This window comes from Mobula birostris, chromosome 6 (genome assembly GCF_030028105.1).
Source record: "Mobula birostris isolate sMobBir1 chromosome 6, sMobBir1.hap1, whole genome shotgun sequence".
In the NCBI taxonomy this organism is placed as follows: Eukaryota; Metazoa; Chordata; class Chondrichthyes; order Myliobatiformes; family Myliobatidae; genus Mobula; species Mobula birostris.
In genome coordinates, this window is record NC_092375.1 from 186028686 (window position 1) to 186100774 (window position 72089).

Here is a 72089-nt window from a genome sequence, read left to right on the forward strand (position 1 = left end):
TGTGATCTGCACCAGCTGCTCAAACGACCATCCACCACCTGCACCCACGGCTTCACTTGACCCTGATCAGGGAGGCTAAGCGGGTGCTACACCTTGCTCAAGGGTGATCTGCAGGCTCACAGAGGGAAGGAGTGCCTTAAACCTCCTTTGGTAGAGATGTATCTCCACCCCACCACCTCAGGGTTTAGTGTAAATGGGTAATGTTTGGTCAATGGAGACTCAGTGGGTCGAAGACCTTGTTTCCATGTTGTATCTCTCCATGACTATGACTGAAATTTCAGTAAGCAAATCCATTTAATTAAAGTTCAAAATATATCATTATCAAAGTATATACACCATATGTCACCAGATACAACCCTTATTGTCCTATGGGCATACTCAATAAATCTGTAGAATAATAACCATAATGGAATCAATGAAAGACTACTCAATTTGGGCATTCAACCAGAGTGCAGAAGACAACAAGTTGTGCAAATACAAAATGAAAGAAATAATAATAAAATATAAATAAGCAATAAATATAGAGAACATGAGATCAAGAATCCTTGAAAGTCAGTACATTGACTGTGGGAACATTTCAATGACAGGGCAAGTGAAGTTGTTTCAAGAGCCTCATAGTCGAGGGGTAATAGAACCTGAACCTTGTGTGAGTCCTGAGACTCCCGCACCACATTCCTAGTGGCAGTAGTGAGAACAGAGCATGGGCTGGGTGGTGGGGTCCCTGAGGCTGCAACAGTGCTCCATGTAGATATGCTCAATGGTGGGGAGGGATGGAGTGAGGAAATTAACAATCCTGCTGTGGTGTAACAGCAACGTTAGCCATCCTTTTCTCATTAGAGATGATAGACCTGCATATTATAAAGCACCTTCCATTATTGTATGAGATTTTAAACATATACCACCCAAATTAGTTTATTTGTGATTCATTAAAGTCTACCCCACTAACACTTTGCTTTGGATATTCACAGCGGTTGTCAGACGGGAGAAACTAGTGAAATTATTGTCGAGTACAGATCTTTCCCTGGTGGTGTGGTGTATGGAACATGCTCTATCAACCAAGTACCCAAGGACTCGGTACAGTGCCGGCATTGATGCAAAACTACTATGGATCCCCCTATCATATTTGCCAACATTTATTGCAGATTACCTGCTGACTACGGATACGATAATAAACCCAAGTTCTGTGTAAAGGATTCTCAGTCTATCTTCAGTGTGAACATTGTTTATTAGAAACATTGACACTGGAAGGCTCTGGACCAAATTGCAGACTATTTGTGACATATTTGTACATGGAGCTTAAAAAAATAGAGGGTTATGGGCAACCCTAGGTAATTTCTAAGGTAAGGACATGTTGGCACAGCTTTGTGGGCCGAAGGGCCTGTATTGTGCTGTAGGTTTTCTATGTTTCTATTTGTCCTGCTACAAGAATGCAAGTGTTTATATCGTCAATATTGTATAGTTAGATTTTGATCATGTGTGGATAAAGAATCTGTTTTTGAGAAATGTGAGCTGAATCAAGGATGGCTTACATTTGGGTAGTTAATGAAGAAAGGAATATCTACATTTATTCAGCATTTTTTTTATTTCACCCAGCAGGCAACGCTACTAATGGTACTTTGGTGCATACTATTGTACATTTTTATGCTTAAGCTGCTGGAGTAGGACTTGAACCTACAAACTTCAGACTTGAGGTGAGAGAGCTGGTCCACAGATCTAAAGTGGAAATTGCTGGAAAAGGCATGCAGCAGAAAATTTCAATCAGACAAAGAAATTTCCTAATTACCAAAGGCTGTTAAAATGAAATAGACAGAATAGCCCGAATTACTTCTTCCTTGTTGTTAAGATTTATTATTGTCTTTATATCAAAAACTGAATCAACATTTGAACTGATGTTGTTTATTCAACCATAAGACATAGGAGCAGAATTGGGCCATTCATCCCATTCAGTCTGCTCTGCTGTTCCATCATGGCTGTTTATTATCCCTCTCAACCCCATTCTCCTGCCTTCTCCCCATAAAGACTGATGTCCTTACAAATCAAGAACCGATCAACCTCTACTTTAAATATAGCTAATGATTAGCTTCCACAGCCATCTGTGGCAATGAATTCCACAGATTCACTGCCCTTGGCTAAAGAAATTTCTCCTCATCTCTGTTCAAAATGGACATGTTTCTATTCTGAGGCTGTGTCCTCTGGCCCCAGAACAATCCCCCCGCTCTTACAATAGGAAAGATCTTTTCCATGTCCACTCTCTCAATATTCACTAGAATCGATCAGAAACCCTCCTCATTCTTCTATACTGCAGTGAGTACAGGCCCAGACCTATCAAATGCTCTTCCTACATTAACCTTTTCATTGCCTGGATGACATTACTATGAGCCTCTTCTGGATCCTTTCCGAAGACAGCATATCCTTCCTTTGATAGGGGGCCCAAAGTACTCTCAATACCCCAAATGCAGTCTGAATAATAACCTCTAAAGCATCAACATTACAGTATTGCTTTTATATTCTAGTCTTCTTGAAATGGCTGCTAACATTGCATTTGCCTTCCATACCACCAACTCACCTACAAGTTAACCTTCAGGGAATCCTGCAAAGGATTCCCAATTCCCTTTCTAATTTTTGATTTTTCTTCTCATTTAGAAAATAGACTATACCTTTATTCCTTCTTGCAAAGTACAAAGCCATATACTTCTTGACACTGTATTCCATCTGACATTTCTTTGCCCATTCCGTTAATCTATTGAAGTCCTTCTGCAGATTCCCTGCTTCCTCAACACTACCTGCTCTTCCACCTGTTTTCATATCACCTGCAAACCCGGCCACAGTTCAATCAATTCCAATGTCCAAATCATTCACATATAACATGAAAAAAAGCAGTCCCAACACCAACCACTACGGAACACCACTAGTCACTGGCAGCCCCTTTATTCCCACTCTTCCCCTCCTGTAAGTCAGCCAATCTAATTATCCATGCTAGTATCTTTCCTGTAATACCACACATTCTTATTTTACTTCATGGACTTGTATGTGACATCCTGTCAAAGGCCTTCTGAAAATCAAGTAAACACCATCCACTGATTCTCCTTTGTCAGCACTGCATGTTATTTCCTCAAATTCAAACAGACCTGTCAGATAAATTTTCCCCTTAAGCAAGCCATGTTGACTTCAGCCTATTTTATCACGTACCCCAAATCCTCCGCAATCTCTTCCGCTACCTCTTTCAGAACCCTGGGATGTACCTTCAGGTCTTTCAGCTTCCCAAGCAACTTCCCCTTCGTAATAGCAACTACACTCACAATTGCCCTGTGACTTCCTTTAATTTCTGGCATACAGCTCTTGTCTTTCACAGTGAAGATTGAAGCAAAATACTTAGAGTCAATCAGCCAATTCTTTGTGCCCTATTACTACCTCTCTAGCATCATATTCCAGCGGTCTGATACCTCCTCGCGCCTCTCTTTTACTCTTTATATATCTGAAAAACCTTTTGGTATCCTCTTTAATATTATTTTCTAGCTTACCTTCATATTTCATCTTTTCTCTCCTTGTTGCTTTTTTAAGTTGCCTTCTGTTGCTTTTTAAAAGCTTCCCAAACCTCTAGCTTCTCAGTAGTTTTTGCCATATTTTATCCCCTCTCATGCTCAAATCTGATCTTTGACTTCCCTTGTCAGCCACAGTTGCCTTTTCCTCCCTTTAGCAGACTTTTTCACATTTGAGATGTATCTATCCTGCACTTCCAAACTGCCTCCAGCAACATCATCCATGCCATTCTGCTGTCATCCCTGCTAGTGTCCCTTCCAAGCAACTTTGGTTAGCTCATCTGTCATGCCTCCATATCTGACTTTACTGCACTGCCATACTGCCTTTGGTTTCTCTTTCTCAAACTGCAGGGTGAAGTGAATGCTATCATATTATGATCACTTCCTCCCAAGGGTTCCTTTACCTTAAGCTCCCTAATCAAATCTGGTTAATTACATAAATCCCAATCCTAAATTGCCTTTTTTCTGAGTGGGCTCAACCTCAAGCTGCTCTAAAAAGCAATATGATTGGCATTGACATTCTCTAAACGCCTTCTCCTGGATTCCAGCACCAAACTGATTCTCCAAATCTTCCTGCAAATTGAAATCACCCATGACTATCGTAACATGATAGGAATCCAATTTCTACTTATAGGGATACTCCTGACCTTTAATATGTATCCTCGTGTATTACTCTGTGTAAAGATATTTCTGTCATTGATAACGCAAACGCAAGATGCTGGGAATTCAAGTAACACACACAAAATGCTGGTGGAACTCAGGGAAGAAGTACAGTCGACATTTTGGGTCGAGACCCTTCGTCAGGACTAACGGAGAAAAGAGATAGTAAGAGATTTGAAAGTGGGAAGGGGAGAGGGAGACCTGAAATGATAGGAGAAGACAGGAGGGGGATGGATGAAGCGAAGAGCTGGGAAGTTGATTGGCAAAAGGGATACAAGGCTGGAGAAGGGGGAGTATCATAGGACGGAAGGCCTTGGAAGAAAGAAAGGGGGAGGGCAGTACCAGAGGAAGATGGAGAACAGGCAAAGAGTTATTGTGAGAGGAAAAGAGAAAAAAAATATTAAAAATTAAAAATTAGGGATGGGGTAAGAAGGGGAGGAGGGGCATTAAGGGAAGTTAGAGAAATCAAAGTTCATGCCATCAGGTTGGAGGCTACCCAGATGGAATATAAAGTGCTGTTCCTCCAACCTGAGTATGGCTTCATCTCGACAGTAGAGGAGGCCATGGACTAACATATCGAAATGGGAATGGGATGTGGAATTAAAATGTGCGGCCACTGGGAGATCCTGCTTCCTGTGGCGGACAGAGCGTAGGCGTTCAGCGAAGCGGTCTCCCAATCTGCGTCGGGTCTCACCAATATATAGAAGGCCGCATCGGGAGCACCGGACGCAGTATATCACCCCAGCCAACTTACAGGTGAAGTGTCGCCTCACCTGGAAGGACTGTTTGGGGCCCTGAATGGTGGTAAGGGAGGAAGTGTAAGGGCATGTGTAGCACTTGTTCCACTTGCAAGGATAAGTGCTGGGAGGAAGATCGGTGGGAAGGGATGGGGGGGATGAGTGGACGAGGGAGTCTTGTAGGGAGTGATCCCTGTGGAAAGCAGAAGGTGGGAGAGAGGGAAAGATGTGCTTAGTGGTGGGAAAATTCTCTTTTCCTGTTTTTATACAGTATCTCATCATCATTATGTGCAATATCATATGACGTGGCAATGATGGTCTTTGACCATGATTGTTCTTGATAATTTTGCTACAGAAGTGGTCTACCATTGCATTCCTCTGGACAGTGGCTTGACAAGATGGGAGACCTCAGCCATTATCAGTAGTCTTCAGAGGTTGTCTGCCTGGCATCAGCGGCTGCATAACCAGGACTTGTGATATGCACCAGCTGCTCAAGTGACCATCCACCACCTGCTCCCAAGGCTTCACATGACCCTGATCATGGTGCAGGGGTGGGGGGGGGGTGCTATAATCAGATGTTACACCTTGCCCAAGGATGACCTGTGATCTGCTGGCTAGCAACTTACACCTCCTTTGGTGGAGACGTATCTCCATCCTGTCACCCACACTTTATAGCTTACCTTGTTAAATAGTTTCTGAAGTGACATACGCAGGATGCACTGCTTTTCTTAAGACAGCTCATGATGTGCATATGATTAGAAAATGGACCATTCTACTCTAGATTCTAGATTATGGTCGTCTAGATTCCGATTCTGATCAGACTAACTTGATTATTGTGCTTGTAAGAAAACAGTGAAAATAGCAACTTTTTGGGATTCTTTTTAAGGTAGATTTAGCTTAGCAAATGTAACTATCAACAATTTGAAATTTTACTCTATTAAACTTAGCAATAAAATATTTTCTTGATTATTTAATGATATTTTGTCCTCTTTATTTTTTTTCCAGACAAATGCATGGATTTTTATTTTGTATAGAGTGATTCAGCACTTGCATTGCATGAGCCATGAAACTAAAAACTGAGTCATTACTGGCAAAGGCAAACATTGAAGGCAAATACTTAATACAAATGATTATGCTAGGTTGGACAATGTGATTTAATTTCTGGTCTTAAGCACTTAAAAGATATCTAGGGGATATTTTTGCCAGCAGCATCCGTATCCTGAAAAAGGAATGTAAACTGAGTGGCATGCTGACATCTAATTGAGTTGATTCTGTCTGCATTTTTAAGTTTAGGGTTTTACTTTGTTTTGTATGTTCCTGCGTGGAGTGACTCCTCTATCCACTGGACCAATTTCAGTGAAGAATCTCTAAATTTCCATTTAAAATCAAATCAGGTCATCAAGGGAATGGCGGCGTAAGGAAAAGGTCTCTCGACAAAAAAGGTAAACTGCCCCAAAATGGAAATTAGACAAATACTAAATATTGTATAACTATATTAATAAAAGGGGCAAGGATGATGTCTAAGAACGAGATTAAAAAGTCCGCTCAGAAGGCTGATAAACAGAAAGAGACGCAGCAAGGCGACGGGCCTAGCTCCCCCACGGCTAGCCAGGACAGAGATAATGAGGAGGAATCGGTGAATCTGTCTTTGGTTCTCAGAGAGATTCACGAGGTCCGCAAGATAACAGCAAACAGCTGGAAGATATTAAAGGAGAAATAGTAAAAACTAATTCGAGGATAGATGAAGCCGAAGCGAGGATTGTAGGAATTGAAGAGAAGCTACAAAACGCAGAGGAAGTGATAGCAGAAATGCTAAAGCTACAAGAGCAGCTCCAGTGGAAGCTAATGGACCAAGAAGGCCACTCAAGAAGGGAAAATGTGAGGATCTGTGGAGTTCCCGAAGGAACTGAAGGTAAACCCGGATTGATGATTCCCTTCGTGGAGAAGCTGCTTAGAAAGAACCTTGATATACCGGACGCAAAAGACCTACAGATAGAAAGGGCCCACCACACGTTGGCACCACAGCCTCCGGCAGGCGCCCAGCCCAGATCGATTCTAGTCAGATTTCTCAGTTACAGGACGAAGGAAGAGGTGCTTAAACGGTCATGGCAAAAGAAAGGTTTCATGTGGAGCAACTGTAAAATCAGATTAGACCACGATTACGCACCGGGGATCCTTGCCAGACGGAAGGAATATGCGGAAACACGGAGGGTCCTGAAGGAAAACAACATCAGGTTTCAGACCCTGTATCCAGCTCGTCTGAGAGTCTTTTACGACGAAGGGACAAAAACTTACGCTACGGCCGGGGAGGCAATGTCGGACCTGGCGGACCGGGGACTACCTACTAAAGTTATCACCCAACCGGAGTCGCTACTGGAGAGGATTCGGCAAAAGTCGTGGCAGCCAGTGTGGCGAGGACGCTCCGCACGAACCACAGTGTTAAACTACAAAGAAAAGCTACAAATATTCAGACGCGGATGTACAGAGAATACAGATTAATTAAGAGAAATGACTGAAAAGAGTAGATCGGACTTAAAGGTAAAATGAAAGCTGGTAACTGAAAATAAACTAGACGGAATTAAGGGAGCTAGGGCTTTACTCTTTGGAGAGAAGGAGGATGAGAGGAGACATGATAGAGGTGTACAAGATAATAAGAGGAATAGATAGAGTGGATAGCCAGCGCCTCTTCCCCAGGGCACCGCTGTTCAATACAAGAGGACATGGCTTTAAGGTAAGGGGTAGGAAGTTCAAGGGGGATATTAGAGGAAGGTTTCTTACTCAGAGAGTGGTTGGTGCGTGGAATGCACTGCCTGAGTCAGTGGTGGAGGCAGATACACTAGTGAAGTTTAAGAGACTACTGGACAGGTATATGGAGGAATTTAAGGTGGGGGCTTGTATGGGAGGCAGGGTTTGAGGGTGGGCACAATATTGTGGGCCGAAGGGCCTGTAATGTGCTGTACTATTCTATGTTCTATGAATAACTTGAATGATAGCAATATGGTCGAGACATAAATAGGAGAAAAATCTCTATGATTATTCAAACTGCAGAGGGCCCTCTAACACAGGGTGAAGATAGAGGTTATCCCTCTGAACTGAGGCGGGTCGGTGCTCAGGCCTCACTGTTGGAAGTCGGAAAAATTTTTCAAATGTTATACGTTCAAAAATGTCTAGGGTGTGGTTATATGTTTTGGTTTCCTGTTGAGAAGGGATTGCTTACTGTTTGGTTAGAAAAGGAGAGTTTTACTAGAGAAAAATGCAAATTGAATTGGTAAAAATAATTTCCTAAAATATTACTGGGGTTTTGAATCCAATTAAAAGAAATAAGATTATGTCTAAATTGAAAAAAGAGAGGGCACAAATAGCTTTCCTCCAGGAAACACATATGAGCCAATCTGAACATGGAAAATTAAAAAGAATGGGCTTTAAGCATGTATTTTATTCATCATATAAATTGAGCCACAAAAGAGGGGTAGCTACTTTAATATCAAGTACTCTTAATTATGAACATATTTCAGAGACTAAAGACAAAGATGGACGATTTGTAAAAATTATAGGAAGAATAGAAGGTACTGAAATAACATTGCTGAATGTTTATGCTCCACCAGGTTGTGAATGGTCATTCTATAGACACATTTTTGACCTAATGGTCAGTTCTCAAGGGGTAGTAATCTACGGAGGGGATTTTAATATTAGGTTAAATCCTGCATTAGATTCTTCAAGAATAGTTACTCAGAATAAACCTCTGACTCGGAAAATGAACTTATTGATGGAGGAGTTGGGAATTATAGATGTGTGGAGGGAATTACACCCCACTAGTAAAGATTATACACATTACTCTTTCCCTCATTCAGCCCATTCAAGGATAGACTATTTCTTTATCTTTAATACAGATAGACTCAGGATAAAAAACCGTAATATTGAAACAATTGATCTGTCGGATCATAGCCCAGTCTCTCTATCTCTAATCCTGGAAAGGAAAATGAGGAAAACACTATGGAGGTTAAACTCACATATACTCAATAACCTGAAAGTAATGGAGAGATTAAGGGGAGAAATCAAAGAATACCTAGACCTTAATGACACGGGAGAAACATCACCAGTGATCTTATGGGATACATTGAAAGCTGTACTGAGAGGAAAAATTATTTCCATTACCACTCACATGAAAAAAATCAATGCACAATAATTAGCAGACCTTCAAGGAAAATTAAAACAACTTCAAGTTGTAGATAGCAACAAAAGTAATTCTAATTTAAAACAGGAAATTAGGAAATTGCAAAGTGAAATTGATGATATTTATACATTGGAAACTCAAGGAAATTTTCTTTACCTGAGGCAAAGGAATTATGAAGTAGGAGGTAAATCTGCTAGATTATTAGCATATAAATTACGAAAACAACAAGCAGACAATACAATTCATAAAATGAAGAATTCAAAGACAAAGCTTGTGGAGAATACAAGAGAGAAAATTCAAGAGAGTTTTGAAACATTATCGAGAGCTGTACTCCCAACCCCAGGCCTCCAATGAGCCCTATATAGACACTTTATTGAATTCTTTAGATCTACCCAAGCTTACAGATTTACAAAATGAATGCCTATTAGAACCAGTAACTGTCAAAGAACTGAATGTGGCCATCTCTAGATTCAAGGCTGGAAAGTCTGCAGGTTCTGATGGGTTTACCTCAGAGTGGTACAAATCACTGAAGTCACAGTTAGCCCCATTACTACTTAACACCTTTAATTGGATCTTGCAGAGAGGAGAAACTCCACCTTCCTGGAGAGAAGCGATTATTTCAGTTATTCCTAAAGAGGGTAAAGATAAACTAGAATGTGATAATTATCGGCCAATTAGTGTTCTTAATTTAGATTACAAATTATTTACATCTATATTAGCGCGCAGATTGGAGAAGCTTTTACCTGGCCTAATCCATTTAGACCAGACTGGATTTATTCAACAAAGACAAACACAGGACAACATAAGGAGAACTCTACACATACTAGAACAGGTTATTAAGACCGAGACAGAGACAATGGTAGTGGGATTAGACACTGAGAAAGCTTTTGATTCAGTTAGTTGGGCATTCCTATACGGCTTTCAAGAAAAGTTTATTGAAGTAATCCAGACTCTATATGGCAGCCCTACAGCTCGAATTAAGATAAATGGGGACCTCTCTGACTCCTTTATTTTAGAGAGAGGCACCAGACAGGGATGCTCAATTTCTCCTCTCCTTTTTGCGCCATATATTGAACCGCTTGCCCAACTAATAAGACAGAGCAAAATCGTAAAAGGTATCAACGGGGCAGGGATTGAACAGAAAGTGGCGTTATTCACAGATGATGTTTTAGTCTATCTGAGTGAATGAGAAAAATCAATTATAGGATTGCTTGCACTGTTGGATGACTTTGGGAAAATATCAGGTTATAAAATAAATGTAAAAAAAACGCAGGTGATGTCTCTAAATTATACACCATCCAAAAAACTGCAGGATACATATGATCTTAAGTGGGAAGCTAAATCATTAAAATATTTAGGAACAACCCTGCCGAAGGATCTTTCAACGCTGTCACAGGTAAATTATGGGTCATTAATTTCAGAGATCAAAGCAGATATGCATAGATGGAATCTTATCCCCTTTTTAAGTTTAAATTCAAGGATAAATACCATAAAAATGAATATTCTCTCTCGGTTACTTTACCTTTTCCAGACTTTACCTGTGGAGGTGGATGATAATCAATTCAGGGAATGGGACAAATGGATTTCCCGCTTTATCTGGCAAAGAAAGAAATCTAGAATTCGATATAACACCTTACAGTTAGGGAAGGACGGAGAAGGTATGGTACTTCCTTGCTTGAGAAATTATTTTTATGCTTCACAGATAACCCCTCTGTTATATTGGTGTAATAGGAAATATAAGGCTAGGTGGAAGGAAATAGAATTTGGATTAGTTGACAGTTTTCCTCTACAGGCCTCAATAGCTGACAAAGGATTGATGACCCAATTGGAAAAGTTTAAAAACAGCTGCATAAATCTTACATTAAAAGTATGGCAGAAGGTGGTTAATTCATGTGGAATCAATAACATGTTAAAACTTTTCAGATGGTGTGCATATGATACCGAATTCCTCCCCAACAGAGGAGATAAAAGATTTGAACTATGGATAAAGAAAGGTCTTACAACCTACCTCTCATTTATACATAAAAGAGTATTACAAAGTTTCCAATTCCTGCAGGACAAACATAGCCTAGAACACAATGACTTTTTTAGGTACCTTCAAGTACAACACTATGTTAACCCCAGAGTTGTAGATATACAGACCTATCAACAGTAGAATTAGAATTTTTCAAGATTCTGAATTCGGCTTGCAGTTCAATACCAAGTAAATCAGTTTCTCGATTATGTAATGCACTCTCCCATGCTAAAAATGTAAACACATTGTATATTAAAGAGAAGTGGGAGAAAGAAGCGGGGTTGGTACTTTAAGAGGAGGCTTGGGGGAAAATATGCAGCTTTCAGTGGTCTTCGACTAATTCTTTGACTTGGAGAGAATATTGTTGGAAAAATGCTATAAGATACTTCAAGACCCCATATCAGTAAAAATATAAAGACACAAACGTGACGTGTTGGAGAAGGTGCAGCTCCAAGGAGGCAAATCATTTCCATATTCTCTGGGATTGCCCTAAATTAAGTTTATATTGGAAAGATATTCATAGAACATTAGTTAAGCTACTTAAGACCCAGATACCTCTGAACTTCGAGGTATCTCGAAGCTCTATTTGGGGCATGTATTGTTTCTCGAGCAGAAGAAAGATATAAAGTTGCTGCAGGCCCTTTTAGCGGCAAGTAAGAAATCAATCACTAGAAAGTGGCTAAATCCAATACCACCTACATTAGAAGATTGGCACGAAATTATCTTGGAAATATTTAAAATGGAAAAGATGACTTACTCCCTGCGAGTTCAAAAAGAAAAATTTTATCAAATTTGGAATAAATGGATTGAATATATAACCCCAAAGCCAGCAGACTTCAGATGACTCTCCTAATGATTTATACTGCTCTTCTCACCAACACAGTAATATTGCTAACGTAAGCACCCCTGGTCTAAATGTTTACTGTTATTGTTTTTTTTTGGAAAATAGAGAATTAACACAAGTAAAGGAAAAGATTTGGGAAAGGGATAAAAAATGATAAAATTAAGTAAATAAGTACATAGGGATTGGATAATTATGTTTGGGGGTAGGAGCAAACATGAACAAGTTAGGATATAAACACCTACAATGGTTGTTACATAGGCTTACATACAACATTTTGGACCGGAAAGAAATAGTCCAGAAGAGATATATGGAAATTATTATTAATCCACTATTATAACTATTTTTCTTAACAACTAATATCATTACTTAGCCTAATAGATTAGAATTTCAACTGTACATAATTATCTATTTAAGTGTCTAATTTCTTCTTGTATCAAATTCTCAATTGGATTGAGATCTGGACTCTGACTTGGCCACTCCAGGACATTAACTTTGTTGATTTTAAACCATTCCTGTTTAGCTTTGTTTTTAGCCTGGGGTGGTTGTCTTGCGGGAAAACAAATCTTCTCCCAAGTCGCAGTTCTCTTGCAGATTGCATCAGGTTTTCCTCCGGAATTTCCTTGTATTTTACTGTATTCATTTTACCTTTTACCTTCACAAGCCTTCCAGGGCGTGCTGCAATGAAGCATCCCCACAAAATGATGCATCCACCACCATGCTTCACGGGAGGGATGCTGTGTGTTTGAAGATGTGCTTATGCCAAGCACAGCACATGTGATGGCCCTAAGAGCTTGCTTTTGGTTTCATCAAATAATAGAACTTTCTTCCGGCAGACTTCAGTTGTTGTATGTGCAGCCTCTCCCGTCTCCGCCACTGAAGCTTGTAACTCCTCCAGAGTTGTCGCAGTCCACTTGGTGGCTCCTTCATGCTCAGTCACTCAGGTTTTGAGGATAGCCTCCAAAAGGTAGATTTACAGTTCTGCCATATTTTTTCCATTTCTTGTTGATTGGCATAACTGTATTCCAAGGGACATTCAATGACTTGGAAATTTTCTTGTTTCTATCTCCTGACTTGTACCTTTCAATAACAATTTTGCGGAGTTGCTTGGAGTGTTCTTTTGTCTTCATGGTGTCATTTTTGCCAGGATACTGACCCACCGGCAGTTGGACCCTCCAAAGATACAGGAGTATTTTTACTACAGTCAGTTGAAACACTTTGACTGTACATGAGTGATCTCCATTTAACTAATTACATGGTTTCTAAAATCAATTGGCTGCACCAGTGACGATTTGATGTGTCATATTTGAGGGGCTGAATACTTAAGCAATCTATTTTTTGTTTATATTTGTAATTAATTCAGATCACTTTGTAGAGATCTGTTTTCACTTTGACACAGAAGAGTCTTTTGCTGTGTCAAAAAAGCCAGATTAAATCCACTGTGATTCAATGTTGTAAATCAAGAAAACATGAAAACTTACAAGTGGGTGAATACTTTTTATAGAGACTGTATGTATTTCAATATTCATCTGCTGCAAAACAACATTTCATGAAATATGTGCGTGATGATTAACCCGATTCTGTTCTGGAGTCGATTGTTAATGACGTGGCTTTGGTCTACTTGGAGGCTCTTGTTAAGATAGGCCAAAGTCAGTTTTTCTCAAGGGAAAATCTTGCCTGATAAATCTGTTGAAATTCTTGGTAATCTGAGGAAATAAGCAGGATAGGGAAAGGAGAATCAGTGAATGTTGTGTACTTGAATTTTCACAAGACCTTTGACAAGATGCCACACTTGAGGCTGCTTAACAGGTTATGAGCCCATGGTATGACAGCAAAGATACTAGCACAGATAAAGTGGTGGCTGATTGATAGGAGGCAGGGAGTGGGAATAAAGAGAGCCTTTTCCGGTTGCCTGCCAGTGTTCCACAGGGGTTTGTATTAGGACTGCTTCTTTTTACGTTATATGTCAATGATTTGGATGACAGAATTGATGGCTTTGTTGCAAGGTTTGCAGATTGTGTTAAGACAGGTGGAGGAGCAAGGAGTTTTGAGGAAGGTGAGATGCTACAGAAGGACTTAAGACAGATTTGGGAAAATGGGGAAAGAAGTATCAGATGGAATACGGGGTCTGGAACAGTATGGTCATGCACTTTGGTAGAAGACTCTTTTCTAAATGGAGAGAAAGTACAAAAATCTGAGGCACAAAGGGTCTTGGGAGTCCTCGTGCAGGATTCCCTAGAGGTTAATTTGCAGGTTGAGTCTGTGGTGAGAAGGCAAATGTGAGGTTAGCATTCGTTTCAGGAGGATGAGAATATAAAGCCTCAGGAATGTAATGTTGAGGCTTTATAAAGCACTGGTGAGGCCTCACTTGGAGTGAGCAGTTTTAGGCCTCTTATTTAAGAAAGAATGTGCTGACAGTGGAGAATGTCAAAAGGGGGTTCACAAAAGTGATTCCAAGATTGAACAACTTTTCATATGAATTCACCGGAATTCAGAAGAATGAGGGCTGACCGAATTGAAGCCTATCAAATGTTGAAAGGCCTCGATAGAGTGGAAGTGGAGAGTATGATTCCTATGATGGGAGAGCCTAAGACCAGAAGACACTAGCCTCAGAATAATGAGCTGTCTTTTTAGCACTGAGATGAGGAGGAATTTCTTTAGCCAGAGAGTGGAGAATCTGTGGAATTCCTTGCCACAGGCAGCTTTGGAGATCAAGTCATTGGGTATATTTACGGCATATGTTGATAGTTTCTTGATTGGTCAGGGCAAGAAGGGATACGGCGAGAAGGCAGAAGACTGGGGTTGAGAGGGAAAATGGATCAGCCATGATGAAATGCTGGAGCAGACTCGGTTGGCCAAACGTGCCTAATTCCACTCCTATACCTTATCGTCTTCAGGTCCTATACGCCAGTGATATTAAATCTGATTCTGATTCTGAAATACAAAGTATAGTTTGAGCTCTTCCCTTGTTGGACTGTCTACATTCTGCTTCAAGAAATACTCCTGGATGCCTTTTATAAATTATATCTTATCCAAGCCTTTGGTATGAAGGAAGTACCAGTGAATATTGAAGAAATTGAAGTCTCCCAAACTTTAACAACAACAATGTTATTTTTGCATCTTTCTGCGGTCTGCCTACATATGGGTTCTGGTATCTCCTGCTGGTTATTGGGAGGCCTATGGTATAAGTGCATCATAGGACTGTACATTTCTTTTACCTGAGCTCTACCCATATCCGCTTCAGTGGATGTCCTGTCTAAGTAACTTCCACTTCCCTGTTATGCTAGAAACACAGAAGTCCTGGAATATTGAGCTGACAATGGGGAACGTCGACTCAGACCATGAGAGGCCTGCATCAGACATTTTCATGCCTCACAAGGCACAGATTGGAAGACCTGACAATCCTGCACTTCTTTCAACCAAATCTCTGCAATGGCCACTACTTCGATGCCCTAACCCAACTATAAGTTCAGCTAACCCCAGTTAGAATGTAGTTTGCTGACCACCAGGAAAGGAAAAGGGAGTAGGTGGACAGTGTGGGCTTCACGTCCATTTGGAGTGGGATATAGGTGCCGTTGGGATAGCAGAAGTGAGTTAGTTTGAGAAATATTTCACTGTTAGATGTTCCAAGCCGGGTAAGCAGGATCTCATGAGGACTGTCACATCGGAGCACCACAAGGTGTTGATTTGGAAGCAGACCCTTCCACCTCTAACTTTGCCTGAGCATGCCACAAGGTTCCTCCTATGAACTGAGAACCCCCTCAGGTTGTATGGCACAGTGATGTGAACTAGGTGTGAGCCAAGTTTCAGTGAGACATAGCACACAACAATCTCTCAGTTCACTTTGGTAGGTTAGTCTTACTTTACTGATCCCAAAGGAAATTACTGTGACACAGTAGCATTACAAGTGCACAGATAAATACATGTAACACCCTGGGAAAGGTTTCACTGCTTACGTAATAGTCTTTCTGTAGAAGCAGTGTTTGTGTTATGGTTAGAGATAATGGATGCTATGGAATTTGAGCTGGGTCCTTTGTTCCGTGGGAGATGAAGAAGGAAAACGCTGGAGAGAACCGGTCATAGGACTCGATGTGGTGGGGGATCATGATTCGATGGAGCAAGGTTCTGCAGTCAGAGTCTAGGACTGAGATGTCCCGGTTGTTATGGGCGGATGTGGCCATCCTATACGACAAAGCCAACAGGGAGTAGGACCCCTGAGGGGATGGACTAAGCAGTGGGCTGCTGGTGAATGGGGTCCTGCGAGAAGGGGAGCGACTGGTATAGTCTGTTATAACTCTGGTGAAGAGGAACACCTCAAGCGGGAGCGTGAAGGACGGGAAGACCCTCGGAGTGTGAGCCCCTGGGTACCTAAGCAAAGAGACCCAGTAGGGGAATGGCCTGGGGTCTCGGGGGAACAAGATCCCAGCAATATATCAAGGAACACACTAAAGCAAAAAACCCTCTTCCTGAACGCTTAGTGGGGCCAAGTTCCAGTGTATCGCTACGGATTGAGGGCACTTATGAAGGAACCATACTTGACACTGGCCCTCAGGTTACTCTGCAGTACCGTTCATTTTACAACCAGAATTTGACATATTTATCATTAACGCCACACAGTGCACGAGAGATCTGGGGTCTTAGTACAGGTGACTAGCTGTACAAAGGTTACTTGTCAGTGAAGCTGGAGTTTTCAGAGGCAGAATTAGGAGTAACTGAGATCCTTGATACATTAGTGTTGGTTTGTCTGGACCCAGTCGAGAACGATGAAGCTTCAACTCTTGTGGGGATGAATACTCGTATTGTGAGGAGGCTAGTGGGATCCTGCAAGGAGAAAGTTGGAGAGAACTTTGTGAAAACATTGTCCATTCACCCTGTGTTCCAGGCTGCATTTGAGGAAGTGCGTGACTGCAGTGGGCTGGATGATGAGCATAAACGAGGGACTGTGTGGTACACCCAGTCCAAATCGGTCTTGTTATGGCCTGGGGAAGTAGCTGGAGTGATGGGAATCTCCAATTTTCCCGGAACGCCTGATGCTGAGGCCCTCTTGGTGGATGCCCTGGAAGACCACGAACAGGAGTCGTGTGTACCTGCTGGGGTACTGGTGAGGCCCAAATTGCAGAAGTCCTTGGCTGGATGATGAGCATAAACGAGGGACTGTGTGGTTCATCCAGTCAAAATTGGCCATGTTACAGCCTAGGGAAGTCGCTAGTGTGAGGGAAAACCCCAAATTTCCTGCAATACTGGATGCCAAGGCCCCCTTGGTGGATGCTCCGGAAGACCATGAAGAGGAGTCATGCATACCTGCTGGGGTATTGGTGAGCACCTGCAAAGCTGAAGGAAACTGGGATCATCACCGAGTCCAGAAGTCCTTATGCACCTCCAATGGTGGTGGCCAGGAAGAAGAATGGGAAGGTATGGATGTGTGTGGACAATCGGACTCTGAACAGGCATACAGTCCGCAACCAGAATAATGTCCTAAGAATGGAGGACGTGCTGGCCTGCCTGAGTGGTGCGAAGTGGTTCAGTGTGCTGAACTTGTGGAGTGGATATTGCCAGATTCCCATGAGTGAGGCATTCATACGTCCAATAGGATTCAGTTCCAGGGCCGATCAGGAGCCCCGGTGGCTTTCCAGCATGTCATGGAGAAAACAGTGGGGGATATGAACTTGCATGAGGTGTTGGTGTACCTGGATGATCTCATAATGTTTGGGTCCACTTTGGAGGAACACAAAGTGAGGCTACTGAAGGTGCTGGGCTGCCTAAAATCTGAAGTGTTAAAACTTTCCCTGGACAAATGCCAGTTCTGCAAAATGTCTGTTGGGCACCTAGTCTCAGGAAATGGAGTAGCTACAAATCTGTCTAAGATAACCACATGGCTAAGGACCCCGACTATGAGCATCTTGTACTCATTACTTAGGTTCTGTGGGTACTATCGGAGGTTTGTGAAGGGCTACGTGAAAGTGAGTCATCCTTTAAATCAGCTTCTGTGCAGTTACCCTCCCTTGGGGAAGAAAGAGAGGAACAAAGGAGAGGATGGTAAAGATTACCTTAGCCCTTCGGAGCATTTTGGAGTGAGATGGGCTGCAAAATGTGAAGTTGCTGAAGGAGCTTCTGATGAAAACGGCTGTGCTGAATTTGCAGCCCCATGGTTGCCATATGTATTGCATACAGATGCCAGCAGAGAGGGCTTAGGCGGTGTTCTGAATCAGGATCGGGGACAGGATTGAGACCTGTCGCATTTGTCAGCCGGAGCCTGTCACCCTCTGAGAGAAACTATCCCATGCACAAATTGGAGTTCCTGGCATTGAAATGGGCTGTGGTGGATAAACTAAGTGACCACCTATATGGTGCCAAGTTCGAGGTGAGGACGGAGAACAACCCATTAACTTATATCCTGATGTTGACAAAATCAGTGGTTGACGGCATTGTCTACCTACGATTTCAGCCCGAAGTACTGGCCGGGGAGTGGGAACATTGATGCCAATGCTTTGTCCCGAGGTGCATGTGAAGAACTGGACAGGGACAAAGAGTTGGAGAGCCCCTGGAGTCAAAGCCACGTGCCAGTATCTTTGTTTTTTTTCCCTAGCTAACCCTTTAGTTAAGATTCATAAATATAATTCCTTTAATTGTATGCAATGTGCCGTCAGTTATTTCTTGGCACTGAATTCGTAACAGGGTAGCAATTTACATAGCAAGTAGGTTTTGGCGTGGGGGAGCCATCTCAATCTCACAGGTTTGGCGGGACCAGTTTGTATTCACCAGACTTACGCAGCCAAGGAGACCAGCGGGGTTTCATAAATATTGGAAGAGAAACATAGAAATATAGAAAATCTACAGCACAATACAAACCCTTCGGTTCACAATGCTGTGCAGAACATGTACTTACTTTAGAAATTGCCTAGGGTTAGCTATAGCCCTCTATATTTCTACGCTCCATGTACCTGTCCAGGAGTCTCTTAAAAGACCCTATCATATCTGCCTCCATCACCTTTGCTGGCAGCCCATTCCATGCACTCACCACTCTCTGCGTAAAAACTTACCCCTGACATCTCTGTACCTACTTCCAACCACCTTAAAACTGTGCCCTCAGTTGTTAGCCATTTCAGCCCTGGGAAAAAGCCTCTGACTACCCACATGATCAATGCCTCTCATCATCTTATACACCTTTATCAGGTCACCTCTCATCCTCTGCCGCTCCAAGGAGAAAAGGCTGAGTTCACTCAACCTATTCTCATAAGATGTGCTCCCTAATCCAGGCAACATCTTTGTAAATCTTCTCTGCACCCTTTCTATAGTTTCCACATCTTTCAGTAGTGAGGTTACCAGAGCTCAGCACAGTACTCCAAGTGTGGTCTGACCAGGATCCTATATACAGTTGAAGTCAGAAGTTTACATACACCTTAACCAAATACATTTAAACTCAGTTTTTCACGATTCATGACATTTAATCCTAGAAAACATTCCCTGTCCTAGGTCAGTTAGGATCACTATTTTAAGAATGTGAAATGTCAGAATAATAGTAGAGAGAATGATTTATTTCAGCTTTTATTTCTTTCATCACTTCCCCAGTGGGTCAGAAGTTTACATACACTTTGTTAGTATTTGGTAGCATTGCCTTTAAGTTGTTTAACTTGGGTCAAACGTCTTGGATAGCCTTCTACAAGCTTCTTATAGTATGTTGCTGAAATTTTGCTCCATTCCTCCAGACAGAAACTGGCGTAACTGAGAAAGGTTTGTAGGCCTCCTTGCTTGCACACGCTTTTTCAGTTCTGCCCATAAATTTTCTTTCGGATTGAGGTCAGAAAATTGATGTCAAGTCTGGTTCATCCTTGGGAGAAATTTCCAAACATCTGAAGGTACCATGTTCATCTGTACAATCAATAGTACGCAGGTATAAACACCACGCAACCATCATACCGTTCAGGAAGGAGACGCATTCTGTCTCCTAGAGGTGAATGTACTTTGGCACGAAAAGTGCAAATCAATCTCAGAACAACAGCAAAGGACCTTGTGAAGATGCTGGAGGAAACAGGTAGACAAGTATCTATATCCACAGTAGAACAAGTCCTATATCGACATAACCTGAAAGGCTGCTCAGCAAGGAAGAAGCCACTGCTCCAAAACCACCATAAAGAAGCCAGAGTACAGTTTGCAAGTGCACATGGGGACAAAGATCTTTCTTTTTAGAGAAATGTCCTCTGGTCTAATGAAACAGAAATTGAACTGTTTGGTCATAATGACCATCATTACGTTTGTAGGAAAAAGGGTGAGGCTTGCAAGCTGAAGAACATCATCCCAACCGTGAAGCATGGGGGTGGCAGCACCATGTTGTGGGGGTGCTTTGCTGCAGGAGGGACTGGTGCACTTCACAAAATAGATGGCATCATGAGGAAGGAAATTATGTGGATATATCGAAGCAACATCTCAAGACATCAGCCAGGAAGTTAAAGCTCGGTCATAAAATGGGTCTTCCAAATGGACAATGACCCCAAGCATACCTCCAAAGTTGTGGCAAAATTGCTTAAGGACAACAAAGTCAAGATATTGGAGTGGCAATCACAAAGCCCTGACCACAATCCGATAGAAAATTTGTGGGCAGAACTGAAAAAGTGTGTGTGAGCAAGGAGGCCTACAAACCTTACTCAGTTACACCAGTTCTGTCTGGAGGAATGGAACAAAATTCCAGCAACTTACTGTGAGAAGCTTGTGGAAGGGAATCCAAAACGTTTGACCCAAGTTAAACAATTTAAATGCAATGCTACCAAATACTAACAAAGTGTATGTAAACTTCTGACCCACTGGGGAAGTGATGAAAGAAATAAAAGCTGAAATAAATCATTCTCTCTACTATTATTCTGACATTTCACATTCTTAAAATAAAGTAGTGATCCTAACTGACCCAGGACAGGGAATGCTTTCTAGGATTAAATGTCATGAAATGTGTAAAAACCGGGTTTAAATGTATTTGGCTGAGGTGTATGTAAACCTCCGACTTCAACTGTAGCTGTAAACATTACTTCTCGGCTCTTAAGCTCAATCTCACAGTTGATGAAGGTCAATGCACCCTATGCTTTCTCGACCACACAGTCAACCTGCACAGCAGCTTTGAGTGTCCTATGGACTCAGACCCCAAGATCCCTCTGATCCTCCACATTGCCAAGAGTCTTAACATTAGTATTATATTCTGCCATCATATTTAACCTACCAAAATGAACCACACACTTATCTGGGTTGAACTCTATCTGCCACTTCTCAGCCCAGTTTTGCATCCTATCAATGTCCCGCTGTAACCTCTGATAGCCCTCCACACTATTCACAACACCCCTAACCTTAGTGTCATCAGCAAATTTACTAACCCATCCCTCCACTTCATCATCCAGGTCATTTATTAAAATCACAAATAGAAGGGGTCCCAGAACAGATCCCTGAGGCACACCCCTAGTCACCAACTCCATGCAGAATAGGACCTGTCTACAACCACTCTTTGCCTTCTGTGGGCAAGCCAATTCTGGATCCACAAAGCAGGGTCCCAGGATTGCTACCTGTGCCGCATGCTAGTGAGGTTAGACATAGGAAGATAATGCAGCAAAGGAGTTGGTGCAGGAGGGAGGGCTTCATGTTTCTGGACAATTGGGTCTTGTTCCAGGGAAGGTGGCACCTTTTCCGACGGGACGGGTTGCACCTGAACTGAAGGGGGACTAATATCCTTGCGGGAAGGTTTGCTAGTGCTGCTCCGGGGGGGAGGGAGGTTTAAGCTAAATTTGCAGGGCGGAGGGGAACCAGAGTGTTAGAGCAGATAGTGAGGTGGAGGAGGATATAGGTCGTGCGAGAACTGCAGGTACAGTTCATGGAGTAAAGCCAGATCTAACATATAAAGAGGCTTTGAGGAGAGAGAAACAGAATGAAGGGTGTAAAGGTAGTAAGGTAGAAGGGCTAAAATGTGTGTACTTCAATGCAAGAAGCATCAGGAACAAAGGTGATGAACTGACAGCTTGGATACATACATGGAATTATGATGCGGTGGCCATTACAGAGACTTGGCTGGCACCAGGGCAGGAATGGATTCTGAATATTCCTGGATTTCAGTGCTTTAAAAGGGATACAGAGGGGGGGAGAAAGGGGAGGAGGGGTGGCATTACTGGTCAGGGATACTATTACAGCTACAGAAAGGATGGGTAATGTAGCAGGATCCTCTTTTGAGTCAGTATGGGTGGAAGTCAGGAACAGGAAGGGAGCAGTTACTCTTTTGGGAGTATTCTATAGGCCCCCTGGTAGCAGCTGAGATACAGAGAAGCAGATTGAAATACTTGAAATACTTTATACTTTATTGTCACCAAACAATTGATACTAGAACGTACAATCATCACAGCGATATTTGACTCTGCGCTTCCTGCTCCCTGGATTACAAATATAAAATATTTAAATTATTAAAAATAATAATAATTAGTAAATATTAAACATTTAAATTATAAATCATAAATAGAAAATAGAAAAAGGGAAAGTAAGGTTGAGCAAAAAGTAATGAGAGGCAGGTACCAATATTTGGAGGGTACGGCCCAGATCCGGGTCAGGATCCGTTCAGCAGTCTTATCACAGTTGGAAAGAAGCTGTTCCCAAATTTGGCCGTATGAGTCTTCTCCCGGAGGGAAGAGGGATGAAAAGTGTGTTGGCTGGGTGGGTCGTGTCCTTGATTATCCTGGCAGCACTGCTCCGACAGCGTGCAGTGTAAAGTGAGTCCAAGGACGGAAGATTGGTTTGTGTGATGTGTTGCTCCGTGTTCACGATCTTCTGCAGCTTCTTTCGGTCTTGGCAGGACAAATTCCATACCAGGTTGTGATGCACCCTAGAAGAATGCTTTCTACGGTGCATCTATAAAAATTAGTGAGGGTTTTAGGGGACAGGCCAAATTTGTTTAGTTTTACACAGCCTTTGGGGCACTGGTGCTCAGAGTTATTGTAGAGGAGAGCTTGTCCCCTATTTTTACAGCCTGGGTCCTGTCTGTGAGGAAGTTGAAGATCCAGCTGCAGATCTGAGTGCTAAGGCCCAGGTTCCGGAGCTTAGGAATCAGTTTATTTGGAATGATGGTATTAAAGGCAGAGCTGTAGTCAATGAAAAGGAGCCTTACGTATACATCTTTATTCTCCAGGTGTTCTAAGGAGGAATGTAGGGCCAGAGAGATGGCATCTGCCGTTGACCTGTTGCTCCGGTAGGTGAATTGCAAAGCGTAAAGGTTGACCGGTAGGCTGTGGTTGATGTGTGCCATAACCAATCTCTCGAAGCACTTCATAGCAATTGATGTCAGAGCCACAGGTCGATAGTCATTCAAGCATGCCACATTGCTCTTCTTCGACACCAGGATTATTGTTGCTTATCTCTCTCTCACACTTTACACTGCTCTCTCTCACACTTTACACTGCTCTCTCACACACTTTACACTGCTCTCTCTCTCTCTCACACTTTACCCTGCTCTCTCACTCACACTTTACACTGCGCTCTCTCTCACACTTTACACTGCTCTCTCACTCACACTTTATACTGCGCTCTCTCTCACACTTTACACTGCTCTCTCTCTCACACTTTACCCTGCTCTCTCTCACACTTTACACTGCTCTCTCTCTCACACTTTACCCTGCTCTCTCTCACACTTTACACTGCTCTCTCTCTCACACTTTACCCTGCTCTCACTCACACTTTACACTGCGCTCTCTCTCACACTTTACACTGCTCTCTCTCTCACACTTTACACTGCTCTCTCTCACACTTTACACTGCTCTCTCTCTCACACTTTACACTGCTCTCTCTCACACTTTACACTGCTCTCTCTCTCACACTTTACCCTGCTCTCTCTCACACTTTACCCTGCTCTCTCTCACACTTTACACTGCTCTCTCTCACACACTTTACACTGCTCTCTCTCTCACACTTGACACTGCTCTCTCTCTCACACTTTACACTGCTCTCTCTGACACTTTACACTGCTCTCTCTCACACTTTACACTGCTCTCTCTCACACTTTACACTGCTCTCTCTCTCACACTTTACACTGCTCACTCTCTCTCACACTTTACACTGCTCTTTCTCTCACACTTTACCCTGCTCTCTCTCACACTTTACACTGCTCTCTCTCACACACTTTACACTGCTCTCTCTCACACTTCACACTGCTCTCTCTCACACACTTTACACTGCTCTCTCTCTCACACTTTACACTGCTCTCTCTCTCATACTTTACCCTGCTCTCTCTCACACTTTACACTGCTCTCTCTCTCACACACTTTACACTGCTCTCTCTCTCACACTTTACACTGCTCTCTCTCACACTTTACACTGCTCTCTCTCTCACACTTTACACTGCTCTCTCTCACACTTTACACTGCTCTCTCTCTCACACTTTACCCTGCTCTCTCTCACACTTTACCCTGCTCTCTCTCACACTTTACACTGCTCTCTCTCACACACTTTACACTGCTCTCTCTCTCACACTTGACACTGCTCTCTCTCTCACACTTTACACTGCTCTCTCTGACACTTTACACTGCTCTCTCTCACACTTTACACTGCTCTCTCTCACACTTTACACTGCTCTCTCTCTCACACTTTACACTGCTCACTCTCTCTCACACTTTACACTGCTCTTTCTCTCACACTTTACCCTGCTCTCTCTCACACTTTACACTGCTCTCTCTCACACACACTTTACACTGCTCTCTCTCACACTTCACACTGCTCTCTCTCACACACTTTACACTGCTCTCTCTCTCACACTTTACACTGCTCTCTCTCTCATACTTTACCCTGCTCTCTCTCACACTTTACACTGCTCTCTCTCTCACACACTTTACACTGCTCTCTCTCTCACACTTTACACTGCTCTCTCTCACACACTTCACACTGCTCTCTCTCACACACTTTACACTGCTCTCTCTCTCACACTTTACACTGCTCTCTCTCTCACACTTTACACTGCTCTCTCTCTCACACTTTACCCTGCTCTCTCTCACACTTTACACTGCTCTCTCTCTCACACTTTACACTGCTCTCTCTCTCACACTTTACACTGCTCTCTCTCTCACACACTTTACACTGCTCTCTCACACACTTTACACTGCTCTCTCTCACACCTTACACTGCTCTCTCTCACACTTTACACTGCTCTCTATCTCTCACTTTACACTGCTCTCTCTCTCACACTTTACACTGCTCTCTCTCTCACACTTTCACTCTTCAGTCTCATTCTCTCCTGCTATAAGCTGCACAGACTCTTAATCAACACACACAAAATGGTTGAAGAACTCAGCTGATCAGGCAGCATCTATGGAAATGAATAATCAGTTGACGTTTTGGGCTGGCACCCTTCTTCAGAACTGGAAAGGAAGAGGGAAGACGCTAGGATAAAAAAGGCAGAGAGAGGGGAAGGAGGATTGCTAGAAAATGATAGGTGAAGCTAGGTGAATGGAAAGGACTGGATAAGAAGAAATCTAACAGGAGCGAAGAGATGACTGTAGAAGGAAAGGAAGCGGGGGGGGGGTGGTCCGTGGGAAAGTGACAGGCCGAAGCAGTGAGGGGACGGGAAAATTTTTATTACTGGATATTTTTTACAGTCTTTTTATCTTTCCCTCTCATTAAACCATTTCTCCCTCCTCTCCACATCCAGCTATTTGAGTGCTAATGTTATCACTATCCACTCTCCGCATTGCGTTCTATCTCCTTACAACTTTTACCAATGTGTTTCTCTCCACACTGACTCTACCACTTTCTGCTTTTCCTGGTCAACATATCCCTGAATCCTTCAATATCTGTCAGATTTTTAAACATTTATTTTCACTTCAGCGTAACACTTTGTTCTCTAAAAGATGAGGTGGATAGTTTCTTCGAACTTTGGATTTGTTTCTGTTTTCACTGTGATTTTAAAGGCATCCGTTAGTCTTGCGAGACCATGGATCTGCGCCTGGAAAGTCTTCACTCTCCAGGGCACAGGCCTGGGCGAGGTTGAATGGAAGACCAGCAGTTGCCCATGCTGCAAGTCTCCCCTCTCCATGACACCAATGTTGTCCAAGGGAAGGGCATTAGGACCCATACAGCTTGGCACCGGTGTCGTCGCAGAGCAATGTGTGATTAAGTGCCTTGCTCACGGACACAACAGGTTCCCTCGGCTGGGGCTCGAACTCCTGACCTTCAGGTCACTAGTCCAATGCCTTAACCACTTGGCCACGTGCCCATCACTGTGATGTTATGCACAGAATCCTACTGGTCTTGTACTTATTAACAGTGGCATTATAATGATTTACTGGAGATGAACTACAAGCCATCAGTGGATGGGGGATCAATGTGATCTCTAGTGACATTGTTCTGACCAAATATTTTAATTTCTAACGTTTAATTTTGCACATTATTTTGAACTTTGAAAATGTTAAGATAATTGACCCTTCATTTCTTTTCCATGGATGCTGCCTGTCCTGCTGAGTTCCTCCAGCATTTTGTGTGTACTACTCTGGATATCCATCATCTGCAGAAACAATCACTTATCTTCAAAAATTGAATGGGCTGTTTTTTTTTGGCCACAGATTTCAAACACTTCCAGAGCCTACAAGCTTCCTTTCAGAGGGAACGGTCATCAGAGAATAATCACAAAGCATTATTATGGATTTGCTTCTGACTAGGTTTAACATTGAATTACAGATATATAAATAGTTATTTGTTCTGTCCTTTTTTACACCAAATATGGTCTATACTTTGGGTTCCTGTCAGAAAATGAAAAGAAGGAAATACATCACTCTTTAAAGAGAAAGATTGTGTGGGCATAGGTATACCGTGAGCATACAGTAATCTGCAAAGGTCATAAACAGTGCCCCCCTCCCCCCCGCACCGGGAGTTTTCATCTTTTATTGTTTTACAACATTGAATCAGTGGGTTTAATTTGGCTTTTTTTTGATATTCAGTGACTTGAAAATTTTATTGTATCCAACTCCTGACTTGTGCTTTTCAATAACCTTTTCACAGAGTTGTTTAGAGTGTTCTTTTGTCTTCATGGTGTAGTTTTTCCCCAGGATACTGACTCACCAGCAGTTGACCCTTCCAGAGACCGGTGTATTTTCACTACAGTCAATTGAAACACCTTGACTGCACACAGGCCTCCAAAAACAAATCTCCATTTAACCAGCTCTGTGACTTCCAAAACCAATTGACAGCACCAGTGATTACTTGGTGTCTCACATTAAGGGGGAGGGGTGAATACTTACACAATCAGTTATTTATGTTTTATATTTGTAATTAATTTAGATCACTTTGCAGCGATCTGTTTTCACTTTGCAATTAGCCTGCAGGCATTTCATCAGCAGTCGAGGTAACATTCTCAGTGCAGAGTTTTTGGTGTTTCTGTCTGGGACTGCTCACATTTAGGTAGGAGTCCATTGCTTGCCTCGGTCCTGATTGGCTACCCCTCCAGCTGAACTTGAATTACTGTCAGCATCCTGTAAACTTGAACCAGTCTGGCCATTCTCCTCCGACCTCGCTCATTACCAGGCATTTTCAGCCACAGAACTGCTGCTTACTGGATGTTTCTGGGAGCTTTCTTTACACAATTCTCTGTAAACTCTAAAAAGCCTTGAAAGGATTCATTCACTGCCTTCCAAAAATTCAACTGGGTGGCTGAGGAACATTTCTTAACATTTGTAAAATATATATTTATACAATACAACAAACTACAAAATCAAGAAAGACACATAAATCAATTCGTGACCTTTTATTTTTGACCAGAACATTGAAACTTCAGCAGTGATAAATGCCTTTTAATTGATAACACCTCAAAATCCACACCTCAAATTTACTCCAAATTTTGATTCTATTCTCCAAAATCTTTGATAGTTTTGAAAGTTAAGATACTGACTGACACCGGAGAAAGCAATAACATTGCCTGTTTTCTATGATACAGAAAGAAAGGGATCACATCATATTTTACATTAGTGTCACTAGTACTATTTCCTCTTCATCATACTCAATCCCAAAACAATGCTAAAAGAGAGCTTTTGCTGGCTTGATTTTACCTCTTCTGAGCAGAAAATCAGAGATAGCAGTTGGCATGTAGGAGAGAGGAATCCAAAAAATCTTTGCATCGATTCCAGCAGAGTACCGAGTACGAGGATGAAGAGAAATCAGAGCATGATTCAGGCACCACACCACTTTCATCAAATCTGGGTTGAGTTGCTTCTCCACTTTGGTTGTCAGGATTAAATAGACTGTAAAACAATATGAAAAGTACATTTAAAGAAAATTGTTTTTCAACTATGATATTGATAAGCACCATATATAACAGACGGCAGAGTATTAGAGATACATATTGTTTGCACAAAGGAAAGGTGAAGTGTTTTCAGATAGATTTTATTTTCCTAGGAGTCTGCTAATTTTTGTGATGAGTTGTTGACTTGTGCAGTAAAGGCTCACTCTCGGTGTTATGTTTTGTAACTCCAAACCAGGAAGATCTGGGAGTCCGAAACAAGACCACAAGACATAGGAGCAGAATGAGGCCGTCTGGCCCATCGGGTTTGCTCCGCCATTCAATCATGGTGGATCCTTTTTTCTCCTCCTCAACCCAGTTCCCAGCCTCCTTCTTATAACCTTTGATGCCATGTCCAATCAAGAACCTATCAATCTCTGCCTTAAATACACCCAGCAACCTGGCCTCCATAGCTGCAAGTGGTAACATGATTACAGTGAATGGCGGTGCTGGCTCGACGGGCCGAATGGCCTACTCCTGCACCTATTGTCTATTGTAACAAATTCACCACACTGGTGAAATGTGGTCTGACTCTGAGCTTACTTTTAGCGAGGCGCACGTGCATCGTGTGGTAGCGTGATGACATTTGTAATTGCCATAGTTTTACATTTTTACAAAACGGTTTAATCAATCAATATATACACAAGATTACTCAAATATTGTTGAAATAGACAACAACCTGTATGCTCTCACAAGAGGAAACAGGTGGAGTTCCTGCCTCTTCTCCAAGAAATGGTTCTTGCTACCTGAAATCAAACAGGAAGTCCCTGACAGACCTCAACGTTTATATCTCCAGCCTCTCACTCCAATAAAATCCCATTTTATTACTCCTCGTGTCTCTTGTAACCCAGGTGACTGAGGAAGAATTTAATGGATTCTTTCTCTTCGATTGATGCTGGGTATATCGGCTTCCCCTCCCTTCTGGGAGACTGCATGCAGCTGCTGCTAGTGGGCTGGCGGTTTGAGGAACTGGGATGCAACCATGCAATCTAGAATGAATGGACCATCTGTACTCCTTATCACATTCATTTTGCATTATTACGATATATAGAATTACTGAAACTGTGTGTATTAACGCCCCAAATTGTGGTTCCATTCTCTGAAATCTTTGACAGTTTAAAATCAAGATTCCTGACTCACACCACCGAAAGGGATAATGTGGCCTATTTTCTACGATACAGGAAGAAAGGAATTTTTAAATGAAATTTTACATCAGTGTCACTATAGACTATCTACTATTGTGTCAATAGTTTAAAGTCTACAGACACAGCAGTAAATAAGGTTGAAAGAGTACAGAGAAAATTTACAAGGATGTTGCCAGCTTTGGAAGACCTGAGTTATAAGAAAGTATTAAATGAGTTAGGACTTTATTCCTTGGAGCATAAAAGATTGAGAGCAGATTTGGTATACAAAATTAGGAGGGGTACATGTCGGGTAAATGCAAGCAGGCTTTTTCCCACTGAGGTTGGGTGGGACTGCAACCAGAGGTCATGGGTTAAGAGTGAAAAGTGAAAAGTTTAGAGGGAACCTGAGGGTTGTAAAAGTGTGGAGCAAGCTGTCAGCACAAGTGATAACGTTGCTTGTTTCTGGTATGTTACAGTAAAATATGCTTGAAACATATTGGAAATGTTGAAATATTTCTAATATTTATGCTAATTTGATATGATTTTGATTGAAATTGGTTAATCAAAGACAACACCTGTGTATGACTCACACAGTTGTACTGGGTACAGAGTGAAATGGGGCTAATTTGAGTTCTCTTGCAAAATTCTGCTGTAACAATTCTATGATTCATTTGATTATGAAATTCAAAACATTCAAAATATGCAGGTAGTATTTTGTATTTTCATCTTTTAACTTTCAGATCCTGGCTTGAGATTGTAGTGCTGTGTTGGTCATACTTGAGATTAGAACTTGAACAACTTCCTGAGCAAGAGGAAAAGAGACCACAGGCTGCAGGCAACTGTGCAATTATTGAGCTGCGAATGCTATTATGAATTCATCGCAAGCAGTGGGTCTTCGAACCGGCTGTGCGGCCTGGCGCCTTGCTATCTCCAGGATCTGCCTGCAAGACTTGTGCCATCAGGTATGGCCCTGTAGACGACCCGGTTCCTCCCTGATATCTCCAACTGAAGCGTCATGGGAGACTGAAATATTGGAACAGAGAACAGCGTGTGCTGCTGTCGGAAGAAGGATCCTGTACTCCATCCATCCTCTAACCTCACCCCTCCATGGTGAGTACAGAGTTGTCAGGGTGCTTGGAGAAGTTACTTGGCACATTGCAACATCGAAACAGTAAGCTGGTATTCTCAGGTCTCATTGTTGCAGGATCTCTTTCTCTCTCTCTCTCTCTCTCTCTCTCTCTCTCTCTCTCTCTCTCTCTCTCTCCCCCCCCTTCTCTTTCTTCCTCTCGCCCCTCTCTCTCTCTCTCTCTCTCTCCCCCTCTCTCTTCTCTCTTCTCTCTCCTCTCTCTCTCTCCCTCTCGCCCCTCTCTCTTCCCTCCCTCCCTCGATGGAGGGAGAGAGAAAACCTGCCTGAGAAACCGAAGTGCTGATTATGGACTGTAGGCTTTCATGGGACTCTAGATCCGGGTCTTCCTGGGGGCTTTTGCTATTGCTTGTGTAACATTCAGTTATATTGGCTCGTGTATGTCTAGGGGAAATCCAGCCCAGCACCCGCCTCAACACTCCCCACAGGGTTGGTTGCCGCCCGAATCAATCACAAACATCAATCATCAGCCAGCACACCCAGTAAATTTTAACAAATACACTTTATAGATATTACTAATTCTATGACATTAATATACATTTGATACAGAGAGGAAAGTAATGAAAAAAAAGGCGCCAACACTTATCAAAGTCCAAGTTCTTTGCGCGCTACATTGGAGCTCAATTCGACTTCAGACGACCACCCGAATTCCGTCGACTCACGGCTCGGGACCACCCTGAGTGATCGACCGGAGCCTCTCCACACGTCCGCGGTCTTCTTCGTCTCTCCTCCGACTCCCCGCCAAAACTCAGTCCACAGTCATATCATACAGCATGGTATCCGAAAACAAAACGATACATAACCACCCATTGGCTAATAGAACCCTGTTATCTCATTTTAAAGTAAAACGACTGTTAGCGCAAACTCTCTTCAGCGTTAAAGCACAACAAAGCCGCATTCCCCAGATTAACATAACAAAGTCGCCATTTTAAATGTAACAAAACAAAGACCCCGTACACTTGCATGATGGGAGGGTGGTGGGGTGGGGAGGGAGAGGAAATCAGTGCCTCAGCTGCTGCTTGTGCATGGAAGGTGTGAAGGAGTGGCTGGGCTTTACGTTTCTGATGTTTCTATCATTCATTCTTTGGGTTTTATTGTTTTGTGAATATCTGTGAAGGATAAGATTTCAGGCTGTATACATTCTCTATATTAAGTTGGACCAATTCATTTGAACAATTTATATATAAACATAAAAAACTAATAAAGATGGATTTTGCATTTTCTACACTATTGTGCTATCTACAGGTGAAGCATAGCAGTGGATGAATAATATTTATTGAGACAAGCTTCCTTTAGGTAATGTATCCATTTGGATCACAAGTTCATAATTGGATATCTTTAATTAAAAACATCTAAATATATATAAGATAAAAACAACTAACCTTTATCCATGTAATCATGCCCATATTCTTCTTGTACATCTGGCGGTAACTTACTCCACAGCCTGTTCATTTCCTGCCCTATGTCGTCGATATTAGTCATGGGTGTTTTGAAAAAACCTGGCTCAATACAAGCTACTTTCACTCCAAAACACTTCATATCTCTCCTGCAAAATTACAAAATAAAACCATCATGTTGTTACAAACTTTTATCTATTGGCTTTTGTTTTCTAAGTCCTTTTTTATTTTATGTATTATAATGTTCAAGCTGCTTTAAATGATAGACTATGAGGGGACCCAGTCAATCTTTTATGAAGTAATAATAATAATAAAGTTATACAGCATTTTTCCTACAGAAGATGTAATTCCAGGTGACTTACAAAGAGTAAAGATTAAAAATGAAAATAAAATACAAAATGATGTTCATTAAAAAGAAGGTTGAATAAACAGGTAACACACACAAAATGCCAGAGGAACACAGCAGGCCAGCCAGCATCTATGGAAAGATGTACAGTCGCTATTTCTGGTTGAGATTTCTGTCTTAAGTGTTTCCAGCGATCTGACCTCCACAGCCATATGAGGCAATAAATTTCACAGATTAACCACTCTCTGGCTAATGAAATTCCTCCTCATCTCTGTTGTAAATGGACGTTCCTCTATTCTGAGGCTGTGTCCTCTAGTCTTAAACTCCTCCACCACAGGAAACGCCTCCGCATACTTCCTGTCCAGGCCCTTCAACAATCAATATTTCAATGAGATCACCCCTTAATCTTCTGAATTTCAGTGAATAGACATCTGGAGCCAGCAAACACTCCTCATATGACAAACCCTTCAATCCCAGAATCATTTTTGTGATCCTTCTTTGAACCCTCCAATATCAGCAAATTTTATCTTAGATAAGGGGCTTAAAACTGCTCACAGTACACCAAGTGAGGCCTCACCAATGTTTTATAAAACCTCAATTACATCCTTGCTTTGTATTCTAGTCCTCTCGAAATGTATGTGAACATTACATTTTCCATCCTCACCACAAACTCAAATAAAAAATTAACCTTTATGGAACACACATCAAAGTTGCTGGTGAACGCAGCAGGCCAGGCAGCATCTGTAGGAAGAGGTGCAGTCGACGTTTCAGGCCGAGACCTGAAACTTCGTTAATCCTGACGAAGGGTCTCGGCCTGAAACGTCGGCTGCAGTTAGTCCTGACGAAGGGTCTCGGCCTGAAACGTCGACTGCATCTCTTCCTACAGATGCTGCCTGGCCTGCTGCGTTCACCAGCAACTTTGATGTGTGTTGCTTGAATTTCCAGCATCTGCAGAATTCCTGTTGTTAACCTTTATGGAATCTTGCATGAAATCCCTTTGCACCTCAAATTTTTGTATTTTCTCTCCATTTAGAAAATAGTCTTCCCTTTTATTTCTTCTCCCAAAGTGCATGACGATTCACTTACCAGCACTGTATACCATCTGCCAATTCTTTGCCCATTCTCTTCATCTGTCTAAGTCCTTCTGTTGCCTCTCATCTTCCTCAAAACTACCTGCCCCTCCATGTATCTACATATCGTCTGCAAACCTGGCCACAAAGCCATCAATTCTGTTATACAAATCATAGATATATAACGTAAAAAAGCTGTCCCAACACATACTCCAGTTATACACCACTGGTCACTGGCAGACAACTGGAAAAAGCTTGCATTATTCCCACTATTTCCCTCTTGCCAATCAACCACTGCTTTATCCACATGAGTATCTTTCCTGTAATACCATGGGCTCTTAGCTTCTGAAGCAGCCACATGTGTGGCAACTTGTTAAAGGCTTTCAGAAAATCCAAGTATTCAACATCCACTAATTCTCCTTTATCTATCCTGCTTGTTATTTCTTCAAAGAATTCCAACAGATTTGTCAGGGAAGTTTTTCACCTAAGGACACCATGCTGACTTCAGCCTATTTTATCATGTGTTTCCAAGTACACTGAAACTACATCCTTAAGAATCAACTCCAACATCTTCCCAACCACTGAGGTCAGACTAACTGGCCTACAGTTTCCATTGTTCTCCCTCCTCCCTTCTGGAAGAGTGGAGTGACATTTGCAATTTTCCATTCCTCCAAAACCATGCCAGAATCAATTGGTTCCTGAAAGATCATTAGTAATGCCTCCAGAATCTCTTCAGCTACCTCTTTCAGAATGCTGGGGTATATACCAACTGGTCCAGGTCAGTTAGCTACCTTCAGACCTTTCAGTTTCCCAAGAACTTTCTCCTTAGTAATGACAACTTCACTCACTTCTATCCCCTGACATTCTCAAACCTCTGACATACTGCTAGTGTCTTCGACAGGGAAGACTGATGCAAAATACTCATTCAGTTCATCAGGCATTTCCTTCTTCCCCCATCACTACCATAGAGTCTAAATGGAAGAGGAAATATACAAGCACTCTGGTCCCTGACTCCAGCCACAAAGATGACAAATTTCCAGGCCCCTGGTGCTCTGGTCCCCAAGCCCTGGTACCAGATCTTGGCTCAGGGCTCACTCTCAGTTCCTGGCTGATATTCTGCAGCAGGAGCAAGTCGGATAGTGAACCACCAGGATTCCCGAAAAACAAAATGCCAGATTAAAAGAACTCTGCTCTATTATGTTGATACATAAACAGAAGTATCAAGGAGAGCATCTTAATTTCAAACTCACCTGAGACTGTCATTGAAAGCTTCTACACCAAATTTAGAGATGCAATATGGTCCACTTACAGGGCTGATCCTTCCAAATACACTTGCAATATTCACTATTCTGCCTCGTGCCCGCTTTATCAGTGGAAGTACACTCAGTGTGACCTCAATAAGTCCAACCAGGTTGACATTCAACACGGCTCTGTAATCATCTATCATAAGCCAGTCAACAGGTACAGTGGCGTTCATGATGCCAGCACTGTTAACCAGCCCCCAGAGTCCTATAATTGTTGAAATGAACAAAAAAAAAATTTAATGTCAGATTACCCTTTATTATAATTGATTGGCCCCTAATAGTGTCTTGTGATTTCACACATAAAACCCACATTGAAGCCAAAAAAAATTATATTTTTATATATATACACACACACACACACACACACACACACGCACTTATATGCAGTCCAGATACAAAACGTTAATGCTGTTGCCCTAGTGTTACAGGTTCATCATGCTCCTTGTCTTATATTTAAATTCTTGGTGGAGTAATGGATGAATAGTAACTATTAAAGTGTTTAATTAATTTAGAAGTGTTGGTGCGTGGCCAAGAGGTTAAGATGTCAGTCTGGTGATCTGAAGGTCGCTAGTTTGAGCCTAAGCTGAGGCAGCGTGTTGTGTCCTTGAGCAAGACACTGAACCACACATTGCTCTGCGACGACACCGGTGCCAAGCTTTATCGGCCCTAGTGCCCTTCCCTTGGACAATATCTGTGGCGTGGAGTGGGGAGACTAGCAGCATGGGCAACTGCCAGTCTTCCAGACAACCTTGCCCAGGCCTGCGCCCCGGAACCTTCCAAGGCGCAAATCCATGGTCTCACGAGACTAACGGATGCCTATTATAATTGATTTAGAAGGATCAGTTGAACACTGTGTTAATGAACACATATTGCTTGAATAAAAATCAGGCTTGAGAACAAAAGATCAAAGAGTTTGACTGTTTCTGGGTCTCTCTATGCTTATCACACTTGTATTTACTGGGGTGCCTTTCACTGATTTTTTGTACTTTGCACTGACTGGAAGTCACGATCAGAGCTTGGACCCAGGGGTGGTTTCATGAGTGAGTCGAAATTCGGAGCTCCCCCTGACACAGCAACAAGTAGTATCTAAGAATCGTGAGCTCTGAAATCTTTGTATTTTGTGTGCTTTATTTGTGCTTTCTATTTTATGAAAATAAATAGGCTTAAATTACTTTATTGTTCTTGTATGCTTGTTAGCACATCTCCTGGAAACACAGATTGTTTGGGTCTAATCAACCAAACCCACTACACTCGCTCAAAAGACTGCAAGTGCCACAGATCAAAAGGATGCCAGGAATTTAATGGAACTGACTCGCACTAGATGCAGGGACACCTTTTCTGCCTTCACTCAAGAGCTTTCCCCGTTTCCTTAAGCTAGGCAGATAGGTAGACTCCATTCCCGGTGTAGTTATAGTTTGAAGACTGTTTTAATGATCACCAATGTATCACAGTATACAAGGAGCTGAGTGAAAAGACAGTATTTTAGGCATTCTCACAAAAGACGGATTCAAATATTGATCAAAACTCCTTTGACTCCGAACAAAGTGCTTCCTGCTTCAGAATGGTCAATCTGATGATGACGGTTAGTTGCTAACAACACAAATAAAAGTAATCAACAACAGCTGCAAACTTACAATTAGGCATTGAGAGCTCGTCGCTAGAAATAAAACAGCAAACTAAATGGGTGGGGTGGGAGGGGGTGGACATAACAGTACCTCCACCCTCCAGAATCAGAAAGACAGGTGTGTTAAGAGGGCCTGAAGGATCACTGGGGACCCGAGTCACCCCAACTCACAAACGGTTCCAGCTGCTACCATCCGGGAAGCGGTACCGTAGCATAAAAGCCAGGACCAACAGGCTCCGGGACAGCTCCTTCCACCAGGCAATCAGATGAATTAATTCATGCTGATACAATCCTATTTCTATGTTACACTGATTGTCCTGTTGTATATACTATTTATTATAAATTACCATAAATTGCACATTTAGACGGAGACATAACAAAGATCTTTACTCATGTATATGAAGGATGTAAGAAATAAAGTCAATTCAATTCAAAAGTCTAAGAAATAAATTTAATCACGACAGTGGATTCCAATTAATTGAGCCATCGGTTAATCAGTCTCCTATTTGACACAAAGAATAAAAACAGAAAATCGAGAAAACAGCCAGGATGCCCTTTATTTGGAACATCATGATATTTAATTGGGACAGGAGACTGTTGCTGAGCTGTTCCTAATTAGAGTCAGTTAACTGATGGTTTGTCTCTTTCTTTGTATACCTTTTAAACTATTTCCATGAAACTTTGACTTAATTGTGGTACCCACTTACCTGAGCCAAAATGTGCTGTTCCTGATGTGTCCTAACCAACCAGAAATCAAATCAGAACAGTCATTCCAAAGACAACACGGAATTCAATCAACCTACATGAAATGCCAGCAATACTCTTAAGAGCATGGAAACCATGTCTAACAAAGGATTCATTTATTGAGATACAGTGTGAACAGTCCTTTGCGCCCCTTAAACCCACACCACTCAGAACTCCCCCGATTTAACCCTAGCCTAATCACAGGACAATTTACAATGACCAGTTCACCTACCAACCAGTACTTCTTTGGACCGTGAGAGGAAATGGAGTCACCCAGAAGAAACCCACATGTACACGGCCAGTACGTAGAAACTCTTACAAGCAGAGGCGGGAAGTGAACCAGGGTCAACTGTATTGTAAAGTGCTGTGCTAAACACTACACCACCGTGGATCTCCTGCCACAGGAGGCAGAGCAGAGGGGGATAACATGATGTCCCTTTAGATTCAATATGCTGGATGGCATTCTGCTCCTTTGCCTGATGGTCTTATGAAAACATCTGTGCAAACTGTAACAGAGCTAATGCTTCAGAACAAAGACCCTTCATCAGAAGCAGGTCAATGAGAGAATAAATTGGCTTTCAGTCACAGAGGGGATTGGAAAGGCATGGAATTGGCAGTAGTAATATCTGTACATTTGCATGCTCCTGAATCAGTGATTGTGTGCCTTCAGGCTTCTGTGCGTCCTCCCTGATGGTAGGAACGAGAACGAAGCATAACCTGGGTGGTGGGAGTCCTTAATGATGGATGCCATCTTTTTGAGACATCGCTCTCTGAAGGTGTCCTGGGTACTACGGAGTCTAGTGCCATGATGGAGTTGACTAAGTTCACAACTCTTTGCAGCTTGTTTCAATCCTGTGCAGTAGACCCTGCCCCCCCGCCACCTCAATACCAGACAGTGATGGAACCAGTTAGAATGCTTTCCATGGTACATTTGTGAGTGTTCTGGGTAACATAAAATTCTCCTTGACCTCCTAATGAAATATAGTTGCTGCACTTAATACTCCAAATGTGACCCAACTACTGTTTTACATGCTTCAACATGAACTCCCAATTTGTACACTCAATGCCCTTCTGCTATCTTTACCACCTCGTCCACCCATGTTGCCACTTTTAGGGAGTTATGCACCTGCACCCCAAAATCCAACTGAAAGCTTGTGTTCTTAATGGTCCTATCATTTACTTTCCCCTTGCGTTTGACCTTCTAAAATGCAACACCTTCAATTCGTCCAATGGTGGGGGAGCCTAGGGCCAGAAGGCACAGCCTCAGAATAGAGCGCTATATATTTAGGATGAAGGTGTGGAGGAATTTCTTTAGCCAGAGAGTGGTGAATCCGTGGAATTCATTGTCATGGGCGGCTGTGAAGGCCAAGTGGTTGGATATATTTAAGGCAAAGATTGATGCATTCTTGACTAGTCAGGGCATGAAAGGTTATGGGGAGAAGGCAGGAGGTTGGGGCTGAGAGGGAAATGGATCAGCATTGATGGAATAACAGAGCAGACCCAGTGGGCTACATGGCCAAATTCTGCTCCTATGTCTTATGGAATTCATATTGAATTTTACACACAGGATTAATTCCATGAACATGCCTGTCCCAAGCCTTTTAAGGTGACTTTTCTTTTTTTGTTGCTATTATGATACATGAGTTTCACTTGAAAGGCTAGCATTTGCCTTCCAAGTTGATCACCTCTTCATAAAGACATCACTTTTTTATCACTTTTTTATCTTCTCTATTTGGTTTTGCATTGTACTGCTGCCAGAAATTTGACAAATTTATCAACATAAGCCAATCATATTAAAACTGATTTGATTACTGAAGATTTTGAAAACGCTTTTACTGCATTACATTTTTTGAACATATGGTGATACCACATGTCATGTGTAAGAACATGATTGGACAAAGTTATGAGCATGCGTAGAAATGAGAGAATGATCTAGAAACTGTATGTTAAAGACGTGCTTGCTGTTGTAAATAAAAGTTCTAGCTTTAATTCTTCCAGAATATGGTTTGTTCTTTTAACTCACGGTACATATAAAGAACACACCATGGTATCAGAAGTCGGTCTGGAAGATTAATTCGTTTCACTAACACGGGAGAAGCAAAGATAATCGAACAAAAAGAGCGCAAACTTTTCCGTTGTTTACTAACAGCTTTAAAAATGGATGTTCTGCAACCCCCATCAACGCTTCAGCTGACTGGAAACGTAGCTGAAAATTGGAAAAGATTTAAACAGCATTTTGAAATTTATTTATTGGCGATCGGAGCAGAAAATAAAACAGAAAAACGAAAGCAGCGATCCTACTCCATGCAATAGCGGATGAGAAAATGGAGATAATTTGAATCCAAGAGTGATAATCAACAAATTTGAAGCATTTTGTATACCAAAGGGTAATGTGACATACGAGCACTACAATTTTTTCAAATGTCAGCAGGGACCTGGTCAAACGATTGATCAATTTGTTAGGGAGTTGAGAAACCACAGTAAAAGATGCGAGTTTGCAGAGCTTACAGACTCTCTCATTAAAGACAGAACTGTTTGCAGCGTTCTGGATAATGGTCTGAGAGAAAGACTATTAGAACTAGATTTGAATTTGGAAAAAGCAGTGGCACTCTGCAAAGCTTCTGAGACCGTGATGTCACAGGCTAAAGAGCTTTTTATTGAGAACTGCAATGTACACATGGTACGCAAACGTATTAGAAAAAATAATACAACGGCAACGAAACCGACAGAGAACAAGACGTCATCTGAAAGAAAAAAAACTTTGTGATCGCTGTGGGCGGGAGCACTGACCTAAAAAGTGTCCAGCATATCAGAAAATGTGCAACAACTGTGGTAACAGTAATCATTTTTCACGCTGTTGCAGAAGTAAAAACGAAATAAAACACGTAAATGCAGTGCTTGAAAATGAACTCGAGAAGCTTTATATAGATGTGCTTTGTGAAAACAAAGGAAGTAAGAATGACTAGACTTTGCCATTGCAAGTGAACCAAAACATTATTCTGTTTAAATTAGATACTGGAGCACAAGTAAATGTTCTTGCAGAATTTGAGATTAATGCATTAAAGCCAAGACCAAAGTTACATCAGACAAATATAAAAGTGACTGGGTATTCAGGTGCAGATATTCCAGTTAAAGGAACATGTGTGGCAAAAGTATCACACAAAAATATTGAGCACATACTTTCATTTGTGGTAGTGCCAAAATATGTACTGAATTTGGTAAAAAGAGTCTTAGTCTTGGACAGTGATACAGAGTCAGAATACAGTGGACACAGTCCCACACAGGAGATTAGTGTGCAAACTTAAAGCACATGGTATTGGGGGTAAGGTATTGGTGTGGGTGGAGAGTTGGTTAGCAGACAGGAAGCAAAGAGTGGGAATAAACGGGACCTTTTCAGAATGGCAGGCGGTGACTAGTGGGGTACCGCAAGGCTCAGTGCTGGGACCCCAGTTGTTTACAATATATATTAATGACTTGGACGAGGGAATTAAATGCAGCATCTCCAAGTTTGCGGATGACACGAAGCTGGGTGGCAGTGTTAGCTGTGAGGAGGATGCTAAGAGGATGCAGGGTGACTTGGATAGGTTGGGTGAGTGGGCAAATTCATGGCAGATGCAATTTAATGTGGATAAATGTGAAGTTATCCACTTTGGTGGCAAAAATAGGAAAACAGATTATTATCTGAATGGTGGCCGATTAGGAAAAGGGGAGGTGCAACGAGACCTGGGTGTCATTATACACCAGTCATTGAAAGTGGGCATGCAGGTACAGCAGGCGGTGAAAAAGGCGAATGGTATGCTGGCATTTATAGCGAGAGGATTTGAGTACAGGAGCAGGGAGGTACTACTGCAGTTGTTCAAGGCCTTGGTGAGACCACACCTGGAGTATTGTGTGCAGTTTTGGTCCCCTAATCTGAGGAAAGACATCCTTGCCATAGAGGGAGTACAGAGAAGGTTCACCAGATTGATTCCTGGGATGGCAGGACTTTCATATGAAGAAAGACTGGATGAACTGGGCTTGTACTCGTTGGGATTTAGAAGATTGAGGGGGGATCTGATTGAAACGTATAAGATCCTAAAGGGATTGGACAGGCTAGATGCAGGAAGATTGTTCCCGATGTTGGGGAAGTCCAGAACGAGGGGTCACAGTTTGAGGATAGAGGGGAAGCCTTTTAGGACCGAGATTAGGAAAAACTTCTTCACACAGAGAGTGGTGAATCTGTGGAATTCTCTGCCACAGGAAACAGTTGAGGTCAGTTCATTGGCTATATTTAAGAGGGAGTTAGATATGGCCCTTGTGGCTACGGGGGTCAGGGGGTATGGAGGGAAGGCTGGGGCGGTGTTCTGAGTTGGATGATCAGCCATGATCATAATAAATGGCGGTGCAGGCTCGAAGGGCCGAATGGCCTACTCCTGCACCTATTTTCTATGTTTCTATGTTTCTATGACTTGCCGGTACAGTACAATATGGATCTGAAGCCAAAGAGTGACAAGAATCAGGATCCAATTGAAGAAGTGAAAGCACAAGTGAAGGAATTGAGAAGTTTTATTGAAATGATGAAGTCTCAGCATAAAAAAGAGATTACACAGTTAATGGATGAATTGCGATTTCTTCTCAAAGACCTTAAGAAAGAGCCAACTTCAGAGTTTCAGTTAACTGGTGCAGACCAGATGAAACAAGGAAATAACAACGAAACACAAGAACTGTGTGAACCACTTAGGTCTACTTATGTTCTTAAACCCCCAGAGAGACTGATAGAGACATGTTAAATGATGCTTCTGTTTGTTTAATGTTGCTAATTGCTTTTCTTTTTAAGGAAAGGAAGATGTGGTGATATCACGTGTCACGTGTAAGAACGTGATTGGACAGAGTTATGAGCATGCGCGGAAATGAGAGAATGATCTAGAAACTGTATGTTAAAGATGTACTTCCTGTTTGCTGTTGTAAATAAACGTTCTAGTTTTAATTCTTCCAGAATATGGTTTGTTCTTAGTAACCCACGACAGAACAGATTAGACCCTCTTTATTTGAGAAACAGGGACAGTTCACATTAAGCAATATGATCTAAGACAGGGGTAGCAACCTACGGCCGGCGGGCCAGGTCTGGCCCACAAAGGTATTTTGACTGGCCCGCAAGTAAATATTGAGATACTATGCTTATCCGGCCCGCGAGCAGTTTTTCCTTATTCTGAGTGTTTCACACAACCAACTGATGGACATGCATGACGTCCTCTTACACTGGACCCAGGTTCCCTTTTGTTCCAGACCAAACACTGGTATATACGAATGACGGGAAGGCAGACTACCTTATTAATATGTATTAGATACTGTGCGTGCATGCACAGGTTTTCAGATGGGATCATTCAAATTTGTAAACAGAAACAACGTCACTGTGTTTTAACAAGAAAACCACGCTAAATATCCAGATATTTACATGTGCTACGATACTTGTTGAATAACTCGCGTTTCGAAATACAATCAAAAAAATTCCAACGGCAATGAATGCAAAACGCAGGAAGGTAGACGCTGAGTGCTGAAAAAGCAGTGAAAATGAAGGAGATACCCGTGCCGGCTACAAGGTCTCAAAACGTATTGCAGAAAAGATGAAGCCTTTTACAAATGGAGAGTTTGTCAAAGAATGTTTACTGGCAGTGGTGGCTATTGTTTGTCCTGAAAATAAATCTTTATTTGCAGCTATCAGCCTGTCAGTAAGAACGATCATCCGGCGAGTTGTGAGGGGATCCAGGAGTGCCCCTATTAACTGTTTGCAGAGAGACATTTATCATTGATGGTTTGGTTGGAAAGGAGAGAGAGAGACGGAGTTATTTACCACCGATATATTGCTTTTGAAGAGAGAGAGAGAGACGAAGATTAACAGTTGGACTGTCACTTTAAGGCATTGGAAGTAACTTTGGATTTTTACTGAGTTGGGAGTTGGAGATGGCACCGAGCAGCTCCAAGGTTGCTATGGTGACCGAAGGCGGAGGACACTCGATGTTATGATTTTCAGCAGGTTGTTGATGTTACTTCCAAGGACTTGTTGCCTGCTTGTACTCCTTTACAGACAAAGGAGGGAGGGACTCTTTGAATGACAGGTGATGCTCAGCCTGGTGAAATAAATGGGAGGTCAGATGATACAGACCTCAGGACACATGATCTGGACACTGAATGAGCATTGTTGTGACTGCAGAGAAAGTGGGTTTTGGAGGATCGATCAAGCTGATCGATCCAAATTGCTATTCCAGCAGTGAAAAAGGGGTTGACTGGTGGGGAGTTGTCTATGTGTCCACCCTTGCCGGGGTGATAGCTCCACCACAGAAAAACCGGTCCCTCTGGTTAAAGTCACGGTCGGTGACTTGTAAAGGATTTTGGAGGACAACGAGAAGATCGACGGCATCAGCTCACCTGAAGACTCAACTCTCTCTCTCTCTCTCTCTCTCTCTCTCCATCACTACTCAACTAAATACCACGAACTGAACTGAACTTTACTCAACAGACTGTATCTTTTTACCCCTAGACTTAAAGCTTGGTTTTTTCATACATATAAATTCCACACTTACTTTTATATATAATCATTGCTAACCTGTGTGATTTATCCACATGTATATTACTGTATTGCATAGTTACTAATAAATATTAGTAGTTTATAGCAATACCGGACTCCAAAGTGGTTTCTATTTCTGCTGGTTCTTTATCCCCGTCACAGGGTCCGTGACATAAATTGGGGCCTGCGTCCGCGATGTGAACAAATTGGTCAGGAGGCTGGTTTGAATTGATTTGGGGAAAATCCCTTTTGAATTTAGACTGTTGATTTGGTTGTGTGGAAAAACAGCAGAAATGGGTTTTAGAGACTTTCTGAAATCACCAGACCTGGTGACTTTGAAGTTTGCTAAAAAGTATGAGTTGCAGGACATTGCTAAACAATTGAGAATTGAGGTAAAGAAGGGTGTGAGTAAGGTAGAAATTCAAAGGAAAATAGTTGAATACTATATAGATAAGGGAACATTTGATGAGGAGGCGTTAGAGTTGTTCGTGGAAGGTGAACCTACTGAGGATGAGCTTCAGCTTCAGCTGGAAATATTAAGGAGGGAGCATGAACTGAAATTACAACAGCTCGAGAGAGAGGCCAGAGAGGCAGAAAAATGGAGAGAAGAAGCAAGACAAAGGGAAAAGGCAGAAAGACAGAGACAGCTCGAGTGGGAGAAATGACAATGTGAAGATCACGTGGCAGAAAGACAGAAACAGTTCAAAAGGGAGAGGTTGTAGCAAAGAGGTTTAGAGTCGGACCCTGATGATTTTTACAGCTCAGAAGGGCTTGTTTTGTGTGATGAATTTAAAAGTTGTGTTCCTGATGAGGTCAGGACACACCCAGTGGCAGAGGATGCCCCTACCCTGAAGGAGTCTGTTGAGAAAGCAGACGAAGAAGTTTTAACCCACGAGGTTGAGTTTAATCCAGACAGGAGTTTGCCAGAGAATAGCTGGGAGGTTCGAGATGACCTTGAATTTGAAACTGGGACAAGTGATGACAGCCCAGAAGAGGCAGTTGTCCCAATTGCCTGCGTTCAGGTTGTTGAAGTACCTGTGGATTCACAGGATTCTGAACCTTATGTTGAGACTCAGTTAAGGTCTGAGGTAACTAACTTGGTTGAAAGGGAATGCAGTTTTTGTGTGTCAGATGGACTTGTTTCAGTGAGTAAGGGGTTAAACTTGGTACCAGTGGAAAGTGAGGATTCTCAGTCATTTGTAGTAGACTGTGTTTTAGAACCTGTTGAGGTCAATGTTGTTGGAAGTAATGGGAAAAGTGCTGTTCCTGGACTTTTGGATAAAGTGCTGGAAAAGGTTGGAGTGGTTGCGCGAACATTGGCCCTGCTTGCAGGACAAAGGCCTGCTGACACAGGATGTGCTCGTTTGTTGAACTTTGTTTGGACATTTCAGCACCTACAAGGTCATGCTGTTATTCGGTGTTCTGTGATGGAAACACGGCGTAGTGAAGGTCCGAGGAAGTTGATAAAGAGATTATTTAGCCTCTTTCATATTCTCATCAGCCTCTCATGCAGAATTTGGTAAACAATGGAGGCATGTTGACAGTTCTCCAAGATAAGAGTGTTTCAGCAATTCAGCTAATGAGCAAAGCTGCTGTTGAGGCCTATAGCAAGACCTGTGATAGGAAAACCAGAGGTTTAAATTACGATGTGTCAGAGACATTTCTACCTTCTAGATTTCAGCAGGACTTAGAGGGTAGTACAACTGATAAGGGTAAGGTGTATAAGAAAGGTTTGGCTTTGTTGAGAAAGGATTTTATCGAGGAACGGAAGCAAGATTCTGGAATGGTGGCTTTAAGGGAGATGGCTCTCACAGGAGGAGAGGAGGTTCAGAGAGAGTCAGTGGGACATTACCTTAAAGATGGGATGTTGATGAGGAGGTGGAGACCAGCCACAGTGCCTGCAAGTCACGTGGTGGTTTTGAAAGGTTACAAGGCTGAAATTTTAAACATGGCTTACAGTATGCCCTTAGGTGGGCATCATGGAGAGAGAGAGACAGGGAATAGGATTGTGAAGGAATTTTACTGGCTTAGTTTAGGGAACAATGTAGTGAATTGAGTGGGCTCCTTGGCAAAAGACTGCAGCTGGTTATCAGTATGTGTTAACAATTGCGTGTGCTGCGTCTAGGTCCCCTGAAGCAGAGTCTTTTGAAAACATTGAGACCAAGACTGTGGTAACAGCATACAGTAAGTTTTACACACTGGTAGGTCTGCCCAAAGAAATTCAATTTGACCAGGGTAATAACTTTACTTCGAGAACATTCCAGGGGATAGCTAGAGAATTAGAAGCTAAACACATGGTGTCATTTACATATCACACAGAGACCAAGGGAGCCTTGGAACGGCTCAACTCAACTCCTAAGACCATGATTAAAGCACATTGTGTGAGAAATGTGGAAAATGGGAATGAGGGGGTTCCCCTCCTTTTATTTAGTGGTGGAGATTCAATTCAGAAGGCAGTGAAGGGTAATTTGTTGGAACCTGTGTTCAGTTACAGGCCAAAAGGACCTTTGACCCTACTCAGAGAACTTTGGAAGGGATTTAGTAAGCTTTGTGACTTTGCTAAGGAAAGTTTACAAAATGGTCGAGTCAAAATAAGACACTTGTTTACCAAAATTGCAGCTGTGAGAATTATTGGAGTACAAAATGGAGTCATGAAATCTGATAATGGAATGGAAATGCATGTTTGGCCACTGAATCTAGACTCACCAAGATGTCAGAATTCCATTGTTTTGGAAAATATTACTGATAAGGTTCATCAGTTGGATCCAACGCCGAAAAAAAAAGTAAAAGGACTAATTGGTGTTTTGAAATGGTGCACAGCTGCAGTGAATGACATCATTATGAACTTAGCCCAGCCTATGAAATGGTATCTTCACAGAGTGAACTTTGAGGAAAGTAAAAGGGTTGAACAAGGAATTAGAAACAAGAAAGAACAAAGAAAGAGAATGAATGACTGTATTGATGGAGTGGGGAAGGCTAAATATCTTATTAAGATTGACTTGTTAAAAGGATACTGGGGTGTTCCTTTAACAGAGAGGGTTAAAGAGATATCAACATTTGTGACACCATCTAGACTGTATGAATACAATGTTTTACACTTCAGGATGAAGAATGCTCTAGAAACATTTCAAAGAATAATCAATTCTGTGATTGGAGGATTAGAAAGCACAGGGGCTCATATCAATGACTTAGTGGTCTGGAATGACACGTGGCAAGAACATATTGCAGCTGTAGATAAATGGTCTGACAGACTTTCCAAGGCCAATCTTACGGTGAACCTCGCTAAAAGTGAATTTGGCCATGCCACAATTACATATCTGAGTTATGTGGTGGGCCAAGGCCATCTGGCTTCTGTACAGTCCAAGGTTCAGTGATTGCTGAAGTTCCTGTTCCAACTAGCAAGAAAGCTTGGAGAAGGTTTTTAGGAATGGTTGGGTATTATAGAAAATTCTGTAAGAACTTTGCTGACATTGCTCTCCCCCTAACAAAACTCCTAGGGAAGAGTGAAAGATTTGAATGGAGTGACATTCAATGACCAGGAGGCATTTGAACGCCTGGAAACTATCCTGTGTTATCATCCTGTGCTCAAAGCACCTGATTTTACAAAGCCATTTTCTCGGGTTAGTGACGAAGCTGCTGGGGCAGTACTGTTACAGAAGGGAGTGGATGTTATTGAACATCCAGTAGCTTATTTCTCAAAGAACTTTAATGTGCACCAGAAAAATTATTCAACTGTTGAAAAGGAATTACTAGCACTTATTCTGGCTTTACAACATTTTGAGGCCTATGATCAGAGACCTCAAAACCTTTCTGTTGCTCAGAGACCACTTGTGGTTTACATGGGTTATAATCAGTTGATGTTTCTAACTAAGATGAAGGATAAGAATAGAAGGTTGTTAAATTGGAGTCTAGTACTGCAGGAAGGTGACTTAAAAATCAAACATGTGAAAGGTACTGACAATGTCATAGCTGATTGCTTATCCCGATGTTAAGTTGAAAACTGTACACATTTTTGCTTTGTCATCTGATGTTTCTTTTCCTGTATTGTTTAAAACCCTGTAATGGACATTGAAAAAAAATCGTCTTCGACAATTTTTTTTCCCCTGAGGAAAGGGAGTGTGAGGGGATCCAGGAGTACCCCTATTAACTGTTGGAGAGAGACATTTATCATTGATGGTTTGGTTGGAAAGGAGAGAGAGAGACGGAGTTATTTACCACCGATATATTGCTTTTGAAGAGAGAGAGAGAGAGACGAAGATTAACAGTTGGACTGTCACTTTAAGGCATTGGAAGTAACTTTGGATTTTTACTGAGTTGGGAGTTGGAGATGGCACCGAGCAGCTCCAAGGTTGCTATGGTGACCGAAGGCGGAGGACACTCGATGTTATGATTTTCAGCAGGTTGTTGATGTTACTTCCAAGGACTTGTTGCCTGCTTGTACTCCTTTACAGACAAAGGAGGGAGGGACTCTTTGAATGACAGGTGATGCTCAGCCTGGTGAAATAAATGGGAGGTCAGATGATACAGACCTCAGGACACATGATCTGGACACTGAATGAGCATTGTTGTGACCGCAGAGAAAGTGGGTTTTGGAGGATCGGTCAGGCTGATCGATCCAAATTGCTATTCCAGCAGTGAAAAAGGGGTTGACTGGTGGGGAGTTGTCTATGTGTCCACCCTTGCCGGGGTGATAGCTCCACCACAGAAAAACCGGTCCCCCTGGTTAAAGTCACAGTCGGTGACTTGTAAAGGATTTTGGAGGACGACGAGAAGATCGACGGCATCAGCTCAGCTGAAGACTCAACTCACTCTCTCTCTCTCCATCACTAATCAACTAAATACCACGAACTGAACTGAACTTTACTCAACAGACTGTATCTTTTTACCCCTAGACTTAAAGCTTGGTTTTTTCATACATATATATTCCACACTTACTTTTATATATAATCATTGCTAAGCTGTTTGATTTATCCACATGTATATTACTGTATTGCATAGTTACTAATAAATATTAGTAGTTTATAGCAATACCGGACTCCAATGGTTTCTATTTCTGCTGGTTCTTTATCCCCGTCACAGGGTCCGTGACATAAATTGGGGCCTGCGTTCGCGATGTGAACAAATTGGTCAGGAGGCTGGTTTGAATTGATTTGGGGAAAATCCCTTTTGAATTTGGACTGTTGATTTGGTTGTGTGGAAAAACAGCAGAAATGGGTTTTAGAGACTTTCTGAAATCACCAGACCTGGTGACTTTGAAGTTTGCTAAAAAGTATGAGTTGCGGGACATTGCTAAACAATTGAGAATTGAGGTAAAGAAGGGTGTGAGTAAGGTAGAAATTCAAAGGAAAATAGTTGAATATTAAATAGATAAGGGAACATTTGATGAGGAGGCGTTAGAGTTGTTCGTGGAAGGTGAACCTACTGAGGATGAGCTTCAGCTTCTGTTGGAAATTACAACAGCTCGAGAGAGAGGCCAGAGAGGCAGAAAAATGGAGAGAAGAAGCAAGACAAAGAGAAAAGGCAGAAAGACAGAGACAGCTCGAGTGGGAGAAATGACAATGTGAAGATCACGTGGCAGAAAGACAGAAACAGTTCAAAAGGGAGAGGTTGTAGCAAAGAGGTTTAGAGTCGGACCCTGATGATTTTTACAGCTCAGAAGGGCTTGTTTTGTGTGATGAATTTAAAAGTTGTGTTCCTGATGAGGTCAGGACACACCCAGTGGCAGAGGATACCCCTACCCTGAAGGAGTCTGTTGAGAAAGCAGACGAAGAAGTTTTAACCCACGAGGTTGAGTTTAATCCAGACAGGAGTTTGCCAGAGAATAGCTGGGAGGTTCGAGATGACCTTGAATTTGAAACTGGGACAAGTGATGACAGCCCAGAAGAGGCAGTTGTCCCAATTGCCTGCGTTCAGGTTGTTGAAGTACCTGTGGATTCACAGGATTCTGAACCTTATGTTGAGACTCAGTTAAGGTCTGAGGTATCTAACTTGGTTGAAAGGGAATGCAGTTTTTGTGTGTCAGATGGACTTGTTTCAGTGAGTAAGGGGTTAAACTTGGTACCAGTGGAAAGTGAGGATTCTCAGTCATTTGTAGTAGACTGTGTTTTAGAACCTGTTGGGGTCAATGTTGTTGGAAGTAATGGGAAAAGTGCTGTTCCTGGACTTTTGGATAAAGTGCTGGAAAAGGTTGGAGTGGTTGCGCGAACATTGGCCCTGCTTGCAGGACAAAGGCCTGCTGACACAGGATGTGCTCGTTTGTTGAACTTTGTTTGGACATTTCAGCACCTACAAGGTCATGCTGTTATTCAGTGTTCTGTGATGGAAACACGGCGTAGTGAAGGTCCGAGGAAGTTGATAAAGAGATTATTTAGCCTCTTTCATATTCTCATCAGCCTCTCATGCAGAATTTGGTAAACAATGGAGGCATGTTGACAGTTCTCCAAGATAAGAGTGTTTCAGCAATTCAGCTAATGAGCAAAGCTGCTGTTGAGGCCTATAGCAAGACCTGTGATAGGAAAACCAGAGGTTTAAATTACGATGTGTCAGAGACATTTCTACCTTCTAGATTTCAGCAGGACTTAGAGGGTAGTACAACGGATAAGGGTAAGGTGTATAAGAAAGGTTTGGCTTTGTTGAGAAAGGATTTTATCGAGGAACGGAAGCAAGATTCTAGAATGGTGGCTTTAAGGGAGATGGCTCTCACAGGAGGAGAGGAGGTTCAGAGAGAGTCAGTGGGACGTTACCTTAAAGATGAGATGTTGATGAGGAGGTGGAGACCAGCCACAGTGCCTGCAAGTCACGTGGTGGTTTTGAAAGGTTACAAGGCTGAAATTTTAAACATGGCTTACAGTATGCCCTTAGGTGGGCATCATGGAGAGAGAGAGACAGGGAATAGGATTGTGAAGGAATTTTACTGGCTTAGTTTAGGGAACAATGTAGTGAATTGAGTGGGCTCCTTGGCAAAAGACTGCAGCTGGTTATCAGTATGTGTTAACAATTGCGTGTGCTGCGTCTCGGTCCCCTGAAGCAGAGTCTTTTGAAAACATTGAGGCCAAGACTGTGGTAACAGCATACAGTAAGTTTTACACACTGGTAGGTCTGCCCAAAGAAATTCAATTTGACCAGGGTAATAACTTTACTTCGAGAACATTCCAGGGGATAGCTAGAGAATTAGAAGCTAAACACATGGTGTCATTTACATATCACACAGAGACCAAGGGAGCCTTGGAATGGCTCAACTCAACTCCTAAGACCACGATTAAAGCACATTGTGTGAGAAATGTGGAAAATGGGAATGAGGGGGTTCCCCTCCTTTTATTTAGTGGTGGAGATTCGATTCAGAAGGCAGTGAAGGGTAATTTGTTGGAACCTGTGTTCAGTTACAGGCCAAAAGGACCTTTGACCCTACTCAGAGATCTTTGGAAGGGATTTAGTAAGCTTTGTGACTTTGCTAAGGAAAGTTTACAAAATGGTCGAGTCAAAATAAGACACTTGTTTACCAAAATTGCAGCTGTGAGAATTATTGGAGTGCAAAATGGAGTCATGAAATCTGATAATGGAATGGAAATGCATGTTTGGCCACTGAATCTAGACTCACCAAGATGTCAGAATTCCATTGTTTTGGAAAATATTACTGATAAGGTCCATCAGTTGGACCCAACGCCGAAAAAAAAAGTAAAAGGACTAATTGGTGTTTTGGAATGGTGCACAGCTGCAGTGAATGACATCATTATGAACTTAGCCCAGCCTATGAAATGGTATCTTCACAGAGTGAACTTTGAGGAAAGTAAAAGGGTTGAACAAGGAATTAGAAACAAGAAAGAACAAAGAAAGAGAATGAATGACTGTATTGATGGAGTGGGGAAGGCTAAATATCTTATTAAGATTGACTTGTTAAAAGAATACTGGGGTGTTCCTTTAACAGAGAGGGTTAAAGAGATATCAACATTTGTGACAACATCTAGACTGTATGAATACAATGTTTTACACTTCAGGATGAAGAATGCTCTAGAAACATTTCAAAGAATAATCAATTCTGTGATTGGAGGATTAGAAAGCACAGGGGCTCATATCAATGACTTAGCGGTCTGGAATGACACGTGGCAAGAACATATTGCAGCTGTAGATAAATGGTCTGACAGACTTTCCAAGGCCAATCTTACGGTGAACCTCGCTAAAAGTGAATTTGGCCATGCCACAATTACATATCTGAGTTATGTGGTGGGCCAAGGCCATCTGGCTTCTGTACAGTCCAAGGTTCAGTGATTGCTGAAGTTCCTGTTCCAACTAGCAAGAAAGCTTGGAGAAGGTTTTTAGGAATGGTTGGGTATTACAGAAAATTCTGTAAGAACTTTGCTGACATTGCTCTCCCCCTAACAAAACTCCTAGGGAAGAGTGAAAGATTTGAATGGAGTGACATTCAATGACCAGGAGGCATTTGAACGCCTGGAAACTATCCTGTGTTATCATCCTGTGCTCAAAGCACCTGATTTTACAAAGCCATTTTCTAGGGTGAGTGACGAAGCTGCTGGGGCAGTACTGTTACAGAAGGGAGTGGATGTTATTGAACATCCAGTAGCTTATTTCTCAAAGAACTTTAATGTACACCAGAAAAATTATTCAACTGTTGAAAAGGAATTACTAGCACTTATTCTGGCTTTACAACATTTTGAGGCCTATGATCAGAGACCTCAAAACCTTTCTGTTGCTCAGAGACCACTTGTGGTTTACATGGGTTATAATCAGTTGATGTTTCTAACTAAGATGAAGGATAAGAATAGAAGGTTGTTAAATTGGAGTCTAGTACTGCAGGAAGGTGACTTAAAAATCAAACATGTGAAAGGTACTGACAATGTCATAGCTGATTGCTTATCCCGATGTTAAGTTGAAAACTGTACACATTTTTGCTTTGTCATCTGATGTTTCTTTTCCTGTATTGTTTAAAACCCTGTAATGGACATTGAAAAAAAATCGTCTTCGACAATTTTTTTTCCCCTGAGGAAGGGGAGTGTGAGGGGATCCAGGAGTACCCCTATTAACTGTTGGAGAGAGACATTTATCATTGATGGTTTGGTTGGAAAGGAGAGAGAGAGACGGAGTTATTTACCACCGATATATTGCTTTTGAAGAGAGAGAGAGAGACGAAGATTAACAGTTGGACTGTCACTTTAAGGCATTGGAAGTAACTTTGGATTTTTACTGAGTTGGGAGTTGGAGATGGCACCGAGCAGCTCCAAGGTTGCTATGGTGACCGAAGGCGGAGGACACTCGATGTCATGATTTTCAGCAGGTTGTTGATGTTACTTCCAAGGACTTGTTGCCTGCTTGTACTCCTTTACAGACAAAGGAGGGAGGGACTCTTTGAATGACAGGTGATGCTCAGCCTGGTGAAATAAATGGGAGGTCAGATGATACAGACCTCAGGACACATGATCTGGACACTGAATGAGCATTGTTGTGACTGCAGAGAAAGTGGGTTTTGGAGGATCGGTCAGGCTGATCGATCCAAATTGCTATTCCAGCAGTGAAAAAGGGGTTGACTGGTGGGGAGTTGTCTATGTGTCCACCCTTGCCGGGGTGATAGCTCCACCACAGAAAAACCGGTCCCCCTGGTTAAAGTCACAGTCGGTGACTTGTAAAGGATTTTGGAGGACGACGAGAAGATCGACGGCATCAGCTCAGCTGAAGACTCAACTCACTCTCTCTCTCTCCATCACTACTCAACTAAATACCACGAACTGAACTGAACTTTACTCAACAGACCGTATCTTTTTACCCCTAGACTTAAAGCTTGGTTTTTTCATACATATATATATTCCACACTTACTTTTATATATAATCATTGCTAAGCTGTTTGATTTATCTACATTTATATTACTGTATTGCGTAGTTACTAATAAATATTAGTAGTTTATAGCAATACCGGACTCCAAAGTGGTTTCTATTTCTGCTGGTTCTTTATCCCCGTCACAGGGTCCGTGACCGTCAGCAGAAGTTAAAAGTTGTTTAAGGGATGCCTGCAACGAATTGCATTTTTTTTTCAATTGCGCTTGATGAGAGTACGGACTTGAGAGATGCAGCTCAACTTGTGGTGTTTGTGCGAGGACTGACCTCAACTTTTCAAATTTTTGAGGGGTTTATTCAATTAATTCCTATGAAGGACACGGTTACTGGAGCAGACATTTTTGAAGCTTTGCTGAAAATGATGTCAGAAATGAAACTTAATATGTCGAAGCTAATTGGCATCACAACTGATGGGGCACCAGCAATGGTGGGACAAAAAATCTAAACTGAGTTCTGTGATTACTAGTTAGCAACCTTGGTTAAGCACAAATGGTTTTCTAGCATGTGTTATTCACTAATTTGAGGAAAAACATAACTAGATGTATTTAAATGGATAATTCCAAAATTTCAAGTTTTTTTTAATGGCATTTATCTGGCCCACTGTCCACTTATTAATACGTGATCCAGCCCATAAAGGCAAAAAGGTTGCTGACCCCTGATCTAAGAATTGACAATTTCTATATGGCAAAGATGAAGGTTTAAATTTAAATTACCTTTTCCCTTTACCTCTGATTTTACAAATTCTGCTGCCTTCCCAATGTTCTCAGACTTGGTAACATCAAGTTGAATTGTTTTGAGTCTCGATGATGTCCTGCTCTTCAGTTCTTCAGCACCCTTCTCAGTAAAACAGGCAGCCAGAACATGGAATCCCTGCTGGTCCAGATGCTGGGCCAGAAGATTTCCAAAACCAGAGTCACAGCCTGTGATGTACACATGCTTGTCAAATATATTTGTTATCTGTTTCCTGTCTCTGTACCGCCAGTACAGGAAGCAAAGTACCAGCGACAGAATCAGATAACCAAGCATTTCTGAAACTCGAGAAAAACATGCAGCATTTCAGAAACTATTTCAATTGTGTGAAGTCATTGAAAAATAATTCTGAGGTTCAACAAGTGCACTAGGGAACACAAGAATCCAGAAAATTTGATGTAATTTATTGGTAAGATTAGATCCTACTGTAAGGGAAATACAGATATGGTGATGAATTCTCAAACTAAGAAGTGTCTTGCCTGATCGAGAGACTTTTGCGAATGAAGCACAAATGTCTGACCGATGGAAACAATATTTGAAATGTGATGTTTCATCGTCTTTAGCACACCAAAAGCTACAAAAGCATAATTGGCTTATTCTTTAGTCACAGAAAAGTACAGGTAAGAAAGCGGCCCTTCGATCCGTCCAGTCCATGCCGAAACCCTTTAAACTGCCTACCCCCATTGACCTGAACCCAGACCATAGCCCGCCATACCCCCACCATCATAAACACTGAAATCCAGCTCGCACGCACCAGTTGTGCTGGCAGCTTGTTCCACACTCTCACAACCATCTCAACAAAGCAGTTTCCCCTCATGTTCCCCTTAAACTTTTCATCTTTCAACCTTAACCCATGACCTCTGATTGTAGTCCCACCCAACCTCAATGGAAAAAACCTGCTTGCATTTACCCTATCAATACCCCTCATAATTTTATATACCTCTATCAAATCTCCCCTCTAACTTGTACATTACAAGGAATAAATCTCTAACCTACTTAATCTTTCCCTACCACTCAGGTCTTCTAGAGCCAGGCACGTTGAACCTAACGCTGATAACTTCAACATGACGTTGTTTAAAAAGTCAAATAATGGTTTGACATGTACAATAAGTGGTCAGGCAGTAGACAGGGTTGATGAACAGAAAAACCTCGACCCAGGTTGGGCACGTTTTATCGATGCATAGGAGGCTGTGAGGTGACCTAATTGAAATATACAGGATTACGTGTGCGATACAGAGAGGAGCTCAGAATTGCATATGGTGACGATATGTACTTTGATAATAAATTTACCCAAACTTGTTGCAGATGTGGTCATCACGAATCGCAATGGTCTCATCAGCTCCCACATCAGCTGCTACAACACACCGCCTGATCCTGTATCCTTACTTCATTTCATTAGTTGCAATTTCATTAGTATCCCGGTACCAAACGTACCTGATCTTACCTGCTACTCACCTGTCCCACAGACTCACACAACGACTACCGCAAAGTCGACTCCGGAATCTCCGGAGATAAACAATCAGAGCCCCCACCCTATCTCTGTCCCCTCCCACAATGGGAGTTCCGCTTAAACTTCACTTTTTATTGGCCCAAGTGAAACTCGACGCAACAAGATTTCCTCTTCTCAATTACATATGTTCTCGCAGGGATCCTCCTCGCAGCCCGTTTCTGCTCTCGCACAGAAACTCTAAAGCAAAATTAACTAATCATAACAAAAATATTCACAAGAATAAAGCGTTCCACGTCTTTTCATTCTTTACGTTCATGGTTAATGATTTCCATACTGGTCTAGCGCTGTTGTCAGTCGCATGGCGCTCTCCTGTTTTATATTAAATACTACAAGAATTGAGGAGATTCCTCACCACTCCCTCCCCTTTCGGCCCTTCCCTCTGCACCAGGAGAAGAACCCTACACCTTGGGCTCGCACAGATTTCATCATCGCTTCTCCAAAGTGAAAAGTACTCGCATGGGGACTTCCTTTTTCAAAGGCTCCCATTGTCGCTCAAGCTAGTCCGAAGTAAAAATCTCACACTTCAAACGAAGAATGTGCGAACCGAAATCCGTGTCCACTTTCGCATTGCCATCCCTGGTACTGAGGTCCACAGGTTATCACCAAGTCAGATACACTGGACTCCTAAGCAGACATTCTCCTCTAAATTCCGTCATGTGAAGAGCTTCTCCGGGTGGATAAAGGAAAAGATTCAAAATGTGCTCGAGGCCTCCTGGAAGCAATGTGCTGTTAAATCCCGGTCAATGTCACTCACCCATGCTACGCAGGCAATCCTAAATACAACCTAAGTTCTAAAGTTTTATAACTCTATCACTATCATGGTCCGGATCGGGGTCCCTTTAAATTTACCTTGTTTATGTTACGATCCAGACTGTTGATTCCCTGTTTTCCCATGTCCCTCGATTAGAGGCAATTAACGCTCGGCTGAACCAGTAGTTTATAGTCTCCGGCTTTTAGCCGTTCGGCTCGGGAGCGTTTGCAAAGTCACCAAGGTACAGTGTGTCGATATCATCTGGCCGGAGCAAGCCTAGTCTCTGCCGAAGCGAGTGCCAGTAAGTCGCCTTTCCTCACCAGAGCAACCCTATCCAGTTACCTCACCAAAGCAAGCCTGCAAAGTTTCCTCACTGAGGTGGGTCCGTCAGTTAACCCGCCGGAGGGAATCAAGAACCGCTGTCTACTGTTCCTGGGCTGAGTCGAGAGCTCGCCGCTACCCGGAGGCTCCAAGTCAAGTCCTGGCCCCGGCAGCATTCAAGTTCCAAGTCAAGTCCTGTCCCCGGCGGTCTGTGATTCCCGTCCTACCCCCTTCTCTGCCCCTCTCACCTCTAGCCCTCTTCTGCAGCCCCTGCCTGCACTTCGGTCTAGTTCCATCACCGGAGCTAGATAGGTACTGTCTGGTGTTCATTCGTGTTGGTCTTGTCTTGTCCTCGCCTCCGTGGGGTAAGTCAGGCCGTCTTGCTGTTGCTCCACAGGGGGTCATGTCTTGTCTTGTCTGGTCCTTGCCTCTGTGGGGTAAGTCAGGCCATCTTGCAGTTGCCCTGCGGGGGGGGGGGTGTCATGAGTCCCGGCCCTATGTCCTGTACCCAAGGAGGGGTCCCAGCTCTCTGTTTTGTGTGTGAGTCTCGGCCCTATGTCCTCTACCCAAAGAGGTGTCCCGGCTCTGTGAGTGTGTGTGTGTGTGTGTGTGTGTGAGTCCCGGCCCTATGTCCTGTACCTGTACCTAAGGAGGGGTCCCGACCCTGTTCTGTATATATGTCCATGGTTCCATGTACCTGCTCCCCGAGACCGAGGCTCTGTGTTCCCATGTTCCTCCTCTCCCTAGCCCATGTCATGTCCTTGCCTGGTTCTGGGGTCCGAGCCCGAGGCAAGACCCAGGTACTGGGTCCTTGCCCAGTCTCGGGCTCTGAGTCCATACTCTAGCTACTTCATGTCTCCTCTAGTTCTGGGAGACGATTCAGAGTACAAGCCCAGACCCTTGGTCCCAGCCGAGTCGTAGTCCTGAGTCCCTGTCCAGTTCGTTACTCCTGCTTCTGCCTAGCTCTCATGGTATCGAACAATAAACATGGTATATCGAACAGTAACCTCATAAGATGTGTCTTGCATTTTGGTCCACCCTTGCTCCCTATGCCCCCGCCATTGTGACAATCACAGCACACTAGCAGTGTACAGAGTTGTTGGCTACCTTGTTACAGGGATGCAAATCTTGTAATTTTTGTTCATGTTGTTATACTATAACACTTAAAGATCAATGTTTAAAGTAAATATTACTATCAAAATACACATATGTTACGACATACAACCCTGAGATACATTTTCCCGTGGGCATACTCAGCTAATCTATAAAACAGTAACTAGAACAGGATCAATGAAAGATCAGCTGGAGTGCAGACGACAACAAACTATGCAAGTGGAAATGTAAATAAATAGGCAATAAATATTGAGAACCTGTGATGAAAAGTCTTTAAATGTAAGTCCATAGACTATAGCCCTCTATTTTTCTGAGCTCCATGTACCTGTCCAGGAGTCTCTTAAAAGACCCTGTCATATTTGCCTCCATCACCTTTGCTGGCAGCCCATTCCATGCACTCACCAATCTCTGCGTAAAAAATTTACCCCTGACATCTCCTCTGTACCTACTTCCAAGCACCTTAAAACTGCTTCAGCCCTGGGAAAAAGCCTCTGACTATCCGCATGATCAATGCCTCTCATCGTCTTATACACCTCTATCAAGTCACCTCTCATCCTCCGTTGCGCCAATGAAAAAGGGCAGAATTCACTCAACCTATTCTCATAAGGCATGCTCCCCAATCCAGGCAACATCCTTGTAAATCTCCTCTGCACCCTTTCTATTGTTTCCGCATCCTTCCTGTAGTGAGGCGACCATAAATGAGCACAGTACTCCAAGTGGGGTCTGACCAGGGTTCTATATAGCTGTAACATTACCTCTCAGCTCCTAAACTCAATCCCACGATTGATGAAGGCCAATGCACCGTATGCCTTCTTAACCACAGAGTCAACCTGCGCAGCGGCTTTGAGTGTCCTATGGACTCGAACCCCAAGATCTCTCTGATCCTCCACACTGCCAAGAGTCTTACCATAATTTTTTAAAATACTTCTTCGAGTGCAAGAAGGACGAGAATGCATAGGCATGTGATGTAACAGGACAGTGCGGAGAGTTTAAAAAGGAATCATCCTATACAGCGGGCCGCTGACGGAGCGGGCAGCGGAGTGAGTGGTAGCAGAGTGTAGGTCTTTGGCCTTCAATGGGCTTTGGCGGTAAACAGGAAGAGGTGAGAGCGAGGCACCAACTCTTTTTTTTCTCCCTTCCCCCCCCACTTCGCGAATTGGCCGGACAGACAGGAGCAGCAGGGTTTTCACAGCTAATGGTACGAGCTAAAGGTTTAAAAAAGTTTGTCTGTTTGGCGAGGTAAGTGGGTGAGTAGACTTATTTTTCCTGTTTCATTTCTGTAGGATTAGTAGCATGCCTGCAGGGTTAGTGCTTTGTTCACGGTGACCAGGTCTCTGGCACTGAGCCTGGCACTGTTGTGCAGGAGGGAGGGAGGGAGAAGAGGAATGCGGTAGTCATAGGGGATTCCATAGTCAGGGGAACGGACAGGAGATTCTGTGAGCCTGATAGGGATACCCGCATGGTGTGTTGCCTCCCAGGTGCCAGGGTACGGGATCTCTCAGATTGGGTCCAGAATTTTCTGAAGGAGGAGGGCGAGCAGCTAGTTGTCTTGGTACATGTTGGTACCAATGACATAGATAGGACAAAGGAGGAGGTCCTGAAGAGAGATTTCTGGGAGTTAAGAAGGAAGGAAGCTGAGAAGCAGGACCTCCCGGGTAGTAATCTCAGGATTGCTACCTGTGTCACGTGATAGCGAGGGCAAGAATAGTAGGATCAGGCAGATGAATTCGTGGCTGAGAGACTGGTGCAGGGGGCAGGGCTTCAGATTCTTGGATAATTGGGATCTCTTCAGGGGGAAGTATGACCTGTTCAAAATGGACAGGTTACACCTGAACCCAAAGTGGACCAATATCCTGGCGGGAAGGTTTAATAGAGCTGTTAGGGAGGGTTTAAATTAATTTGGCAGGGGGATAGGAACTGGAATGATAGAGCGGAGGAAGGGGAAAACAGAAATAAATCTAAGATAGTGAGCAGTAAAGATGTCAGGAAAGATAGGCAGGTGATGGGGCAAATTTGTAGCCATTAGGATGAGTTGCAGTGCAAAAAAGTTGCAGTGAAATCAAAGCGAAAAGTACCAAATACTGGTCTTCAGGTGTTATATTTAAGTGCACACAGCATAAAGAATAAAGTGGATGATCTTGTCGTACAGCTACAGATTGGCAGGCATGATATTGTGGCCATCACTGAGACGTGGGAGCTGAACGTCCAAGGATACACGGTGTATCGGAAGGATAGGAAGGTAGGCAGAGGGGGAGGTGTGGCTTTATTGGTAAGAAATGATATTAAGTCATTAGAAAGAGGTGATATGGGATCGGAAGGTGCAGAATCTTTATGGGTTGAGCTCAGAAATCGCAGGGGTAAAAGGACCCTGATGGCAGTTATTTATAGGCCTCCAAACAGCAGCAGGGATGTGGACTACAAATTACAACAGGAAATAGAAAAGGCTTGTCAGAAGGGCAGTGTTATGATAATTGTGGGGGATTTTAACATGTGAGTGGATTGGGAAAATCAGGTCGGCACTGAATCTCAAGAGAGAGAATTTGTAGAATGTCTGTGAGATGGCTTTTTAGAACAGCTTGTTGTTGAGCCCACTAGGGGATCGGCTGTACTGGATTGGGTATTGTGTAATGAACCGGAGGTGATTTGAAAGATTGAGGTGAAAGAACCCTTAGGAGGCAGTGATCGTAACATGATTGAGTTCACTGTGAAATTTGAAAAAGAGAAGCTGAAATCTGATGTGTCGGTATTTCAGTGGAGTAAAGGAAATTACAGTGGCATGAGAGAGGAACTGGCCAAAGTTGACTGGAAAGGGACACTGGGGAAGGACGGCAGAGCAGCAGTGGCTGGATTTTATGCGAGAAATGAGGAAAGTGCAAGACAGGTATATTCCAAAAAAGAAGAAATTTTCAAATGGAAAAAGGATGCAACCATGGTTGACAAGAGAAGTCAAAGCCAAAGTTAAAGCAAAGGAGAGGGCATACAGGGAAGCAAAAATTAGTGGGAAGACAGAGGACTGGGAAGTTTTTAAAACTTTACAAAAGGAAACCAAGAAAGTCATTAAGACAGAAAAGATTAACTATGAAAGGAAGCTAGCAAATAATATTAAAGAGAATACTAAAAGCTTTTTCAAGTATATAAGGAGTAAGACACAGGTGAGAGTAGATATAGGACCGATAGAAAATGATGCTGGAGAAATTGTAATTGGAGATAAGGAGATGGCAGAGGAACTGAACGAGTATTTTGCATCAGTCTTCACTGAGGAAGACATCAGCAGTATACCGGACACTCAAGGGTGGCGGGGAAGAGAAGTGTGCGCAGTCACAATTACGACAGAGAAAGTACTCAGGAAGCTGAATAGGCTAAAGGTAGATAAATCTCCTGGACCAGATGGAATGCACCCTCGTGTTCTGAAGGAAGTAGCTGTGGAGATTGCGGAGGCATTAGCGATGATCTTTCAAAAGTTGATAGATTCTGGCATGGTTCCGGAAGACTGGAAGATTGCATATGTCATTCCGCTATTTAAGAAGGGGGCAAGGAAGCAAAAAGGAAATTATAGACCTGTTAGCTTAACATTGGTGGTTGGGAAGCTGTTGGAGTCGATTGTCAAGGATGAGGTTACAGAGTACCTGGAGGCATATGACAAGATAGGCAGAACTCAGCATGGATTCCTTAAAGGAAAATCCTGCCTGACAAACCTATTACAATTTTTTGAGGAAATTACCAGTAGGCTAGACAAGGGAGATGCAGTGGATGTTGTATATTTGGATTTTCAGAAGGCCTTTAACAAGGTGCCACACATGAGGCTACTTAACAAGATAAGAGCCCATGGAATTACGGGAGAGTTACATATGTGGATAGAGTGTGGGCTGATTGGCAGGAAACAGAGATTGGGAATAAAGGGATCCTATTCTGGTTGGCTGCCGGTTACCAGTGGTATTCCACAGGGGTCCATGTTGGGGCAGCTCCTTTTTACATTGGACATCGACAATTTGGATTAGATGGCTTTGTGGCTAAATTTGCTGACGATACGAAGGTAGGTAGAGGGGCCGGTAGTGCTGAGGAAACAGAGTCTGCAGAGAAACTTGGATAGATTGGAAGAATGGGCAAAGAAGTGGCTAATGAAGTACAATGTTGGAAAGTGTATGGTTATGCACTTTGGCAGAAGAAATAAATGGGCAGACTATCATTTAGATGGGGAAAGAATTCAAAGTTCTGAGATGCAACGGGACTTGGCAGTCCTCATACAGGATACCCTTAAGGTTAACCTCCAGGTTGATTCAGTAGTGAAGAAGGCGAATGCAATGTTGGCATTCATTTCAAGAAGAATAGAGTATAGGAGCAGGGATGTGATGTTGAGGCTCTATAAGACACTGTTGAGACCTCACTTGGAGTACCGTGGGCAGTTTTGGTCTCCTTATTTAAGAAAGGATGTGCTGACGTTGGAGAGGGTACAGAGAAGATTCACTAGAATGATTCGGGGAATGAGAGGGTTAACATATGAGAAACGTTTGTCCGCTCTTGGACTGTATTCCTTGGAGTTTAGAAGAATGAGGGGAGACCTCAGAAACATTTTGAATGTTGAAAGGCATGGACAGAGTGGATGTGGCAAAGTTGTTTCCCATGATGGGGGAGTCTAGTACGAGAGGGCATGACTTAAGGATTGAAGGGCGCCAATTCAGAACAGAAATGCGAAGAATTTTTTTTAGCCGGGGGGTGGTGAATCTATGGAATTTGTTGCCACGGGCAGCAGTGGAGGCCAAGTCATTGGGTGTATTTAAGGCAGAGATTGATAGGTATCTGAGTAGCCAGGGCATCAAAGGTTATGGTGAGAAGGCGGGGCAGTGGGACTAAATGGGAGAATGGATCAGCTTATGATGAAATGGTGGAGCAGACTCGATGGGCTGAATGGCTGACTTCTGCTCCTTTGTCCTATGGTCTTATAGTACTATATTCTGTCATCATATTTGACCTACTAAAATGAGCCACCTCACACTTATCTGGTTGAACTCCATCTGCCACTCCTCAGCCCAGTTTTGCATTCTATCAGTGTCCTGCTGTAACATCTGATAGCCCTCCACACTATCCATAATACCTCCAACTTTTGTGTCATCAGCAAATTTACTAACCCAACCCTCCACTTTCCTATCCAGGTCATTTATAAAAATTACGAGGAGTTGAGGTTCCAGAACAGATCCCTGAGGCACACCATTCGTAACCGACCTCCATGCAGAATATGACCTATCTACAACCACTCCTTGCCTTCTGTGGACAAGCCAATTCTGAATCCACTAAGCAATGTCCCCTTGGATCTCATACCTCCTTACTTTCTCAATAAGCCTTGCACGGGGTACCTTGTCAAATGCCTTGCTGAAATCCATATACACTACATCTACTGCTCTACCTTCATCAATGTGTTTAGTCACATACTCAAAATATTCAATCAGGCTCGTAAGGCACGACTTGCCTTTCACAAATCCATGCTGTTTATTTCTGATCATATTATGCCTCTCCAAATATTCATAAATCCTGCCTCTCAGGACCTTCTCCATCAACTTACCAACCACTGAAGTAAGACTCACTGGTCTATAATTTGCTGGGCTATCTCTACTCCCTTTCTTGTTAAGTGGAACAACATCTGCAACCCTCCAATCCTCTGGAACCTCTCCCATCTCTATTGTTGATGCAAAGATCATTACCAGAGGCTCAGCAATCTCCTTCCTCACCTCCCACAGTAGCCTGGGGTACATCTCATCCGGTCCCGGTGACTTATCCAACTTGATGTTTTCCAAAAGCTCCAGCACATCCTTTTTCTTAATATCCGCATACTCAAGCTTTTCAGTCCACTGTAAGTCATCCCTACAATCACCAAGATCCTTTTCTGTAGTGAATACTGAAGTAAAGTACTCATCAAGTACCTCTGCTATCTCCTCCGGTTCCATACACACTTTTCCACTCTCACACTTGATTGGTCCTATTCTCTCACATCTTATCCTCTCGCTCTTCAAATAATTGTCGAATGCCTTAGCGTTTTCTTTAATCCTGTCCACCAAGGCCTTCTCATTGCCCCTTCTGGCTCTCCTAATTTCTTTCTTAAGCTCCTTCCTGCTAGCCTTATAATCCTTTAGACCTCTATCATTACCTAGTTTTTTGAACCTTTCATTATGGGTTGTGGGAACAGTTCAGTGATGGGATAAGTGAAGTTATCCCTTTTTATTTAAGACCCTGATGGTCGAACAGTAATAACTGTTCCTGAACCTGATGCTGTGATTCCTGAGACTCCTGTATCTTCTTCCTGATGATAGCAGTGAGAAGAGAGCATGGGCGATCCCTGATGATGGATAATGCTTGACTGTGCACCTTAACTGGAACAAAATATTCCAAATCATTTCAAGTCAGCATGATTTTTCTATAGTTACTGACAAATATAAAGGGAAATCAGGAACACTAGATAAATGCTTGAACAAACTGGTAGTTTTTGTGAAGCATAAACACAAGGAAATCTGCAGATGCTGGAATTTCAAGCAACACACATAAAAGTTGCTGGTTAACGCAGCAGGTCAGGCAGCATCTCTAGGAAGAGGTACAGTTGACGATTTGGGCCAAGACACTTTGTCAGGACTAACTGAAAGAAAAGCTAGTAAGAGATTTGAAAGTGGGAGGGGGAGGGGGAGGGGGAGATCTGAAATGATAGGAGAAGACAGGAGGGGGAGGGATGGAGCCAAAAGCTTGCCGAGGCACAGCGATAACTCGCAGATACCTCGTCTTATTTACCCCTCGCTCATGAACCCCACTAAGGAGCACCAGGCCATTGTTTCCCACACCATCACCGACTTTAGCCGCTCAGGGGATCTCCCATCCACTGCTACCAACCTTATAGTTCCCACACCCTGCACTACCCGTTTCTACCTCCTACCTAAGATCCACAAACCTGCCTGTCCAGGTAGACCCATTGTCTCAGCTTGCTCCTGCCCCACCGAACTCATTTTTGCATACCTCGACACTGTTTTATCCCCCCATTGTTCAATCCCTTCCTACCTATGTTCGTGACACTTTTCACACTCTGAAACTTTTCAATGATTTTAAGTTCCCTGGCCCCCACCACTTTATTTTCACCATGGATGTCCAGTCCCTATATACATCCATCCCCCATCAGGAAGGTCTCAAAGCTCTCTGCTTCTTTTTGGATTCCAGACCTAACCAGTTCCCCTCTTCTACCACTCTGCTCCGTCTAGCGGAATTAGTCCTTACTCTTAATAATTTCTCCTTTGGCTCCTCCCACTTCCTCCAAACTAAAGGTGCAGCTATGGGCACCCGTATGGGTCCTAACTATGCCTGCCTTCTTGTTGGCTTTGTGGAACAATCTATGTTCCAAACCTATTCTGGTATCTGTCCCCCACTTTTCCTTTGCTACATCGACGACTGCATTGGCGCTGCTTCCTGCACGCATGCTGAGCTTGTTGACTTAATTAACTTTGCCTCAACTTTCACCCTGCCCTCAAGTTTAGCTGGTCCATTTCCAACACCTCCCTCCCTTTTCTAGATCTTACTGTCTCGATCTCTGGAGACAGCTTATCCACTGATGTCTACTATAAGCCTACTGACTCATAACTATCTGGACTATTCCTCTTCTCACCCTGTCTCTTGGAAAAAAGCCATCCCCTTCTCGCAATTCCTCCGTCTCCGTCGCATCTGCTCTCAGGATGAGGCTTTTCATTCCAGAACAAAGGAGATGTCCTTTTTTGAAGAGAGGGTCTTCCCTTCCTCTACCATCAACTCTGCTCTCAAACGCAACTCCCCCATTTCACGCATATCTGCTCTCACTCCATCCTCCTGCCACCCCACTAGGAATAGGGTTCCCCTTGTCCTCACCTACCACCCCACCAGCCTCCAGGTCCAACATATAATTCTCCGTAACTTCTGCCACCTCCAACGGGATCCCACCACTAAGCACATCTTTCCCTCCCCCACCTTCTCTGCTTTCTGCAGGGATCGCTCCCTACGTGACTCCCTTGTCCATTCGTTCCCCCCACCCAAACCCTCCCCACCGATCTCCCTCCTGGCACTTATCCTTGTAAGTGGAACAAGTGCGACACATGCCCTTACACTTCCTCCCTCACTACCATTCAGGGCCCCAGACAGTCCTTCCAGGTGAGGCGACACTTCACCTGTGAGTCAGCTGGGGTGATATACTGCATCCGGTGCTCCTGATGCGGCCTTCTATATATTGGCGAGACCCGACGCACACTTGGAGATCTTTTCGCTGAACACCTACGCTCTGTCTGCCAGAGAAAGCTGGATCTCCCAGTGGCCACACATTTTAATTCAATGTCCCATTCCCATTCTGACATGTCTATCCACGGCCTCCTCTACTGTAAAGATGAAGCCACACTCAGGTTGGAGGAACAACACCTTACATTCTGTCTGGTAGCCTCCAACCTGATGGCATGAACATTGACTTCTCAAACTTCTGCTAATGCTCCACCTCTCCCTCGTACCCCATTCGTCACTTATTTATTTATTTATTTACACACATTCTTTTTCTCTCTCTCCTTTTTCTCCCTCTGTCCCTCTCACTATACCCCTTGCCCATCCTCTGGGTTTTCCCCCCTCCCCCTTTTCTTTCTCCCTGGGCCTCCTGTCCCATGATCCTCTCATATCCCTTTTGCCAATCAACTGTCCAGCTCTTGGCTCCATCCCTCCCCCTCCTGTCTTCTCCTATCATTTCGGATCTCCCCCTCCCCCTCCCACTCTCAAATCTCTTACTAGCTCTTCTTTCAGTTAGTCCTGACGAAGGGTCTCGGCCCGAAACGTCGACTGTACCTCTTCCTAGAGATGCTGCCTGACCTGCTGTGTTCACCAGCAACTTTTATATAGCTTTTGTGACGAATGTTTTAAAGAGAAAGGAGGGGTAAAAGAGAGGCACAAGGAGAGAATTCCAAAAGCTATGACCTTGACATCAGAATTCTGACCACCAGTGGTGGAATGATTATGTTCCCATAATAATATAGGATGGTGTTTAAGGAGTTGGGAGAAGCCTTCCTGCTGGCATGTCCACAGGTATTACACTTCTTCATGAACTATAGTTGTGAAATCATCAATAAAGTCTGTCCAGATTCAGGACGTCAATCATCATACATTCCAGCTGGCTTTGCACAATCTCCAACAAATAAATTAATTGACTCTTTAGAACAGGACAACTGTTCTGCTGTGATCTGGATCTGAGCAAACTCTGGAGCTCACTGCCTGATGAGAAGTTTTCAGCTCATTGGCTCCTCCTGATGTGCCGTGAATTTCATCTGGTGCTGCCACACTCAGTTCAGAGAGGGGAGATGTCACTGTGTGTGGGGTGAGTGGGTCCAGCTGCCCAAGGGCTGCTCTGCGTTCCTATTCGCCAACTGCCCTCATCAACATACAACGGGAAGGTGTGTTTAGAAATATCAGGTATACAATCTTGGACCAATATGTTGTATTAAACAAAACTGATAGCATCATAAGTTTGTATACTAGTGTTCAGAGTGGAACGAATAAGGTGGCTGGACCAGTCATAGGGAGGAGGTGAGGCTCTGAAATAGAGGCTCCAAGGACCCTTCAGTTAATGGTAGGGGTCAATAAAAAAACTGGGAAATCCTGTTTCTCAGGGATTTAAACAGTTGTAGAAGCAGGAACATCTTGCTGATATTATAAGAGAAACCCCATTTGAACTGATTTAAACGGACGTTATTGAATAATAAGGCACAGTTGGGAAAATTCTCGTTGGGAAAGCAGCATGCTCTACTGCCAGGGAGTTAACTTTCCTCTTACCCCTCCTCACCCACCAGTACACTCCAACAGAATACACATCACAGTCTGCAAGAGGGATCCCAAAATGATTCCAGTAATTAGGTGATAATAAAACACCATGAGCCTCATAGCCAACCACTATAGTGCTTTTTGGAATGATGCCTTTTTCAAAAAATGTCCTAAATATATTTTAGATAATACATAACAATATTTGCAACTCACCAGCTCTGCAGGACCTTGCATGTGGCTAGAGAGGGCTCGAGGACCTCGTTAATGCAAAAGCAATCCAAACTCAATAAATTGGAGTATATCACAACCAGCTACAAGGCCTTTTCCAGCCTCATGTTCTTTCAGAGATCCAGCACTACCCTTTTCTTTATCTAAGAATGCCCTGGCACATTAGCACAGGTCACACTGATCTCCTTGGCCTCCACGGTAAATATCGATACCTAGTATTCATTTCGGATCTCACCTATCTCATCTGCTTCCCTCCTTTATCCTTGACTGGTCCTACCTGCTCTGACACTCTGAGTTATCATATTCTTGTAAAGAATTTTTATTATGAATAAAGTTTATTTTGCTTAATAAATATCTGTGCAAGAGCAGAAATGAGCAAATCAGCAACAGCAGGTTCTCTGTGAGAACACTACTACCACTACTGCATTGACTCAGGCCTAGCGGGCCAGTGTCGGGCTCAATGACAGACTCTCCACTTCTCCCTCTCCCTCATCAGTGTGTTGAGTTCATCTACAGTAGCCGCGCCGCTGTCTTCTAGGAGCGCGTTGACCATAGTCTTGGGAGGCGCCCAGGGTTTCCTTCATGTTGTTCATAGCCCTCCACACCAGCACCTTCCGTATCTTTATGTCCTTCTCCGAACTCATCATTCTTGACCCGAGGTACTTGTAGTCAAAGACTTTCTTAATGGTATCATTCTTCATTGTCTTGAAAGTATGTTTGTCGCAGTTAAACGCCATGTACTCTGTCTTTTTAGCGTTTAGGTGAAGTCCAACTTTGTTGCATTCTATTTTCACTTTTGTCAATAGTTGCTGTGCTTCCTCCATCTGGTCAGAGAGCAGGACTGTGTCATCCACAAAATCGAGATCTTTGAGCAGAACTGGTCTGATCCTTTTGATTCGTCCTGGTTTTATGGTAAAACCAAGCTTGTCATGATCTTTGCTAGCTTGACGTAGAGCGTAATCAAGGACAATTATAAAGATGTAGGCACCCTGCATCTGTGAGAACAAGAACAATTAAAAAGAGGAAGTCTTGTTGCATAGGGTTTCACTTGGGCCAATAAAAAGTAAGCAGAGCTCCCATTGTGGGCATGGACAGCGATAAGCTGGGGAACTGAACCTTTCGCTCAAGACCTTCTGGATTCCAGTTTGGAGTAGCCATTGTGTGATTCTGCGGTGAGGTGGCATAGGTGAGTAGCAGGTAAGAACAGGTAAGTTTGGTACCGGGATACCAAATTGCAACTAATTAAATGAAGTAAGGATACAGGATTGGGTGATGTGTTGTAGCGGTATGATGTGGGAGCTGGTGACATCATTGTGGTTCCTAATGAATACATCTGCAACAAGTGTTGGTAAATTTATTATCAAAGTACATATACGTCACCATACGCAATTCTGAGCTCCTCTCTTTATTGCACACATAATCCTGTATATTTCAGTCAGGTCACCTCACAGCCTCCTCTGCATCGATGAAACTTGCCCAGCTTTCCAATCCTGGTGCATCACCTATGTACTTTCTCCAGAGCAAGCATATGCTTCTTATAGAGTGGTGACCAGAACTACACACAATACGCCAGATGTGCTCTAACGAATGTTTTATGAGACTTAGAGACATAAGAGCAAATTAGGCCATTTGGCCCATCGAGTCTGCTCTCATTCAGTCATGGCGGATTATTTTTCCCCTCCTCAGCCCCACTTCCGGGGTTTCCCTCTATAACCTCTGATGCCATGTCAAATCAAGAACCTATCAATCTCTGCCTTAAATACACTCAACTACCTGGCTTCCACAGCTGCCTGTGGTAACAAATTCCACAAATTCACCACCCTCTGGCTAAAGAAATGTGTCTGCATCTCTGTTTTAAATGAACACTCCTCTATCCTGAGGCTGTGCCCTCTTGTCCTAGACTCCCCCACCATGGGAAACATCCTTTCCACATCTACTCTGTCCAGGTCTTTCAATACTTGAAAGGTTTCAATGAAATCCACCCCCTCTCATCCTTCTAAATTACGGTGAGTACAGATAGCAAGAAAGGGAAGCATTAATTATACCTGATTTTAAATAAATAACATAACTAGAACAAAGATATGAAGCCCATTGACTTGCAAAAGTGGTCATGTTATTGTGATATAGAAGTTGTGGTTAGAGAAGGCTGATTCAAGAACTGAGATTCAGTAATTCTTGAACTGGGTGATGTGGAACTTCAGCTTCTGGACCTTTTGACCAATGGTAGCTGCCATGAGGTGCCATGGCCTGGACAGTGAGGTCTTTGATAAAAGATGTTGCTTTCTTCAGGCAGCATCTCAGATAGATACTAGTGACGGTGTGCCTGAGATATATTTGGCTGAGTCCACAACTCTCTGCAGCATAGAATTATTATAGAACAATAACCATAACACGATCAGTGAACGACCACGTTTAACCAGAGTGCAGAGTGCTGAAGACAGCAAACTGTGCAAGTGGGATACCTCAGGGAGACACTTTGGACGGCAGGACAAGTTGCACTGAAGGACCGGTTTCTCTGCTATATAAACTCTAAAACTCTAATCTTTTGCTGTTTCACAACTGAACACTCAGGTAAGTGTGCTTAAACATGAGCTTGTGCTGTAGTGCACAATTCATACACAACAACCGATTCTAATTCTACTCCAATATCCTGACACATCTTTCCTATCCATGTATATGTCCAAGGTCGATTTTAAACACAGTGATAGGACCCACCTCTGTCACCTCCTCTAACTGTTTGTTCATTTGACCACCACTCTCTGGCCCCTCAGTTCTCTCTTAAATCAATTCACACTCACCTCACACCTGAGCTTCTGATTCTGGACCCCCCTACCATGGGAAAGAGCTGTGCCTGTGTCCCCTATCTATGCCCCTCTAAATTTTCTTTTTTTTTTTCAATACTTTTATTAATTTATATATAAGAATACAGAGTACATCAAAAAAATATATGTCAATACATTAAACTAAATCGCATATAAAGACTCCTTACCTTATATTAGTACAAATCAATTAGTTCGTAACGTTGAAAAATAATAGTTATTTTATATAAAATAAATCTATCCCACTACCAAGACCGAAGCTGATTAATAGAAAAAAGGGAAAAAGATTGTTAGTCATCATCTGTGCTTTAACAGCAAATCAAAGGTTTTGAAAATAATTCAAAAAGGGTCCCCATAATGTTTGAAAGTCTTGATTAGATTCAAATATTGAACATTGTATCTTCTCTAAATTTAAACATGACATGACATCACGTAACCATTGGGCGTGAATAGGAGGGGCCACATCTTTCCATTTAAGCAAAAGCGTCCTTCTGGCCATAAGAGACGTAAAAGCCAAGATGTGCAAATCAGTTGGCTCCAAAATAAAGTCCTTTCTTCCAACAATACCAAATAAAACAGTCAAAGGATTAGGCTCGAAATTTACTTTAAAAAGTATCAAAAAGGTTTGAAATACTTCTTTCCAATATTTTCCAAGACTCGGACATGTCCAAAACAGATGAATGAGTGAAGCTTCTCCATTATTACATTTATCACGATACGGAGATATATCTAAATAAAAATGAGATGACTTATCCTTAGCCATATGGGCCTTATGGACCACTTTAAATTGAAGGAGACAGTGACAGGCACATAACGATGAACTGTTGAACAATTTAAAAATTTGATTCCAAGTTTCCTCAGAAAATGAAGTCCAAGTTTCCTCAGGAAATGAAGTCTGTAAATTTTTTTCCCAATGATTTTAATTTTATCTCATTCCCAACAGCATATTATAAACATTAGATATAGATCCATAATAAAAAGGTTTCAGATTAAAGATTACATCTAGTAGATTCTTATCAGGACCTTTAGAAAATGTACTTATTTGAGACCGTAAAAAATCTCTTATTTGTAGATATCGAAAAAAATAAGTTTTGGGTAAACTATATTTAGTTGACAATTGTTCAAATGAAAAAATACTTCCCTCTACAAACAAGTCCTGAAAGCATTTAATACCTCATCTATCCCATTCTTTAAAAGCCACATCAATCAAAGAGGGTTTAAAAAATAATTAGAAAAAATGGGACTCGAAAGAGAAAATCTCAATAAGCCAAAATATTTTCGGAATTGTATCCAAATCCTCAGAGTGTGTTTAACTACCAGATTATCAGTTAGCTTACTCAAAGACAAAGGAAGTGAGGATCCAAGAAGAGAAATAATAGAGAATTTATTAACCGAATTAGCTTCTGAAAAAACCCACATCAGGCAATCCT

At 42.6% G+C, this 72089-nt stretch overlaps 1 protein-coding gene across 1 annotated transcript; it reads right to left on the reverse strand.

Annotated features, from left to right (window-relative positions):
- Window positions 1-27706: 27706 nt before the first annotated feature.
- On the reverse strand, window positions 27707-55606 carry LOC140198665 (dehydrogenase/reductase SDR family member 9-like). Its single transcript, XM_072259683.1, has 5 exons — window positions 55584-55606; window positions 54092-54412; window positions 34570-34828; window positions 31889-32052; window positions 27707-28200 (listed from the first exon to the last, which is right to left on the reverse strand). Exons 2-5 carry the CDS (start codon window positions 54402-54404, stop codon window positions 27977-27979), a joined length of 960 nt encoding a protein of 319 aa, XP_072115784.1. The 5' UTR covers window positions 54405-54412; window positions 55584-55606; the 3' UTR covers window positions 27707-27976.
- Window positions 55607-72089: the final 16483 nt, after the last annotated feature.

Excerpts from the sequence above, each read along its gene's own strand:
- LOC140198665 (XM_072259683.1), bottom strand. The coding sequence starts at position 54,404 with ATGCTTGGTTATCTGATTCTGTCGCTGGTACTTTGCTTCCTGTACTGG. Across the intron at positions 34,829-54,091 it reads ATCAGAGGTAAAGGGAAAAG|GACTCTGGGGGCTGGTTAAC; the intron begins GTAATTTAAATT and ends CAACAATTATAG. Across the intron at positions 32,053-34,569 it reads GCTTTCAATGACAGTCTCAG|GAGAGATATGAAGTGTTTTG; the intron begins GTGAGTTTGAAA and ends GTAATTTTGCAG.